This window comes from Helicoverpa zea, chromosome 21 (assembly GCF_022581195.2).
Source record: "Helicoverpa zea isolate HzStark_Cry1AcR chromosome 21, ilHelZeax1.1, whole genome shotgun sequence".
In the NCBI taxonomy this organism is placed as follows: domain Eukaryota; kingdom Metazoa; phylum Arthropoda; class Insecta; order Lepidoptera; family Noctuidae; genus Helicoverpa; species Helicoverpa zea.
Window position 1 is genome coordinate 6,880,112 of NC_061472.1, and position 72,089 is coordinate 6,952,200.

The 72,089-nt window shown below is 35.9% G+C and overlaps 1 protein-coding gene across 1 annotated transcript; it reads right to left on the reverse strand.

Annotated features, from left to right (window-relative positions):
- Positions 1–23,716: 23,716 nt before the first annotated feature.
- LOC124640805 (dopamine receptor 2-like) lies at positions 23,717–58,421 on the reverse strand. The gene is made up of 3 exons (XM_047178737.1): positions 57,184–58,421; positions 24,138–24,222; positions 23,717–23,991 (listed from the first exon to the last, which is right to left on the reverse strand). The coding sequence occupies exons 1-3, from the start codon at positions 58,419–58,421 to the stop codon at positions 23,902–23,904; spliced, it is 1,413 nt and encodes a 470-aa protein (XP_047034693.1). The 3' UTR covers positions 23,717–23,901.
- Between the last annotated feature and the right edge of the window lie 13,668 nt (positions 58,422–72,089).

The window sequence follows — 72,089 nt, forward strand, 5'->3', positions numbered from 1 at the left end:
TAACTCTAGATTAATAAGTTTGATTAGGCTGGTTATGTTGGTCAGACACGCTGTATAGTTAACGGGTTGGGAATTAACTGATCATGTTACCAAATACGAGTGCTTTGAACATTAATTAGCTCTTGAAGGTTCAAAACACCTTTAAGTTCGACTCATCTTACGGCCTTGATTTGATTACTAGACATAGAATTTTGACATTATAGTCCCATAAAAGCAACGTCAAATTGTTATCCTATTCCCAGTAAGCAAAAAAACAGATAGACAGAACTGTTGTCAAAGGTTTATCTCTTATCTAAGTTGCTGCCATTCTTAATCACTACATAGTATGAAATAAAGTCGCTTTTTCCGTCCCTATGTCCCGTTGTCCCTTTGTACGCTTAAATCTTCAAAATCAATTTTCATGCGGTTTTTAGGGTTACGTACCTCGAAAGGAAAAAACGGAACCCATATAGGATCACTTTGTTGTCCGTCTGTCTGTCTGTCTGTCTGTCTGTCTGTCAAGACCCTTTATCTTAAGAACGCGTGAACGTATCAAGCTGAAATTCACATGAAATACTCGGGTCTATTGTCCCTTTAAGCTGTGAAAATATCAAACTTCTAAGCCAAGCCAATCAAAAGATACAACCGATTACGTCGATATTTTCAACAAATTTTCGACACTCGCAAAGGAATCAAAACCTACAGGGTACTTCCCGTAAACTCAGAATCTTGAAATTTGGCATGAAGCATTGTCATATAATGCAAATATAGGAAAAATTGCGAAAATCACATTTTTTTTGTTATATAATATAATAAAAATATTTTAATAAAATGAAACTTACTACCTTATTTCTCACGAACGAATAAAGGTACCAAATTGAAATTTATACCAAATACCTAGGTCTATTGTCCCTTTAAGCAATGAAAAACGCAAAATTCTAAGTTAACGCGATCAAAAGATACAGCAGTTTTACCGACACCTTAGACGAATTTCCGTCACACGCTAGGGAATCAAAACCTACAAGGTACTTCCCGTGAACTCAGAATCTTGAAATTCGGCACGAAGCAACGTTATATAGTACAGATAAAGGAAAAATTACGAAAATGATAAATTTGAAGTTACAAAAAATATTAAAATAATATTATTTTTGCTTACATGACATAAAATATTTTTTTAATAATTATAAACTTACTACTTACCCTTTTTCACATGAACGCGTAGAGATATTAAAGTTTTGATAAAAAGTGAAATTCATATCAAACACTTCTTAAATATAATGGCCTCTAAACTGCGAAAAATTTTAAATCATTCAAAGGTCATTGGGCACCTTAGTATGGAAACCATACCCACGGCGGATACGAACGAAATATAGCACAGTATAATGATAAAGGCTCTGATTTACTATGGCATTAGTCGCATCAATGTGAACCATGGGAATCTAGAGAAAATCAGGTGTAAACATCAAATATTTTCCTCATTTCAATGGGGAATTTAAACGACCACGTTTGACGGATTTGAGAAATCATTTCTTTGTAGTGAAAGAGTATACTCTTGACGACCTCGATGGCGCAATGGTCATCATGCCGGACCGCCGAACCTGAGGTCCCGGGTTCGATTCCCGGTTCGGTCAACATTTGTGTGATGAGCATGCTTGTTGGCCGTGGTCTGGGTGTTATGATATGTATTTATAAATATGTATATATGTAGCTATATGTAGTTTATTAGTTGTGTTAGCACCCATAACACAAGTTAATTAATAACTTACCGTGGGGCTAACCGACCGTGTGTGAAAAAGGTGTCCCGATATTATTATTATTATTTTGTATGTCTCTACCAGACCTCGGGACTATAGAGTCCCAGATTTTTGGGAGGCGAACGTGGGGCCGAAGCCAACACGCTGAAGCCCTTTTGAGACAACTTTAATGAAATGGCGACACAAAACCGACGATTATCCGCGTATACACTATAGAAATGTACCCAGGGACAATCCCCGGTTCTGTGCTAAACTATTGCTAACTATGGAGGAAAACTACTTGGGCTATTGCGATGGGATGTTAGTGGACTAGGAATGGGAAGACTATGGGAACTATGGCACCTGCCGATAACAATGTTTGCACACGTAAAAATGGCAGGTGGAGACTCGCCAACGCACTTACTGGGCCCCCGGGAATCAGTATTATTATTATTTATACTCGCCGTTTATTTCCATTGTCATCAGGTCAGGATCTGATGATGGAAATCCTGAGAAATCGAGGGCAACTATCAGAAATTGTAGGCATGCATAGGATTTAACTTGATTCTCAGATGTATGTCTGGTGATACTATCAAACAGTGAAGGTTTAGAGCTTATCTGATGATGGAGACGTGAGAAAGTCGAGAGAACTCCTTAACGGTATGTTTTTAGTTACGTCGTGTTTATATTATTCGTATTGACGAGAACTTTTCACAAAAGTTAAAAATAAAAACTTTTTACAAAAAAAAAAACAACTTCTAAAAACAACAAGAAAACTGTTTATATGCATCGGTCTAGATCTCGGTGGTTAAATAAATATAGATGCATCCTCTAGACACCGACTTCTAGACCGATGCACCCAACATCTTTTTAATTTCTTTCTTGCTTTTGTTTTCTTGTTGCTTTTTTATATGTTTGAAGTTGGATTTGTTTGTAAAATGCTACAAAATAAAGCCGACTTTATAAAACGAAGAAAGGGACAGAATACTTTTGTCAAGGCTCTAGAAACGTAAAGCCAGCAGCCCCGAATCCTACTCTCTAGAGGTCGTTGTTACAATTCGACAGCTACAAGTCGCCAGGCAGTTTCGAAAAAAACCTGAAACTGGGGTTCGTTAGGTGATTAATCCCTCAAAAATAAAAGATCCCATTCCTGAATGGCTGCTTTAACCCAAGTTAGTAGTGAATTCTCGTCACCTAAAATAAAATAAGCTCCAACACAAGGTTACGTTATAAATTATAAAGGAGTTCCCATAACTATATCTGATCTTTGCTATCGATCCCACAATGGCAGTCAAACCTATCTATGTGGAAAGTCTTCGTCAATACGAATAAAATAAACCCAAACACGTGGTAGTTGCAACATACCGTTCAGGAGTTCCCTCGACTCTCTGTAGTCTCAATAATCAAATCAGCTCCAAACCTTCACTGTTTACCAGTACCCTCAAAAATACACTCACATGTCTGGTTATGACTCGATGCGTGCCTACAATATTCAAGAGTTGCCCTCGATTTCTCAGGGTTTCCAGATCCTCATCAGATCCTGGTCAACCGAATTGGCATCTTCCTTCTTTATGAAAATTCTTTAACAATAAAAACTAGCATTGCAACCTGTACAATCCTCTGAAACTGCTCGTCTATTATATTTTTCAAACGATCCTGGACATTCGTCTCCATGGAATTTTAATAAAACATTATATTCAAAGAAACGTCATACCATTCTCCACGATTTAAAACTATTTTTAACTTTGATTCATGTCCGCCACTTTTTACAAAGCGGGTCAGATATGCCCAATGACCTTTAAGACATAATTAGTTATTTTCAATCAAATTTCTGAATGATGACTATAAAATGTTGTATATAAATAACTTTAATAAAATAACTTTTACAAGGTACTGGCCTACTATTTTAGTTATATTATAAAATAAAAAATATTAACTATTTTGACTCTCACGAAATTACCATAACTAAGATTGTTCTAAACTTAACGGTTGGCGCGAAACTCACTTTTTATCTATACAGGATTTGTACGGAACCCTCGCTGCGCGAGTCCGACTCGCACTTGGCCGGTTTTATTTTTTAAATAGATAGAGAGATTAAAGAGGAAGGTTTCTATGTATAATACATAACACATATTAAATAGTGGGGAAATACTGTTATCCCGTGCGAAGCCGGAGCGGGTCGCTAGTTAATATCATAAATGCGAAAGTGACTGTCTCATTGTCCGTCGCGATTGCACACAAAACTACCTAACCAATTTAAATTATATGATGATGATGATGTCCTCCTAGCCGATTATCGGCTACGGCGGCTGTTCTCATGTAAGGAGATTAGCCAACTGCGCAGGACATATTATAGTGCACAAGCATTTGCGCAGACACAGGTGCACTCCCTATTCCTTCACTCTCATAGCCCGATGGGACGGCAATCCGACACGACCGGAAAGAGATCAGGCGCAGGACCGACATTTACGTGCTCTCCGATGCACGGGTGATTCAATCACCAACTTCCAGGCTTCGGGCTGCTTTGTGAAAGTCTTCTAAAACCCACAAAGCGATTTCGGCCCGACTCGGGAATCGAACCCGAGACCTCGTGCTCAGCAGCCACACTTGCGACAACTAGACCAACGAGGCATTATAAATTATATAATGAACTTACGAGTAGGTATATCGCATATTGTATGTAATCTGTGCATCTTTAAAACGACTTATCTATACGCCTTAACATATTGACTCTCAACAAATTAACCAGAATAGTTAACAATCAAAGTTTCGTATTGATTGTCTAGTTAATCACTACGTACTGGCAAAGTTTGTTTCGTTTTGAAAGACAATCACAACTGTCGTCTAACTTTCTGACTTTTCATTACTGAGAGTTCAACAGATTTGTGAATTAAAAAGATTGTCTTAGTCTACAAATGATACGTATTTACGTAGTTTCTTTGCACATACATATGGTCACTACAATAGATATGTACATACCAATATTTGAATTAACATCTTAAATGCAACAACGGGCATACACAATATTAATAAATACATAAGTGTAAATAAAAATATTTATTAAGTCATTTTTGAACTTACAAGTTCTGCGGGTTGTTCGAAAGAGATACCGCGGCCCTGGTACATAAACGGCCTATGACGGAACACGACGGTTTTTAGTCAGTAAGAGTCTGACACTCCCTCACTGCTGCTAACCCACAGCGGGAGGGGTCATTTGATGATTTTTGACGTCGGAAAAAAAATAATAAAAAAAAAAACTTACAAGTTCATTTTCAGGTCATGTAAATATGTGTATTACCTTTAATTTAAATATCATTTGTTAACGTTTTCAGATAAATGTCCATTTTATATGTTTGAACTATTTTATCAGTTGGAATAAAGCAGATTAATTCTTTAAAAAACCTAAAATATGCAACACACACATTACTAATTTGAACATGTCCCTATCAATATTTTTCCTGCATCTTTGCTTAACACACATTAATTCTTATAAAACCACGTCTCGGTGAGCACGTTCTGTGAGAAAGGGATTCCATGTCCGATCCATTGATGGTTACTTCCAACCCTCGATGGTATCCCTAGGGCCATTTTCATTACTACTGGCTCCCTGATGCACCTTACATTATCCTTTATACTTCTCTTTAACTGTCTCTGGGAACAATCCTTACTTAGGTAATGTTATCAATTGGAAAATGTCTGTCTGTTGCATTTTCAAAACTTTTTAACCGATTTAAATTAAGTTTGGTATCATATATAGGAGACGATATAATATATAGGATTATTTTTTATCCAGGCGCTGGAAGGAGATACCTCATGACTAAGGATTGTGGTCATCGCTGGATGGTCCGTATTTTGCACGAATTATGTTTCACCACCAGTTTCTGTCCATAGCTTGTTTTACAGTAGTGTAGAACTTGGTAAGCGGGGAACAGCGAGTTTTAAATAACACAACTTCTCCTGAAAACATATTGGACACAAAGCTCCAACTTATATTGTTATTCAAACACAATAAACAGTAAAGTGACACAAGACAAGATTTTATTAGTTTCCCCTACAATGTATTCCCGGCGTAAGTCTTATAAGATTCCCGCTAGATTTTCAACTATACCCGCTTGTAAGTACAGTTCGTATCCAGGCTTAGACTAGATTTATGCACTGAGAGCAAACAGACCTACGTGCCTACACTTGAAGTTGCCACGCAAATGGGAGTGCCTGTCGTCGGCAGCGCTCATCCTATAACTAAACACCACGCTATATTATACGTTATGTCGACGGGATGAGGACTATAATTGCTTGGGCTTAAAGCGATGGTAACGGCAAACTTGAATATCCATGTGTACTCGTCTTGAGATAGTTTTATGTAAAACAAATGACTAATGACATTTATATATTTTTCATTCAAGAAAATATTTCAATAGGCCTGTATAATACAATACATTAAGCTGAATGAATTCCTTTTGAGAATTCTAAATTATTTTCGTAGTTCATGCGTAGGCGTTCTTATACATATAAACGTAATGAAAAGTCGGCATGACGAAATCTTTGGTACACGAAATGCTTCCAAGAAACTGTTTATTCAAGCAAAGTGTTTGCTCCAATAATAAGTAATTCCTTCGAATCATTCAACCTCATTTAAGAAATACATTGGAAGCTCGAATCGAGCTCAAATAATTGGCAAAGAATTGCAACGATTATAGGTTTAACGTTTCGGCTTTTGGAAGTATTTGTAGCTTTAAAATCTAGAGCCGCCAGCCCCGAGGAACTTTAAATGGAAAGAAACTTAAATCAGTTGTCGGAAGAAATACGAGGCAGCTCAGATTTTGTGTTGCTTTGTTTCAAATTGTTGTGAGACATTGCTATTACGCTCTGAACTAATTATACTTATTTTAACTTTCCTTATTTTTTAATTAAAATGATTAAAAAGTAATATTAAAAAGATACAAGAGTATAGTTCTGTAGGTATGTTAACCCTTAAAATTGGATTCGCCACTTTTTTGTATTCCACGATAAAGTAACATTAAAAAGAAAATACTACGGATCGAATGTTTGGCATCTTAATACGTACGCCATTTTTTTATTTTGCGCAATCTTTTATTGCGAAATCAAGATCGCTATCAAAATTGACTAAATTAATATGTTTATCATCGTTTTTTTCGACAGTCACAAACAAAATGTTTGTGTAGGTAATCATTTTTCCACTTTCCTTCGATAAAAGGCGGCGTTGTTTTGCAAAACTTTTTCTTTGGAGTGCTTTATTTTGTTTAGCTCCTTTTTATAGCCGAGTGGCCGAAGTGACTTCGTTCAACTTCGACTCGAAGTCCCAGTTAACCGGTGTCTTGGCGCTTTAATGACTTTCAGCCACTAATTTAATTTAAATTTTCTTGATTACTTTCTCGTCTTTGTTAATACGACGGAGTTTTTCTTCGTATAATCCGATTTACGTTAATTTTTGGTGTTATGTTTGGGTCGTGTTGTTAATTTCGCGCTTGCATTCAGACAGGTGTTAATGCTTATGCATATTAAGAGGAGAGAATTTATTAATAAAGATTTTCTTTGGGTTTGTGATTTGGTTTAGGTATGTTTGGATGATATAAGCCATCTTATGAGACGTGCTTGTTTAGTTATATTTTGATGTGTTGCACTTATTAATTTTATCGCTACAGTTTGCTACACTTTTTAAAGGAATAAAGCAAACGCACATTTAAAACATACACAGACTTTAGAATATCATATATATTTTTGATTGATTATAAAAATAGTATAACAAATGAACGACCATAGACCAAAAGAGGTAATAACACACAGCAGAAAAAAAAATGTCGAGTCGTGCGTGCACAGTACACAGAACGGACGAAAAGGATTACATTGTCCACAAAAGGAGGTTTTTATGAATATCCATTTTCAGGATAAAGGGCTCCTGAACCAATAGAGCGAGAAGATAAGACTACGGTTTTGTAATAAAACTTTAGATTTCTTTGATGAAAAACTTCTTTATGGCCACTCAGAATTATTGTAATTCGGAGAGCGTGGCTTATCTATTGATATTTATGATTTTTGAGGGCTTTTGGCGAGAATGAGGGCTTTAAACGAATTTGTGAAGATATTTAAGGTTCATTGTTAATGATTTTAAAACTTAACTAATATTTAAAAAGTGTAGGTAGGTAATGTTAGAGTAGGATATGAACTTATAATTTCTTTAAAATGTTTTTAAGTACCTAATAGAAATCTTGAAGAACAGCGGTTTTAATTTTAAAAAGTTCCCCTAAATTGCAGTTTTGAAACTTCGTCTCAAATGCATTCAGACTAGCAAAGTTTCAATGACACCATTTGGCTCATATTGCGGTTGCCATTCTACTTACTTTCAATAAAGATAAGATATCTAATTTATGTAATTACCTACAATTTTCTCAGAACAGTAATTTTATTATAGAATTTTCCTGAAGGCATGTTTTAACTCAAGCTTCTGCCGGTGGTTTCACTCACGTTCAGTGTGAACTACTTCGATAATAAGCTGGATAATACGCTTGTAAAGCTAAATACATAGATAAATGGATTTGTTCAAAACGGTACCTTATATCTGAGATTACTTCAAGAAAATACACAAACTTCAGCTTTATAATATTACCGACTATAGACTATATTATGTTTGTCATTGTTGAGCTTTAATGCATTGCCTGAACCGATTGAAATTAAATTAAATACTGGAAGGAACCTAAAAGAAGACAATAGATTTTTTAAAATATATTATACTAGTTCGAAGAAACACAACTAATCGTAAAGAAAACAGTTATCGTAAAATGTTTTAAAGATAAACATTATATATTTTTTCTGTTAGTTTGTAAGCCTTCTTTAAAATGTAATAAATAAATAAGATAAACCGTTAATTAATTATAATATGCTTTTTGCTTAGAATAAAGTTTGCTCAACAAAATAAATAAAATAAATTAAAGAAGGTGGAAAAGTGTTCAAGCATTGTGACATAGTTTTCTTTTGAAGTTATTTTTGTAAATTAGTAATGCACCTGTCACTTTACTGTATAAATTAGTGTTTAATTGGCAAGTGATAAGGTTGACAGTTTTATTTGCATAATTTTTTAATGCGATACTACAATTTTAGTTGAATTATAAATAACGATATATTTTTTGCTGACTTCAGTAAAGGAGGGTGTCAGTTTGACCCGTATGTATGTGTACATATATTTGTGTGCGATTATTTAAAGTTTCGCTGAACCGTCTGATTTCAGTGTAGTATTTGTACGACTTAGTAGAATTTTTAGGTACCTATAATAATAAAGTCGGTTCATCACATCACAATCATTTGTTTTTGTAATAATTTGTTCGTAAAAACTTTTTCACTCATACATATAAAAAGTTTGCAGAACAGAACAACTTAAAGTCAATTAAAACAGGCCAGCGAGCCTAAGTTCATGTGAAAAAGTACTAGGAACAAAGATACGCGCTATTCACTCTAGTGGGTTTAGAAGCACTCAAGGCAATTTGTGGTGCCCATTAAAATGCTCTGCAGTGTACCCCGTAACGCGCATTTTGTTCGTGTATGGATTATCTATGGTAACATTGTTGGCTGCCATTATTAAAAGGTGCACGTATAAAAATAAATTCGTGCGATATAAAACTTTAATAAAAGTACATGGAACAATTTGTTACAATTCGACACTCCATGTACTTTCCATGTGTTTTTGGGATCTCTTTAATTTATTGTTAGTTGAACATTCATTGAACATCTTCGGCAGCCATCACAGGTAGTCAGAAGCCAGTAAGTCAAACAACCACTTTTACCTATGGATATTGGGTTGTCCGGGTTTCTTGTAAAACTTGGTACTCAGCTACATCCAGTTAGACTGGAAGCCGACCCCACCCAATAGTCGGGAAAAGGCTCGGAAGATGATGACGTTTAACTTTCATCCTGATGGATTTTTTTTTGGTAAAAACCAATTTACATGTGTGATATAAAAGTTTGATAAAATTACGTTTGGACAGTCAAATTGTAAAACTGGCCACACTTTTTGGAATACGCTTATTAATCGTTAATATTTCATTCGTGTTTATAAAACATCACATGTAAATTCTAAAATCAAATAAAGAACACACTGCATTCTACCGTGACGATTTGAACTATTCGTCGCACGATTTAATTCAATATACATTTGGCTGTTTACATTCTGTGCCATTTTATTCCATTTTCAAATATTGTTTGTGCCTGCCGGGAATATTGGAATACGCAAATGTTTTCAACACATATTTTATCTGTGGGCAAAAAGCTAAAACGCTTTATGAATAACATTATTTTTTGTCCATTGTTTCGTGAAGGCAGTTATTTTCGGAAAATATCGATAAGACTATTGGGTGACTATTTTTATGACATACTACTACTACTTTGAAAACGAAGCTCAGCATAATATATATCAGACTTAGGAGAATTTCATCAGGTTACTAAATCAAATATGGTAAATTAATCAGGTTTTACTGAAGTCATTTTTTTTTGTAAAAACTTTTATAGTAGCTTGATTGACGATTAATAGTACAACCACTGAATCACCTTACACAAATAATCATGCATACAATACTTATAAATCCTATAAGTAGAGATTAACGCGAAGATTTATGCATTGCGCAGTCATTACGTAGGTACTTCATGAAACAAGTATCGAAACGGTAATGATGTTGCAGACGATCACTGCAGATACCATATGTAGCAACTACCGTATTACGGATATACGCGAACGCTCGTTCATTATGCTTCGCTCGTATCGTCATTATTATCGATATTACTTCGTAAACACGAAAATGCATCGATGGGTACAAGTATTTTTTTATTGATTTAAGTTTTTTTTATTCTCAGTTATTTATTCTACAACATATTTTCTACATTTTCAAATATTAAATAAGTAGAAAAAAAATGTTGACCACCGGTAGGGCCAGGGACCAAGGTAGGCTTTTTATCATTACAGATTTCTTTTTTCGTGGTGTGTTACGAATATACAAGACTGTTCATGAATTGACGCATCGATACTTCTCGTTACCTTCAAAAGCTAGTGAATAGTGACGATACGCTGTCTGATAAATTAGACAGTATGTGTGGTAGCCACAAACTGGGAATGTTCACAATATTCTCATGTCGGTATTTCGTAGTGATGAAAATGTGCAGCTCCGTTTGCAGTTTCATGGTAAATATCATTGTACAGGCTTTACGTTGGTGCAACTGGATTTTGGATTTTTGCAACTCCTCCTTCTCAAGGATTAAGATTAAACCTGTAATTAAATTGACAGAAGTGAAGTTGAAGCAACATGGCGCTACTTCCTAACGACTTGGTCTTGTAATCTGTACCTATATACATAACCAGCTTCTGCCAGCGACTTCGTCCGCGTTAGATTCGGACTTTGTGCAAAGAGAGGAAGAAATAATAAACACCAGTAATTATCTAAATCTATGCGTACGTACTACTACTTCACCTAAATAGAAATAAAATGTAAACTATTAATAATTTGTAATTTGAACGAATGTTTAAACCATATCAAAATAACGAATACTTACCTATTTTGTAAAATAACAACAAAAGAAAATTAAAAATAAATTATTTCAAGTCCTCAATAAAATTATTGTCGGTCAATAAGGTTGAATACTCCGAACGTCTATTCGCATCAATCGCATCAACAGCCAAATGTTGTATGAAGCTCGCGCAGCACCCGTTGCACAAAAATGATCCTTATAGCATGATTCAGTATTCACTCGCGATGGCTTATTACCGTATTTCATGTATAACTTTGGTGTTTTTTTACCAATTTATATAATTATTTCTTTATTGAATACGTAATAATGTTAACTTTATTTAGTTAGTGTGAGTCAGAGAATTATAAACGTAATAGTAGACAAATATAATCAGAAAGATCCGAACTGCTAAGCTATCGAGAGTTAAACGTGTTATTGTGAGCCAACCATAAAAGATAGACATATACTGTCATGGCATATTATTTACATAATTTTAAGAAGAACATTTCCGTCATACATGGTTTCTGTGTAGCTTTAACCATTAAGGCTGCACACGCGACGGAAGCATAAAAAATGGAGTAACTTCTCCCGTTTTCCCGACATTTACCTTCATTGCTCTGCTCCTATTGATCGTAGCGTGATGAAAAGTATTCTATAACCTGCCCAGGAGTATGAAGAATCATTGTACTAAGTTCATTGAAATCCGTCAAGTAGTTTTTGTTTCCATAACGAACACACAGACAGACAGAAAGACATAAAAATTTTACTGATTGCATTTTTGGCATCAGTATCGATCACTAATCACCCCCTAATAGTTATTTTGGAAATATATTCAATGTACAGAATTGACTTCTCTACAGATTTATTATAAGTATAGATTATAAAGAAAATACATTTTTTTTTGTTTGTTTGCTTTGTAACCTAAAGGCTCCAAAACAACTGGACCGATTCGAAAAAATATTTCACTGCTGAAAAGCTACCCTCTTCCCGAATACCAGGCGGGGAAAACTGCTAGTGTAAGATAAATTCAAGTCAACAGATGCAGTTGATTTCTAATGTTTATTTAAAGTAAACTTATCAGTAATATAAATGTATCTTCGTTTAAAAACTTCGCTAACTAAATACTAAACTATCACAGCAGAAGGTGGTTGAACTTCTGTTTTATAAGAATTTATTTATCCTTACAGCGTTTCTCTCGCGGGACTATGTAGCTGGGATACCGGTAAACTTTAGTTTTATGTTTCGGACATAAAGCCGCCAAAGTTTACTTTGATATTTTTTACCGTAGAACTAAGGTCTGAGTAAAACTTTATTGTGTATAAAAAGTTCGGTTATAACTTTGGTGAACTTTAAGCGTAGTCATCTGTAGAGGGAATGCATCGTCATTATTTTTCTTAGTTTATGAAACGCTCGGCAGTTGTTTTGTTTATATCCAAATATATTATACTGGCTTCTTCCAGCGGTTTTACCTGTTTCCTGAAATTACTGCTTTTCGAATGAGGGTAAAAAGTATACCAAATACATGATTATGATGTCTAAGCTATAGGTATGTATAACTGCCAAAACCCGTTCAGTAGTGATCGCGTGAAAGCGTAACAAACATACTTACCTGCATATATCCATATAGCACTCTTACACTGTCGCGTTTATACATATAGTAGGCTGTTTCTGACATCGTTAAAACATTTTCCAATTATTAAACCGCGCTTTTCAGACTGAATAATTGCAGAATACCTATATAAAAAGCGATAAATCATACAATCATCCAATTAAATTGTTGGATTTCATGCAACAAATTCATACTCCGTTATTGCATACGCAACTTATTCAAATGATACTCATTTGCTTTTCATTCGCTTTATATTGTTTTTCCAATAGCAGCTCTGTGCTAGCTTGTCGCGGATACTTGACACGGGATACGAATTGAGTATTGTTGTTAATCTAATTTGTTTTTCATTGGCTTTCATCCCTATTCATCTGTAGAATTTTATGAAGCTAAAGAATGTGCGACCTTTAAAGGTTTTTATTTTGTTTGATGGAATCTCGTTTATGTCCAGGCCTAACATGACCATCTATAACTTCAAAATAAGACCTGTTACTTCATACCTTTGTTAACAAATCAAAGCTATGTGATGTGATGATTTCGATTGTTTACCTGTAGAAGTAGGACGTAGAATATAATATTAAAATAAGATATGTATTTTTTCGATATAAATTCAATATTTCAGAAATCTTTCTTCTCATTATTATTTTAAATAAAATGTTCATTAATGTTGTTTTGTTTTGCCTGTTTTCGTAATAACTTTTTTTCTTACTTGGAGTAAATATAATTTTGTGACTTTTCTTATCCTGTTCGCTGTAAATCCGGGTAGTACTTTTATACAGTAATATGCAGTTCCGCCTGCAATCATGGTGTTGTATCAGATTGGCTCACACCAATACCATTTCAACAGGTATTATTGTTTTATCTATGATGCTGAATCAGGCAGTTTCCATTCAATTGGAGTTTAAGTATTATAGGTGAAATTGAATGTAGATACGTAATCTATATTGGAGTTTTATAAGGCTGAAGGGTTTGTTGGTTTGGCAGCCGTAATCTCAAAAACTGTTGGCCAGATTTGCGAAAATGTTGCAGTGCTAGACAGGCCGTTTCCTGCGCTATAGGCTTTCTGTCCAAAGGCACAAGTAGAAACTAGTAAAAGTTATATTAACAATTGTTGGTAATATCTTATTTTTTTAATCATAGGTTTGTTTGATTTTATCGAACCTACGTCTAAATCTTCATTAAATATGAATTTGCTTTCGAAATCAACGTTAAGGAGCATGAATATTTCATTCGAATTAAAGCTTGGAGGATGCACAAAGTAAATGGCAGAACGATGTCAGTCTAGATTTTCTCATTTATACCTATTTGATTTATTATTCGAAACAAAAGATTGTAAGATGAATAAACGCGTTTTAATGCTTCAATGTCAACATCTTAGTTCGTATGTTTTTTACTGTAGTGAACAAAAAATACTAACAATAATGTGAAACCGATGGGCAGAGAAAAATGGAATGCTATGGGGGAGGCCTTTGCCCAGCAGTGGGACAGCATAGGCTAATAAAAAAAAAATGTGAAACCATAGCTGTTATTTTTAGATGTCTTAAAAAAAATATTATGCTTTTCTTTAATGAGTGTTCAAAAAAGAAGTTAACAACATAGGCAGGGAAGATTTTGTTAGTCGGTTGCAGGAAACTCAGCTCAGATGAAAGGCTTATCGTCAAGGAAAGAAGCAGGTGCTGTTCATCAAAAACCGGCTTCGCATTGTTAAGGCCGAATACACAAGGATCATTACCACGTGTAAGGAGATCAACCATAACCAAGGTCATTCACAAACAAATTTTACACTTGTCAAACACAAACGAGGTTCGATGACTCCAAAATCAAAGTAAACCTTCGATATCAACAAGATATTATTATCTCTGTAAAACCGTTTGATCCCAAATTCTAAGCCGTCCTAAATAAAGTGTAGCAAATAAACCTTGTTAATGTTATTCTTCTTAGTTTATCTTGGGCCGTCGGTGTAAAATGGCCCGTTTGTGTACTTTGGCCTGTTTTGTTTGAGTTCCAGATATACGAGACTATAGCAGATGGGACCTTTGAAGATTATGTTTTGGGTATTTTACGCACTCTTATTTGTAGATTTTACGTGTTCGCGTGTACTACGTTTGTGTCGAGTTATGAATGTTTACTAAAATTATAAAGATAGAGAGAACCCCCGGTAGTCTAGATCGATTTGAAAAATTCTTTCAGTATTAGATACTTAGCCTATTGATCGAGGATGGCTTTTTATTTGAAAGGTAAATTCGCTAGGTACGCTAATAAGCTGATATAAGAAGTGTGGTTGAAATTCAGATTACTTACCACAATTTTTGTGACCTGCAGAGTGTGAAAGGATAAGTTTATCTAGCTAACAGATGAATGACACTGTAAATGAATGTCTGCAAGTTAACGTCAATCACCTGCGCATAGCTAAAGCACTTCTTATGTTTTCTTAACCACTTCGAGACAAAAATACGAGTAAAATACAAAAAAAGTTGAACAAACTTGTGAATTATTCGTCGAGACAGTCCGACCCTGCAGGCTTTATAATAATACATTATTAAGCGTCCCAAAAAGCTCTTTGTGTTCGCAATAATGACATCGAATTTATTAAAAAGTTTATGCTAAAGAAATTTCGTGTTTAAATTCAATAATACTCGAGAAAAGTACTGAGACAAGTTTCGTATGATTCTATTGTTGACATAACAATGTTTTTTCAGCCCTGTGGACATGATTTCACATTGTAATAGGTACTCATTTTTGTCTTGTTAAAAGTTTTTTTTTTGTATTTATTTTTGCGTGTAAGCCTTTTTGTAGCAGCCTCCTTTTACGACTTATAGTCATGCGGTTGGGCGATATAAAATGTAACAAATTACTGTGCTGCGGAAACTGTTTTATTTACCTACTGTAACACTTGTTTGGATACTTACGAACTCGCCTCCTATTGGTCAGAGAGATGTTAAAACAACTTACCTGTATTCTGTATTAAAAACTCGTGGTTGTATTAAATAAACAGGATTTGCCTAAGAAGAAATGAAACAACGTAATAGAAAAAATACTTTATATAAATTTATACGACAACCCATTTTAAATTAGTTTTACACATACATATAATTTATTCACAGTATTGAAATATAATTTATAATAATCTAACTGTAGCGAGAAGTATACATCTATACATATAATAAATCTGTAGAAAAGTAATTTTTGTACATTGAAGAAATTGACAAAAAAAATAGCCAGCATGTTAAAGGATAACTAACAGAACCCATTTCCATCATTTTTGTCATTTTTGTCTGTTTGTCTGTTTGTCTGTTTGTCTGTTTGTCTGTTTATCTGTTTGTTTGTTCGGGATTCACGTAAAATCTACGAATTCAATGCAGACAATGCTTATATACAAAAATTCTACGTAACTTGGGGTATTACTTAGTTTTTGTTTCATCGAAATCGATTGACTCTATCAAAAGATATGATTAATTTTGTGAATTCAAGATGTAAAATATTACGACACGCAATCTGTTTGTCAAAACTGTACATTTGAATGTTGTACTTATATTAGTTGATCGGCCTATTATTAACCTTTACACAGAAAATCACACCTTCATAAGTAACTTCGGAAGAAAAAAAAATATGAAAATTTTGTTTAGCCAAGGTTAAAGTAGCTCCATCTGTGGTAATCTGTGTTAAATAAAATACATCAAATTTGTCAAAGGAGCGAGGTGGTAAATGACAATAAATTACCATACATTCTTTATAGAGGATTATTATTTCAACAGATGGAGTTGTGTATTTTCCGTAATTCACCATATTTTAACACGTAGTGTAATTTTTCGATAGACATTTCAATAGTGTTTGTCAGTTTGCCGTGCCACATCAAAATAAAATTATAATTATTACCTTGATGAAAAGAAAATTAATAGTTCTCAGCCAAATTTAAAACGGTGCCATCTAAATTATTTTTTTAACATTATGTCAAAAATGATGACTTTAGTGGAACAATTAATTATCATTTAAAGTTACAGATGGAGTTCATATCAGGATTTTTTCATAAACATAGTTTAGCTTATCTTCCACTAATGTGAAAACAAATTACTTTGAGTGAGTAGTATTAAGTAGACCTTAATTATTTTTTCTGATGCAAAATATGTAAACTTAATCCTAGAAGAAAGGAGGATCTGCGTGAGCGTGTGCTAAGCGTGAGGTAGGTAGGTAATGTAGGATTCCGTAGCTTTAAGAACAAGCCCAGATACAAAGTGCAGATAAGAAATGGGAGCTTTCTCGATTTAATACCATACACACGTAAAATGCTTTATGCGTCTGAAAACGCACAAATTGCGCGTCGCATACCAGAGACATGCTTACTTTCAACTTCTGATCGCAAATACACTGGTCACGATTACGAACAGTCTCAGTAAGACCCGAGCCAAGTCTAAAAAAACACCTTTCAATCACAAAGACAGAATTGTTTTCTGTTACAAATCCTATCCACCTGTATCCTATCCTAATCCAGCATGCATTGCAGGTGTGCATTGCACAAAAACCAATGGTATCCTATTCGAGAAGTCAAAAGAGTCGACCTGCCAACGTCAGCTTCTGCGCTAAGTAAGTGTTCTTATTAGTACCATCAGAATTACATTCATCGTTGAATCAGGTGAATAAATTTTCAGAAACCACAATAACAGTAGGAGCCAAAGCATATGATCGCTTCATAGAGCTCTGATTGGCCCCAGGTGACCAAGTCAGGTCTGATTTGTTCGTTCATCAGATCTTTGAAAGTGTTTCGGTGGATACTTACTGTCGTCCTGTGTGACACAAAATATGGTATATAAACGTCCTCCGCAAGAGCGAAATTTTCCCGGTGTGCGGTAGTGACGCACAGTATACAACACTTCTGTTTCTTTTGATTTGCTGGCTCCACCAAGAAATGACAAATTGCGAGCGTACATTTTGAAAATCTTGGCAAAACTGCAGGTTTCCAGTACGAACACATGAAGTGGACTCTCACAGATACGTACATTTTGCCTATTCGTGAACTAATGCAAACATTTCGGTGGAGTCCCGGCTTAGGCCACCACATTAGGCGTGCGCGATCCTCGGGCGTGTGAGTAGCGCGGGCGCCGCGCGTGCGTCGCGAGCGCGTTGCGTGAGCGTCGCGTTTTGCTGCCCTGCGGCATTTGCAGCGCGCTCGCGTCGCGCACGCGCTGCTCTCCTTGACGTTTAACTGCTAAGGCGTTTAGCGGGCGGCGGGGATAGCGGGCGAAGGGGTAAGAAGTAAGAACGCAACGCAAGAAGTAAGAACGCAACTCGAGCGCCGCGTGCTCGCCGCGAGCGCGTCGCTTGCATTCTTCACACATGCCGCAGGGCATCAAAACGCGACGTTTACGCAGCACGCTCGCGACGCCCGCGCTACTCACACGCCCGAGGATCGCGCACGCCTAATGTGGGGTCAGCCTTACCATAGTGAGTAAGTGCACAGAAAATCCCCGTCATACAAGTGTTTCTCCCCAGTAGTGAAACTATCCTACCCTATGCGCCTGCTGATGATGATGACTCATTTTATCATCCATCCAGCTATTCCCCAACTATGTTGGTGTTGCCTTCCAGTCACCGAATCTGTTTGAGTACCAATATTTTGCTTGGAGCGACTACCTATCTACCTATCTTCAATCCAGTCTCACTACACAAGACGATATCCATGGTGAAACTGACAGACTTTCTGGCTTCTGATTAGTCGCAGCAGCTGCAGAAAATGTACAAATGACAGCTTTGTCAGACTCAAAGCATATAGACATAGATTATAACTGTTTCCTGTGAAAATTACTTACGCACCATACGTAATAATTTTCCAAATTGGCTGACTAGATCCAGAGATATTCACAACGTCACAAACTTTACTTCTTTTGTTTAGATAAATGGTCACATCCACAACACAACCTTGATCAATGAATCTATGCGACTGCTAAGTGCTAATCCTAATTATACTGTCACGTGAAAGAATGCACCTACGGGATAAGTAGTATTTTGACTATTCTATATTGCCTACGCAGACGAAGTTGCGGGCAACAGCTAGTTTATATTAAGTGTTTGTTAAAACGTTTATCTGAGATATATACAGAGTTATGTACTACGGCGTACATGTAAGACAGGCACACTGGTATGACAAATAAGGGTAGAAACAATTGAGACTAGTAAGGCCTTGTGGGCAAGTCGCTATCCGAAATAAATATATTATGGCCCAGAACACTGACAACATAAACGACGGTTTTCTCAAAATATCTGTGTACTAGGAATTTTTACATTTAATTTTCAAACTTCTTTTAAGAAAACTGTAGTAGTATTGTCAGTGAAATTGAGCCTAAGCGGATCCCACACTATCATCGCTGCGCTAGTTAAAAGTGCATTTTACAAATGCAAAACTCTCATGATACGTGGCAGTGTGTCTTCCGCCTTGAGCTGGTAGCACACCAAACGCTGTAAGCTACAAATAACGATGCGATATTGGTTTTCAATAAAATTTAAAATAAGAATATTTATGTAAAATAAGACTTTTGAGGGTTTTGGACGCTTGTTGCACATAAAGACGAGTTTCTACTGGGTAACAATTCACGTGCAACATGTTGCACAATATGTGGCGGAAGCTTAGCGCGGAACTTTTGTTACTAGCGATGTCACGTTTAGTGTTGTCGTATATGTTGAGCGTAAATGTTGCCTAGTGGAAACGTACCTTAACCCCTTGTATGTCGCTAATTATAAAAAATTCAAGATCCATTGTGAATCGCCTATAGGTATCTGCAATTCGTACAACGGCTTAACTGAGGAAAGGCGGTAACCACGTGAGCAGTGGTAATCTGAACCTGCCGGGGCTGCGGGATCGTTCGCGCGAGTTACCGGGGCCCTGGTCCATAAAAGGCCTGCGACGGAACACGAAGGTTTTTAATCAGTAAGAGTCTGAAACTACCTCACCGGGAGGGGTCATTTGATGATTATTGACGTCGCGTCCTTGAAAAAAGTGGTAATCTGAAAAGTGTGTTGATATTCATTTGTTTTTGTCCGCATCTGCGTTTGGTGTCCTAAGAGCTTAAAAACATTACCTCTATGAGAATTTCTAATTGATCATATCTTTCCATTGATACATTTATAATTGAATTTTGATTTTTATACACTTTCTTCCTAGTTAAAATTTTTACTTTAGTAAGGTTCAATACTTTTGAAGGTAATTTAATTATAAAATCTAACAGTTTTCATAAAAACATTGAGTTTTAATTCTCTTTCAATACTTTTAGGATTATTTATATTTTTTCTAACTTTATTGAACCAACGATATAGGTATTCATACGATATAGGTATACGTATCGATACAGTTTTATGTTTATTTTTGTAAAATATAGACATTTCATATTGACCTAAACTAAAATACATTTCGTATTTGGATATGAGCTTTTGTCTTGTCTTTATATAAAAAATATTAAACGTAAAGACTCAATAATAACATGACTATAAACTGTTTTAATTATTTAAAAAATGGGAATGAAATGACCCTTTTGGTATGTGAATAAACTTACTAATGACTTAAAAATAGTTTCGCATGTAAAGCTTTGTACAGAAACTTGCATACTGTAGTTAAAGAAATAAATAAGTAAGTATTTAATATTCTCACGGGAGCGATCATATCAGTCTTAAAGCTCACCTTTTATCAAAAGAATACTTATAAGCGTATTTTCTGACAACTTATCAATATTAAATATAACTATATAAAAAAACAATAATAAATAAATAAAGAACTGATAAAAAATGTAATAATGACTAGTGTTAGGGGAGATCACGCATTTTATGCTGAAGTGAAAACCTCCTGTAGTTTTTTACCTCCATGAAGGTATAACATCAATCTCACACAAGCGGATTTTCCGCTCGATGTGTTCACGCGCGACATAAAATTGTCGCACGGAGCCCAGCAGGGCCAAAGCCCGAGGGAGCTGCGGGATTGTTCGAAAGAGATACCGGAGCCCTGGTACATAAAAGACCTACGAAGGAACACGATGGATTTTTAGTCAGTAAAAGTCTGACACTCCCTCACCGCTGCTAACCCACAGCGGGATCATTTGATGATTTTTGCCATCAAAGGGTTTTACATGTCTTCATTTGAACCAGTAGCTAGTTGTCAATTGCTTGCTTACTACCCGTACGAAAACCCGCTAGTGTGAAAGATTTGTAACAAAGACTAAAAACAACTGACGACATACAACGCTAAAGTAATCACAGAAAATTCATAATTATAAGTAGGTAGGTAATAGGTGAACATATAATGGAAGGAATATTTAGACCACTATTAAGTATAGACTCTAAGCATTATTTACAATAATAAATATCCATTAAATTAACGTTTTTAATATTAAAAGGAATGTTGAACAAAAACGCTCGTTTTGAAATTGGAAGAACTCTAAGCAGCCATATTTCAAATTAAGAAAACTTTTTCGAAGTAATAAAAATAATTGAAAACTGAGCGCAGCTGTTTTTATTTGCTTTTGCTATAATTCAAAATTATTATTTTCGAATTATACATATTTAACGTTAAATAATTATCGATTTGTATTTCAGCAATTTTGCTAAATAAGCTTAATATATGGCACGTCGGCGCACAGGTGGCGTTCTACGCATTGGATGGGCTCGTCGAAGGAGGTGTGCTCTATAGTCCTCATGCGGTAAATAAGCTTAATATTACCGCGATAATAGTGATTGTTGAAATTGATATTACTCGGAATAATTAAATGCATATTGTTTCAACATAAAAGTGGTTCGCTAGGTCCATTTCAATTTGGAATATTTACTCTAACCATGAAATAAAAAATAATTACATTAATAAATTAAACAAATTATTATTTGGATTAAATTATCAATATTCAATAATATTATTAAGTTTCCATTTAAACACAATATTCAGATTGTTGTGTGTTAGAGTTCTTTTTATTATCTAATTCATTTTATTCGGTGGAGATGGTAACAACTATTCTCTAAATAGGACATAATAAGCCACCAGGTTTGTTAAAATCAAGGAATTCTAAAGTCAATTAAATTTTCCTTCAATTCCAATTATTAACGTAAAGAAAGTCATAAGTATATGGGCAAAATCTAAAATTGCCATCCCTAGCATTCTTTAATTCAACATAGAACATATTAGGTATTGCTATCAATATTGGAATGTTTTAATGAATATTTTTCTCAATATTTACAAATGTAATGAAGCGCAAACATTCCCGTCTAGAATTACATGGAACTAAGTACATAAGCATTACATGGGGTGATAATATTACATAGTTTATATACATTGTTTATTAATATATACAGCTAATCAGTAAATCACAGCTCCTGATTGAAATTTTTCCCGTGGAAAGTCATGACTAGAATTAATTGACTGTTATTTGAGATTGCCTTGAATACGGTGGAACTTAACTGTCTAAAATAAAAGCCTTTTTTTCGGTTTGAGTAATTACTCTTCTATTGCATCATATTTCGAAACTAAATACCTAAGTGAAACAAAATTAAAGCATTTAAGTAATTGTTATTGAATATTCGAGTTAAAGCATACTTTGTTACATAGCACATAAAGTAAAGAATTTCATCGAAAACCAAAGCTTTAGCGGTCGTCGTTCAGCGCACCGCAACACAGAAACGCAGCACAGATTTTCAACAGATGCCAAAATCGATATAGAATGCAAATCTGGCAATCGAGGCAATCTCCAACAACCAGCCACCTGACACATAACAATCTACACTTATTTACACCACTAACCTAACTAGTTTGAGATCACGTCGGCTTTGGTTTGGTAGGTCACTTTCTTTTTGCTAACGTTACGTTTGATCGAGGGGTTCCTACTGTCGCTGTCGAGGCTCACTTCACTGACGGATTCGGAGTCGTGGCAGTATGGCACGTCGGCGCACAGGTGGCGTTCTACGCATTGGATGGGCTCGTCGAAGGAGGTGTGCTCTATAGTCCTCATGCGGTAAGGGTCCGGGCACGGCTGCCGGTCGCCGCTGCGTCGGGAGCGCGACGCGCGGCGATCCCTGCATCAGGAGCAGCGAGCCCGCGGCGCGCGGAACGTCCCCGCGCGCGCCTGATGTCACAACCGACACATCTCGTGCTGCGACACCGACGAGTACATCATCGTCGACACCGGGTACTGCAATATACATCCCCGTTATTCCCCGGTTGACTGCTAAATTGATAGTAATCAACTGTTTGCAACCATTAAAGACGAATTTTACAACTTCAGAGTTTTTATTGGAGTCGTTTCAAGCGGAAGGAGTATTTGTTCTGAATCATGCAATTGACAACAGGTAAGAAATTGAATTTACGTTAAGGCATGATGAGTATTGGAAAGACATCTCAAAAACATTCAACACGAGGTTTTTAATTTAGATAGTAAATACAAAATAGTGTCACCAGGTTATGAACTCAATTGAACTTTAGGCCACAAAGATAGCGTGTATGTATTGGCGTGACGGAATGAAAGATGTGATTTATTACATAAAACATCATAATAATTGACTTTGAATAATTAATACGCCATGTTATGGTATCCATTGAATCCCAGTCATGCAAACCAGTGATTATGCGAAAGAAAAACACAAATTAAAATTACGTAATTATGTTAAGGAACCATGCAGAAACAAGCGTCGCCGCTGAACTATAAAATGGTAGAGGAATGAGAAGCGTTGAAGAATAGTCAGAGAGTCGGGTTATTATGTTATCTCAGTTAACAATGACACGAGTGCAGACAAATTCTTGTAAGAGCGTGGACAGTAACAAGGGCGAGGGCACACGAGGGCACACAAGGGCACACCGAGACAGAGTGCAGCGTGTGAGCGATAACAAGACAGTCTGCACGTACCTCTATCGCCTACGAGCGGACCGAGTGAACCATGTCAACATACGTCTACTTAATATCTGTCGAGATTACGCTCCTTCGCACGGCTCTGAATAGCTCCTAATTCGCATAAAGTATTCTAGAAACTTTTGGAAGATACGAATTGAATTTTTTCATCAAGGCACTTGGAAATATGGAGGAGAATCGAAGCGATGTATAGAATGGAGCTGATTCGCTATATGTATGTCTGTTCGCAGGAGTTTTGTCTGAGCTGTTGTATGCCCATCAGTTCGCTCGATGAGTAATAACGTCGAGTCGTGCGCAACTGAAATTAAAAGAACAAATTCATAACGATCTAAGAAAAAGCTTTTTAATTTGCAACCCAATTTTAAATTCCTTTTATTTAAGGCCTTTTTTTCTAAAGAAAAACTTAGTTTCTATTAAGTTTTGTGAGTAAAGTCGCATGCTTACTTGGGACTGCTTGAACCGTAGTTGCGGCTGGTATTTTCGACGCAACTTTCTGGGGCAGCACACGCACAGAATTCTAAGAAAAGCCCTGAAACAAAAGTAGAAATGTTTTAAAGATAAGTCGCTTAGTTCCAAAGTCACACTTGTAATGTATACGGATACTTGTACAAGGCCTACTGACAAAATCTTTGTGGCCTTACTACAAAAACTTAAACATCTGTTTTACACTTGTCTATAAAAATTTTGGCTGCAAAATGAACCATATGTCAACGTCATAATCTGTCATTTTTTTAGACAAGTCTTAAACTGACGTTTACAAGTTTTTGTGGTAAGACGGTTGCCATCTTACCACAAAAACTGTAAACGTCAGTTTAAGACTTGTCTAAAAAAATGACAGATTATGACGTTGACATATGGTTCATTTTGCAGCCAAAATTTTATTAGACAAGTGTAAAACAGGGTTTAAAGTTTTTGTAGTAAGGCCCATAATGTTTATCTTTTCTGATATAATATCTTTTTTTCTTACTAAGTTATTCAGTACATACATATGTCGTTTAACTCAAAACCAAGTGAAACTGATTTTTTTCTTCTTATTCTTTACTTCTTATACTTTCCCAGTATTAATTTTAGACCTTAACCGATATTATATTCAATCGAATTAGTAACACTTTTCCTGATATTTAGATATTGCAGAAAAATATATTTTTCTAATTTAAATTAATATGTTTTATCTTTGATCAGGAATCAACGGTAAAGTGCCTGAATGGTATAAAAATAGATCATTCTGATTTGTTTACATAAATCGTTCTCGTGAGTACAATGCTGCTTTGATAACATCTCCTCAACTGAATTTCAATTTAAGACAATTGAATGAACAAATGAATGACGCTATTGTTGTTTTGTTAATTGAAATTGAGTCAAAAATAAGTTTAGAGTGAGATCTAAGAATAATAATTTTAAGCACCATTGTATGAGTGGAGTTGACTTCTGACTGATTTATTTCCAAAAATGGTACTTATTGAGATAAAAATAAGATGTTATATGGTATAAACTAACAGAACTATGGCACTAACAAAGTAATTGTATTGTAAGTATGTAACTAAGTTATAAATAATGTAATTTTTTTCAAATAATACTGGCCCACTATACTATGTAGATTTCCAGAAAAAGCAAAATTGCATTAAATAAATTAACCAGTCCATTTTTTAGTCCACCCGATTGAATATGATTTATCTGGTCTCCAAATTTGACCTTTCCCATTGTTGAAGCAATATTTCATCTTAGAGGGCGAATAAAAAGTATCTTTGGACCTTGCCTGAAACTGTTCGAAGAAGTCCAATAAAAACAAGTTCTTCGAGAAATGGAACGAGGGTAGAAACAGTTCATTAACATTGTAATTTGGTGTCCTACCCTGATAGGCTGGGGATACGATCAGCGCAAGGAAAGATTTGAAATTATCGAGGTGAAGGCGAAAATTCTCCCGTTTCGTACGGGGAAGTTACCTTCGAATTTTGTCTCGTGGGTGATCTTAATATAATAAAGTTATACATAGTAGGAATTGTTGGCTTATTCATGATGATTTTCATGTAATGTACAAATGTTTCAGTGTGAAGTTACCCTGGTATTATAGTCTTTTCGCAGCCATTCTTAGCGTTGGCTCTTAAATGATGTAGTGACAGAGACTACAAGCAAACAGTTTATTTAACTTTGATTTAACTTATGAATAACTGAAACCTTCAATGAGAAAACACACATTCAGGTGTAAACTTAAATAATAAAGCATTTGTATACATTGACACTGATTCGTAATACGTGTAGGTATAGCTGGCAAAAACAAGAATCCTCGCAAGAAATAAAAGAATATTTTGTGACCTAGACCGATAGCCAACGATAGTCACCAATACAAATAACATTAGAACATTTCAGACCTTGAGGATATCTTTTCGGAAATCTTACCAAGTTTATAATTTTCTTTCTTGTTTTTATTTTAATTTGAATTCTTTCACTCGTGTTTTGTTTTGAACCAACTAACAAATCCCCTAAACGATGAATATTTCACAGAAACTCTCAGAAAGTGGAGCAACCTCAAAATACTTCTATTTAATAAACTAGTCCTGCCAGTGTGGAACGAAAGTGCACTATTCCATTGTGTTCATATTTGGAAGTAGTAGCAATATCCTACAGTACAATATTATAGAATGGGTCTTATCTGTTAAATGGCAGCTTTCGGGCAAAAGATATGATAAAGTATGATTGTTATATCCAGGCTGATAATCTTCCGAATTTATAGAAGAGTTCATTTAGGAAGATTTTCAACTTGATTTCTGACCTTCTGCCAGGCTATAGGTATTTAATTTTTAAATCTGTGAGACAAAGCCTACAAGACCTAATGTTTAGTAGTTTTAGTAGTTTTATGTTTAGTAGTTAGTTTAAAAGTTATTATGAAAGTTCTGAGAAGCAGATATCACAATAAAAACATTATCATTTAATCTCCTCATTGAACAAACTAATTTACTTAATCAATTTAATTAACACCCAACAAAGCTAATTTGGCGACGGTTATCTTCGGATTCCATGTAACACTGTCATTGTACCGTGAGAGGAACGTCACATATTGAGTTTACATCCACCATGTTGTGGGTTCAGCCTCGTGAACAACACGGAACACAGCTGCTCTTTAATCAAGCCTGTTCTAATGTCACCACACACACAAACAAACATAATACCTATGTAACTAACTATGTTTGTAAGAAAATCTTGGAATCTTAATTAGACCCACTTCCAGTCTTCGATTAGGATGAAATCGTGTGCATTTCATCTTTGACTTCTGATGACAACTCACATCAAAATATGACTAACTAAGAAAATTACAAATCCAATATGGTGGCCTCCCCAGGATGGCGGACTGGCTGTTTTTATTTCATATAGACCTAATACAAGTGCTCAAGAAACCTCAATAGCTAGGTGCACGGTTCCAAAGAGTGTGAAAAGCCGGCCAAGACACTTTGCAAAAAAGAGTGGGATTACAATATTTTATAGGTCATACGAAAATAGTAGCCTTCTTTACGAACGAATTTTAGAAAAATATTAAAAGCAAAAATAATATTTTCGGAAAATGTAATGCATTTTCCTTCATGAAGCATTAGTGCGCATTATGTTTTTTATTTATTTTTCGTTTTGAATAGTGAAATCAGAGTAGTTTTTAGTTTGTTGTGTAGATGGATGAATGCAGGGCTTGCATACAGCAGGACGCGAGGGGATGTAGTGAATGAAATATTAAAATAGTGAATAGAAAGGACCCCCTCCTTTCTACACCACTAATTAACTATTTTAATTGAGGGAACTTTCCCTTAATTAAAATAGAGAAGAGAGCAGAGAAGTTGTCTTATTTTGTCAGTTCTGCGTTTCCCTTCCTCCGAGACAAGCGATAATCTTCATGGCAGAGAATTACGTCGAGTAATTTCTTTGGTGATTACGTATGTTGGTTGTGATATCAAAGTCTGGGAGAAACATATGTAGTTCAGGCATCACTTGTAATAACTTCGTGCTTCACATAATTCCATAGCTTGTTTGTCTTGAGATAACGTCTAACACTCAGAAGTCCAAATAATCAAAAAGGAACAGTATTACTTCATAAAAGTAGGCAGGACTTCAGAAGGTGTATGGTTTTAATAGGCCAGTGTATATTACGTTATTATTTACGTACTAGCGCGGCCCATACTCTAATTTAAGGTTACAAAGGGAAGCCTCGCAAACAAGTAATGAAATTTCAATTGTGGAGGTTTTCCCTCTTTGCTGGGAACGCTGTAATATTAAAGGCTTTTATTTTAGAAGCTCTCGCACTTATTATAACTCATATAATATTTCGTTTATGAAGACAACTGTGCAAACGATGTTAAGTTGAAAGATTTGTTATCCTCTATGATATAACCCTCAGAATTCAAACATTTATTTTTCCATCCTCTTAGAAAAAGTGAAGTTTTTAACGTGACTTTTTAAATTCTGGATTTAAAAAAAATGGATGCTTTCAACTTTGCATTCAATTAGGTTGCAAAACAAAAACAATACCTAATTATGCAATACGACTTCTGCGCTTGGAAATTAAACTCAACTGAAATGAAAATTATCAAAAGGAAAACAACGTAATCCTCTTAATGAAAATACTCCATTAAATGACCATTGTAGCTGTACCTACTCCATTTCAAAAGGGAAAATGGACAAATAACATAGAAAAGTACGAAATAAGCCTGAGTATGAAATTCTAAAATTTCTTTCGCAGGCCTACAAAGGATTTTCAGTGAAAAATGCCGGCAATGCAGCGTGGTATGAGAGAATATACTGCTGGTTTTATTTCTACTTATTTTAACTTAATTCTTTGAAATACTTTGGCGTACTTGTTGAATTTGTAGAAAAGGAAAACAAACAGCAAGAATTTGTGTTTAAAAAAAATCATGAGATGTTAGTCGAAGCTAATTTAAAACGTGTGGTTAAATATATTACTGCTCACACTAGTGAACAGTAATATATTTAACAGTATATTGTTATATACTATGTACACACTTAGGCTAAGCTTGTTGGTTTATTTAGGTGCAGAAGACAATTTTATTTGCAGTAATTAAAATAATATAGCATTGTATCGAAAATTACCTTTGCTGCACTTTGTGCATACCAAGTGCTATAAAAATGGCGACTTAAAAAGTAATAACGAACTATAAAAATTACTTTTTAATTCAATAACAGTCACTGGAAATTACCAATGTAATAGAAATCGAAGAAATGTAAAAACATTTTTCTTTTAAATAGAGGTGTGCCTTACTCAGAAAATATCTGCGAATAAGTAACTGTGCTAATCCTACCGTTTCAATGGTTCTCACCTGCGCTCTATTAGACTATTAAATCTTGAACATTAAACTCTTTATTGCTGCTACGTTGGACACTCCACGAGTTCAAAATACTTGAATATTTTTTAACCAAGTATTAAAGACACGTATACTTTGATGTGCCAAAAATTAGTTATTGTTGTCGAAAGATGTTTATTTTAAATCAATTGTATATTTTGCGCATTTCTTCAAAAAATATTATGTATGTCAAACGCCACTCTAACCTAAAATATGAATAGTTATAAAAACTTTTTAGAAGAGAGCGCTCGGGAATTTTTCAATTTAAGTTTTGTTCGAAAAAATGTAATGGAAGCGTCTGTGGGATCCAATAGACAATACGAACATTTTGAAAATGGAACAGACTCGCCATTTAAGTTCTGTTCTTTTTTTTTTATTTGTAAAGGCTAGCATTGGTTTCATTAATTCGGCGTTGAACCAGCTTGTGAGAAGTAATTGTTATTTTTAGTTTGAAAAGGCAGTGTGTTCAAACTTTAACCATTAATGAACTTTTTACAAACAAAAAATAAAACCGACTTCAATTATAGGGACAACTGAAACCGCCTCCTAAGTCTGACGAATACTATGCTGAAAACCGCATCAAAATCGATTCAGTCAAATGTGAGATAATCACGCACAAACATACATATATACGGTTAAAAATTAAGTAAAGATTAGTCAAGCAATTCTCAGTTTTATTACAAAACTTCTCATGTTAGTGGTAATTTACATCATATTAAGCGCGACTCAAGTTTAGCAAACAAAAGGAATTTTTCATCCAACCGCAACATGGTTTTAACACGGAGGAAATTGCGAAACAGTCTGAGGGAAAAAGAACAAATATAACGCTTTTGATCGCTAATTTATCGGCTACAGGTGGAATAATAGCATTATTACCAGTCTATGGGAAAAATACTGGATAGAAATTGATGCATAACGCCTTTTTTAATGTGGATAAACCACGGGGAAATATGGTCGGACTCATTTTTAAAATGAGAAATAGTGTGTTAGTTTTAATAAATGTACTTTTATAGGATGTAACAGGTTACCTATTGATACTTTTTGTACACAAAATGACACATTTTGAATATTGTTGTTTTGTGACATACATTTTGTTTTGGATTTTAAAGTATAATCTATAAAAAGGTATTATTAACGCAGTTATAATATAGCTTTATTAGCTGAATTTTTTGTTTGATTGTTTGAACGCGCTAATCCCGGTTATTATAGGATCGATTTCAATTATTATTTCAGTGTTAGATAGTCTATTTATCGATGAGGTTATTTTTATCCGGACGCGCGAAATAGGTGCTATTCGATATGGGTAAAGCAGTTGGCGGAATTAAGTTCTCTTATAGGCCCAGATTTAGCTCAAATATTTCTTAAACTTGTTAATTGGGTGTAATTATTCTCTAACAAAATAAATGAGGGGTTATGTCGTAAAACAATTTCAGGTAAACTAACATCTATCAAGCTTAAAAGTAATGTTATTCATGTAAAAACGGAACGGTATTGCGAAACAGGCGTTAAAGCGCGAATGTTTGGTATAAAATTAAAATATTTTCACACCGCTGAACCACGGATAGGTATTAATTATATTATTTATTCGCACAATTTGTTAACCACAACGAATTGCTTGGTTATTATTTTTTACCCGCAATTTGGTTATAGAACCGCATTTTAGCATAAATACATGAAATTAATAACAAGCTTCAATATGCGTGGATTACCATAGACTTCTTTGTTAACTTCTTAATCCATCATCACTGTCAAAATCTCAATTAAGTTTTTTTTAATGAATATCTGTGGTTGCCAGTGCATGCAAGGAATCAATTTGTTAGACCATTAATTAAAAAGCTTCGCTGATTAAAACGAGCACGAATGGCTGCCACCGCGGTACAAAATAAATGGTGAATTTGGTTCGTATTTGATTTTTACATTTTTGCAAGATCTCGCCATTTGATGTTCACCTGTCTAAAAGCTTTTAACTCGCTTTTGTAAACACGTTGATTGTCTATTATTGGATTTTTGCAAACTGTTGGCATTTGTATGTTCTAAATATAGAAATTGCATTTGTTGAGCAATAGAGTGAAAAAGTGTTGTTTACTGTAAAAGTTAAAAACTTTCTAGTATGACTTGGAAATCATAGAGTACAATTACAATATTCCCAGAAGCAGTTCAATTTTATTTAAACTAACTCAAAATACTTTTCATATGACCCAACAAGTCAGAAATGGTAGAATAAATAAAACAAAGTGATCTTTTAAGGGTTCCGTTTTTTCCTTTCGAGGTACGGAACCCCAAAAGGGGAAATGCCCCATATAATTTGTCTCATGCGTTCCATTGTTAAAATTTTAAACCTGAAAATATACGGGCAGGAAAACATTTGAACATTTTTCAGTTAAAGGGGTAAAATAAAATGTGATTTATGATTACTTTGTCACGTTTCAAAAGGTTCAACCTTTTGACGCATTCCGTTATGCCGCGTATTTCCATGGTATGCCCGCTCTTATGTTTAACAAGTAGGTATTTAAAGTATACCTATGTATTTTATGCATTTAATTCATCAATTAAGCAAATGACGAAAACACATAATAGAACGAAAATTGTGTGTCCCGTTAAAATTGATACTGTTACTGTTACAGCCTTTTTTATCGTCTCAGTGTTGGGAACATGCCTCCTCTCACACGGAGAAGGATTGAGCATTAATCACCACGCTTGCTCAATGCGGGTTGGTGATATCAGACTTAATAGTCCAGGTTTCCTCAAAATGTTTCCTTTTTATCAGTCATTGGTATCCAAGATATACTTAGAAAGTACATACAAACTTAGAAAAGTTGCATTGGTACTTGCCTGAACTGGAATCGAACCTACACCCTCATACTCGAGAGGTTGGTTCTTTACCCACTAGGCCACCACGACTTTGAAATTGATAGGCCAGTTAAAAAAAAAGTATTGTAACTATAGGAATTTTGCCTAATAATTAAGCTCGGTCAAAAGATCCCTATACACATGCAATACTTAAAGCACTTTCAGACCAGCGTAATTTACGCACGCATCCGCTCAGTTTAGCATGTACACACACATTACATACACTTTACCTACAGAGCGAATAATCTACTTACTACTTTGAAACCGCTCCAAGTAAGTGACTTTAACCAGTGTCTTAGTATTCCGATATTCTTTATTTGCCTGTCAAATAAATTCTTTTACTCTGTACACTTGCGAGCAAATAAAACAAAGAATACTACTAGTTTATGTAAGCTTGCGTGGCTGTGTAGTGTGTACTTCAAATGCCGTATTTGTGTCAATTAAATATTTCATGCTTTGCAAAGTCGGGGCGCATAATACTTACACGTCTCGTACGAATTTATGCATCGTTTTGTTGTTTGCATTTTGTGATTTATTGCAATAAGCTAAAACTGTATTATTTATTGTAACTTTTAAAGTTATTATAATTTGTTTTTAATCATTGTTTACTGCTACAATATTGGTCACAGCAAGGCCGAGGTCTTTGTCCGACAAAGGTACAAGAGTTTCACTATTTGAGATCTTTCGCTCAACTTACTGTACCTAATAGTAATAAAGTGTAACAAATGAGTGTAATGTACGCATTACTGTATATGATACATGATTTACTCATTATAATATGTGCACTGCAATACTGCCATTTACGTCACGAGCATGTGACGAGCTATTGAACACTTAATGACTATTATTATTATATCTGTGAACAGACACTTGCTTCACATAAACGGTGGTATCATCCACTTTTAAATATCAATGCAGAAGCTATAAATATACTTCAGGCAATTAGTTTTCTTCACAAAGATGGTAAAACAAACGACTCTCTACGTTCATTTGTTTTTGGTTCCGTTCTTAATAAATTAGCATTGTTTTTGCTACTCTAGGTTGCAAAATCCTCCCCTCTTTGCCAGAATAACTTCCACTATTATTAACATGAAAATAGTGCAACGTAGAACTAATGAGTATAAAGTGGCTTAACATTGGCAGTTCGCATTTCCATTCATTATGAAACGACCATGTTCATAAGCATTAATTAGGGTAATTAGCTTCCGTTTCTTCCACTGTTAGTCACAGAACATAAAAACATGTTAAGAATAAAAAAATGTGTTAAGTACAGCTAGAATTAAATGCTTAACACATTTCTGTGGATTTTATTTTGTTGTTAAAATGTAAGAGGGAAATTTTTTTTATTTGTTTGTACCCGAAAGGCGTCCGAAACTACAGCTATTGATTTGAAAAATTCGCTGTTGGAAAGCCAGACTCTCAACAAGTAACCTAGGCTATATTTTGTCCCAGAACGGGCAGTAGCTCCCACGGTACTCGGGTGAAACCGTGTCAAAACGGCTAGTATAAAACAAGTAGTTCAAATTTTGTGTTTAAAAAGTAATTTCCTTTGAAAGTTGTGTAAGTTTGTAAGGCAATTGCGTGTGCAGTGTCGGTCTGCAAGGATTATGGAGGGATAAGCTTCGCCGTCGTGTGTACGTGTTTCGTAGAAGTTTGTAAGCTCGGTAATAGTTTTATCAATGGCTCAGTTCAAATGATGATATATTGGGTTAGTTATACAAAAGTCTAGGGATATATTTAGCTTACGTTTCTAATAACTTTGTTATGTATGTTGCGTATGCGTATGCGTATGTTTGTATGAAGACAGTAGAATTGTGTGTCTGCGGTTCTGATATACAGAGGGTTAGTAGTAAACTTACCTAATTTTAACACGTTGAAATGATTGTTTAAATAATGCAGACTGAACAAAAAATAGTATTAAGGGGCTCTGATTTTGAGTCTTAGTCGTATATAGGGATGTCCCTCGAAGAATACACCTATTTTTAAATGATTTAAAATATTTTTTGGACCCGAATAAATTTCCCAACATTTAAATGTTTAAAAAATTGGTAAATGGATCCGTCCGCTCCTTTTGCATTTGATCCATATAACAAGCGTCTGAAAAAACAAATTCATTTTCTATAAGGCATCACAAATAAATATAGCAAAATAAAAATAGCTCCTTATGAAATCTGATAATAACATAAATAAGTTGTACTCGTTACTATATTTTCCCAAAATGTAGTAAGTATTAACGTGTCTCACAATTCGTGTATTGAAATAGAGCGACCACAAAACTTGTGCGTTCTGAGCTCACAGCCTCAAAGTTTACCGTTATCTACTCGGAGTTTGTACCAAAACATCGTGTAAATACTGCTACACAAATATATTATTGTGTTTGCGTGAGTGTGGGAAAAACATGTTTTGGGTAATATATTTTGTTGGTACAATGTTAAACTGTTCTTAGTAGCTGTCCAGTAGTACTGAATACCTTTCATGTATGTATATTATCTAACTTATGGCCATCCAACGAGGTAATGCTGCCAGCCTCTTGGGTACGCTCCCAGTTGACAGCGATGGGGATGAAGTTTTAGATATACTTAATGTTTTTTTTTTTAATTTTATTGTTTTACTAGGTAATATAGTTTGTTTTTTTTTGTGTTATAATGTAAATACTTATGTCGATTGAACCAAAATTAACTGAAACATATTGGTAACAAGTTTTCCTATAGATACCTTATCATCAAACGAGCCTTCAAAGTATTACTAAACTTCCACTCGCGTACCTCGGAAACTAATCCGCGTACCCGAATAAAAATCAGTCTATAGCCTTTTTCTACGAATGGGTTACGAAACATTGTTTTTTTTTTTCAAATAGATCTTTTAGCTTCTGACACAAATGCGTTCAAGCAAACAAACAACCAGTATTACAATATTGTTAGTAAAGATTTTTTTTTCAGGCTTTGAGTAGTGTAATTAAGAACGTCCTCTTCAATCCCTTTGGGTACGGAAGCTTTACCCAATGGCCATGGATAGGAAGTTTTACGATTCTATGGATTAGCCCTTAAGGATGGATAAACTGATACGCCTACTACTTTCAAGTAAATTGGAGATCATGTCAAATGAAAGTAGGATGGAGATTAAAGGTCACTGACCTTAGGGGACTCGGGAATTTCAGATAAAATCTCTTTTTAACTAGTGCGATGTGTGTTAGTGAGATATCAAGTTTAGTAAGCGGTTTCATCCGTGTGCAGAGGGGACAACATCGTACCGGGATAAAAAGTAGCATGTTGACCTCTTCAATAAATAAACTATACAGGAATGAATTTTATCCAGTGCGCAAACTTTGTCCACTTATAGTTAAATAAGTTTTATAGATACGTATATTTTTATTTTGTCGTGTTTTAGTACAAAAAAGAAAAGTTATTGATATCGAAAGGTGTTTATTTTGTAATCGATAGTACGGTCACAGTCGTCATAGTAGGCACGACGGCAACGCGAAACCGGTTCACTGACGCGAGCGCTGCTCCAAGCGCGTAAGAATAGTTGGTATCCATATTTTGCTGATTTTAGGGCGGACAAAAGAATGAAAAACAATTTTTTACTGATGACGCAGATATGTTCTGTTAATGATTTTGGACCACCAGTTTTTTTTGCGCACTGCTTAAAATTCATTCCTGTATAACAGTGAAACTATTTTTTCTAATAGGACCATAGAATTTACACGAGATTAACGAGTAAACGAATAAACAAACATCTATCTGACAGAAACGATTCGGAAGTTGGAATTTATAAAGGTTTATAAGTGGGAATTTAAAAATTCATAATGTTAATCTTCTTTTACAGAAATCGGAGAAAAGTTCGTTAAATAAAATAAATAAATAATTGTCCCGTTAACTTGTATTTTCTAAGACAACATTACAACTTTCTCCCATCACAATCTTGAAGTCACAAAACTTGCAAACACAACTTTAATTCACACAGTAAAACAACCGCGCAACTTTAATGACAATGGGTTAATGTAGTAATGTTGGCAGCACTGAACAAACTTGTCAGTTCCGCCAACACTCCGAGACCGACCGGAACCGGGGCTCGTCGCTACACAAATGTGAGGTACGTATGTTACAGGAAGCTGAGTAAACGTTTCATTAAAGTTACTGTTGCAATAAGGTCTGTTTATATAAATTATTTGAATTGAGAAGATATTTTGTTATTGAAATGCAGGTGATGAGTTATGTAGTCTTTTGTTTCTTATTATTGTGTAAGTTTCATTATTTCATTTCCTATAATTAACAAGTTAGTCGAATAACCTGTCTTCATGATATGAAGACCCAATACAAGATCTTAAATCATAATCATGCTCTTATGCCAATTTTATTTTCATTGAGGTCGACGCAGCATGTCTTTGTCTTTCGACATCATCTCACAAGTGACATTCTTTCCAGCGATAGTGTCTTTCATACAATTCATTCATCGTATTTTTGGACTCAACATGAATCACAATTCATCCTCTTTTTCTTTATCCACCTTCACGAGAAAGAAGATCTCCCCAACTGACTCAAATCCTTAAAACCCGACACACACCTACAACAGCGATTACCTACTTTCCTCAACAGCCTAGACTTTCCGGCTTTCAGTAACACAATAGTTGTAACAATAGGCTCGCTATAAACGAGATAGCAATTGCAAGCATTCATTATAAACTGGTTGAAACAATGGCGTGCACTCGGGATGTTGGTGTTTAAATAGGCGCAACAAAGACTGCTTGTAAGTCGAGGAGGTTATAGTTATGAGAGCTGCGGGATTGTTCGAAAGTGTTACCGCGGCTCTGGTACATAAAAGACTTAAGAAGGTACATAGTTGGTTTTAGTTAGGAAGAGCCTGACTCCCTCACACCGCACCTACAGCAGGTGGCGTCATTTGATGCTTTACCAGCAAAAAGAAGCCATTATGTCTACATTAGACATGAAGCGCATATGTTGCAGCGAGCCTTGATAGATAGCAAGCTACTGATCGTGGTCAGTGACTGATGGGCTTAGAAGCCACTATCAGTCTTCAGAGCTCGAAGCCTGAATTTTTCCCAGTTGCGCCTACAGTAAGCGAATCAGTTTAGCTCTCCATGTTTGTGAAAAAAGAAAACTGAACCAATCTTCAATATGAAGGTTCAATAATCCTTTGTAGGCCAACATTTTACTCCGAAAGTTGCAAGCCAATATTGGGTTAGGAGTTTAAGGCGGTTTTTTCCAAACAAAGCCTCTTTTTACGGCAGAAAAACCAGATTAGTGCTAAACATACTCTGAAACGTTCAATAAAAATGTAAGCATTTTGAATACGTGCGGGCTGCGACAATAGTTTCACACACATTTTTTTTTCACCATTTGAATGTATGTGTATGTGTGTGTAAACAAAAGAATGTCACATATCGTCGGAATAATGTGGGCGCCATCATTTCACCAGTAACATACACAATTCATACTTGTCTGCGCCCAAATTAGACCATGCCTTAGGAATATAAATTTTGTAACGTTTTCACCACTTTTATATCAAAAGAAAGGTATAAATAGCCATATTTTGAGCGGAGAACAATTACGTTATTATGTAACGTGTAATTATTTAAATAGGCTTGGATTAAATATGTATGTACTCGAATAGGCGCGATAGTGACATTCTTTTTGTTATTAATAGAGATGGAAGTTTATTTTTAGTTTCAGGTTATATTTCTACCTATAATATCTACCATGTATATTTTGGCATTCAGAACAATTGCTTCAACATTTTGTAAAGGCCCCAGTACACGTTGGCCCAAGTGCGGCCAATACACGCCATCACCAATGTGTACACGGGGTATTGGTGCAGGTTGGCGGACATTTGTCAAGGTTGGCGCGCATTCGGCGAGTTGTCGGTTTTTTGGGCACACATCAAAGGAATCTTGGCCCAGCTTGGCGTGTGGTGTTTACACATTCGGCCAATGTTTAGTTCTTCACCGACCGCTGAGGATAGTACACTTTTGTGTTGCGTGTAAAAATAAACATAGTAGTAAATATAGTAGTGTAGTATAATATAAATATATATAGTAGTGTAGTATAGTATAAATATATATAGTAGTGTACAAATAAATAGCCGCGGCCTTAATTACTCCATCGCAAGTGGTTTGCCAGGCAGCAATGAGCCATGCGCCAATGTGTAAACATCATTTGATCGTGGCCTACATTTGTGCATTGCAACGCTTGGCCCAACACAGGCCAATGTGTACTGGGGGCTTAAAAACTAGGTACCACTAAAACCTCCTCTAATTCATTTAACTAAACTTAACCACAGCGATTTACGTGCCATTGTTAACTATAAAACTAACCATACAAACATCACACAAGATTTGATTTATTAACACTATAAGGCGCACTAAAAAAACATGGGTATATTGGCAGTAGTATGCGTACAAAACTGTGCAATTTGTGGTATTGTCAGTCAAAAAGCCGTCGTTTGGCCTCCCTCCTCCATTTCGAGGGTACAAGGAGGCCGTAACACTTTTTATTCCTTAGATTACGATGCCAGTAAAATATAAAGTGATTCCGCTTTCTCTGAACATGATAACAGTGCTGTTAACATTGTTATGATATTATTTCAAAGTATTAACTATTATTTCAAAGGTTTTGCAACCAGATTAAAGAGATTCTTTAGGACGTTGTAGAAGCACGTTTACGCTTATGCTCTCAACAAATTGTGGAGTATTTAACACGTTTATTATGTTAATTTAGTTGCTTGTAACTTCATTTATTTTATCTTGTTCTTCTTGTATGAATATTTTAGTGTTATATTTTCGCTGTAGTGGGTATTAATTATACAGCTCAACTGATTTATAGCCTGAGGTAAGTCTAAAGCTGGGGTGTTTACTCTGCAAACAAATTCTAAATTTAGGATACATTAGTGGTAAAGTTTGATCAAATATTTTAGTCCTGATTTAAATATATTGATTTATTTATGAATAACTTTAGAGTACAAACACTTTAGTAAACGCTACTAAAATAAACAATCGATATAAGTATTTTTTTGGAAAATAGAGGCTGATTTCAGTTGAACTAAACGTTTTTAGTCTTCTCGATAAAAATAATTCTAGATCAATGAAAAAACTTCTAGATTTAATATTATTTATATGCTTTAATATAAATCTTACTCTGTAAATAAAACCACAAAAATATCTACGTATATTTATAGGTAACCGACATTTAAACCAGACACCTTTATTAAAGCTAGCTTCCATTTTCCATTTTCTGTGGCTTGAAAGCGTCAAAGCCGTCGTCTCCGTCCATAGACAATAGTGGTAGTGTACTCGAGAATTTGTGGCCAACACTTGACGAACAAAAGACAACTTAGCTGTCTGTTCGTCCAACATACTGAACTGAAAACTTGCTGTCATCTAACTAAACTAATTTTGTTTAGTGCTGCGAGAATATTTAATACTTATTTAATACTAGCTTCCGCCAGCGGCTTCGCCCGCGTGGTGTGTTGATAATAAGTAGCCTATGTATTAATCCAGGGTATCACCTATCTACATACCGAATTTCGATCAAATCGATCCAGCCGTTTTTGCGTGATTGAATAACAAACATAAATCCATACATTCTCACAAACTTTCACATTTATAAGTAGGATAAGTAGGATATAAGTAGGATGCAAAAGTAATTATTTTGATTCAGCCGTGAAGTATGTACCTACCTACCTAAATATTTAATCGTGGTTTTGTAACATTAGAGGTCAAATACTGAAATAACAGTACATTTTAAGGACCTGTCAAACGTCATTCTATTTCTTACTACACACTTATCTATGTAAAATTTGCGTAAGAAATACTTATAAATAGAACTTAAGTTAAGTAAGGTTTCGGTATTTCAAGACTTGTTATCTATTCTTTAATGTTATATGTTATTTTTTTCAAAAGATATGACAAATTGAAGCACAACTAACAATAATTGGCATAGATCACTTCTTCTGAAAACAGTGCTGTTAAAAAGTGGATGAAAAACATCTGTGAGTAGACGTTCCAGGAAATATAGAGGTACCATGCCTATACGATATCGGCTTTTCAGAAAGCTAGCTAAGCTGCGATACCCTTTGTCATTTTTTGATCTCTAAGATTCGTTACCGAACTAGACTGCGATAGGACTCGGTTTAAGCTTACTTGAAACTCAAAAATGTTTGGTTATTTGGAGATGTTACCTAGCTACAGTAGTTACATATAACATGTATTCAAGAAATATGGGTTCAATATCGAATGTCAATCAATAAAACATGAAGGATATTTATTGTTTTTCTGGTAATATAGACCAAACGTATCAAATAATGTTAGACATTTTTATTATATTCAAATGAATATTTGTAGACACGTGTATTGTGTACGATATATTATTATTATTCTTTGTGAGTTATCAAATTAATAAATGATTTTTTGGATGCATCATAAAGTAATGCTACGTTTGGAGAGATCGGTCTGACTGAGTCTCATTGGATGAGTGACTATCTCGTCTTGAGTTGTGAGTTCCTCTGTTCTTCGGAAGGCACGTAAAATTGGTGATCCCGGTTGACATTTAACTTGTTTTGACAGTCGTTACTGGAAGCTAGAAAGTCTGACAACCAGTGTTGTCAAGGTTTGAAGAATTGCCCAGATAATTGAGAAACTAATAATGACAAAGGAACTTACTCACGTCACTTATAAAACGTGATAAAGTGGTAATTTAAAACAAAATCTTACATTATATTACTTTAGAAGGAAGAAGAAGCCATCTAGCCGTAATCAATGCGGAACTGCGTTGACTGGTCCGAACATGCTGCTGCGCCCTGCAATACCTACGACGCAGCTGTACGTGTCGCGCCTTCATCACTCCACGAAGGTCGAGGAGATCGTGGAGTATATACGAGTCAAGACGAACTGGACCTTAAGAGTCGAGAGGTTGGAGCCGAGACACAACACAAATTTCAAATTGTTGTGGTACGTGTGCCAACTCAGCATCTCGACATGTTCCAAGAAGCGTTTTGGCCGAAAGGTGTCGTATTCCGGCGATTCCGCGGGAGGCTACGCGACACCACGCAGTGCAACACGACACCGCCCATTCGTGTTAGCAAATAGATTGTTTTGACGATTAATTTTTATTTTTGTATGTATTAGTTTATAATTATTTTAATGTTAATTGTTATTTGTGTATTGTATTTTCTATGGGCCCTAGTTGCCTGAATTAAATAAATAAATAAATAAAAATAAATTAATTAAGTGCTCTTTAGCTTAACCGTAATCTCTGCAAAGGTTCTCTACTATTTATGAGTAATGTGTGGGCTAGGTGAATGTGTTACTGAGTGAAATTTTCATTACATCTTGTTACTTTCATATCCGCGCAGTGTCCGTTGTGTTTTAGATGAAAGGGTTAGGTGGTTACTTTATAAATAGGAATTTTTAATAGCTGTGGAAATGAGGAAGATTGATGTTACACTACAAGGTATGGTTAGTTTTTAGTATGAATTATTTTTTTCCGAGTTTGTTAAAAAGGCGTATTTTTAGGTTCAAGTGCTAAATGCGGTTAAATTATATGTTAACCATCTGTACCGCTTTAATCATATCGGACGGATATATAAAAAGTAAAATATAGACATACTAGCTTCTGCCAGCGACTTCGTCCGCGTTAGAGTCGGACTTTGTGCAAAGAGAGGAAGAAATAATAAACACCAGCCCCTCCAATTATCTAAATCTATGCGTACTTACTGCTACTTTAAGCACAGATTATATAATAGTTACTACGTAACAGATAAATCACTCCATACAAAAAAGTCCATACCTACTGTTATAAGCACCTACAAGTTCCCCAACTACCTACAAATTCCTAGCTGCGTTATAAAATGAACCTTAAAAGCTCGAGCGCTTGATTGTTATTCCAATGCGATAGCGCACAGTTCAGTGACCGCAACCGTGCCGTGGCCGTGCTTAGGGTTGCTTCTAAGGGTGCGTCCACATCTGGCGAATGCGCCGCGAATGCGCAGCACGCGAGCCGATCGCGAGCTGTCCGCGAGCTGCGCGCGTGCATTTTTGTTCGTGCGCCGCTTCTGCGCCGCACGCGCGCAGCTCGCGCGCGACCTAAGCGCCGCACGCGAGCGGCGCGCAGGCGGCGCGCGACGTCTGCCATCTTCGATAGTACTGAGCCAATATACGGAACTGTAAGGGCGAGAATTGATTGCGCGCAGATCGCGCGCCGCTCGCGCGCTCTATACGAGCCTTGCGTGAGTTGCGCTAAAGAGGCGCACCGAACTATTGCAGTGACTGCACGCGCGCAGCGCGCGGACAGCTCGCGATCGGCTCGCGTGCTGCGCATTCGCGGCGCATTCGCCAGATGTGGACGCACCCTTACAATTTATTAATATTTAAGTAGGAAAACAAAGTTACGCTTATTTTAAGATAGCGTTTTTTAAAACTGAGTTTTTAAATAAAAAGTAATATCAAGAATATTTTTCTTTAGTTAACTATTGTATTGCCTACTAAAATGGAGTATGGGTACTTACATATTACTAAATATTACCTAATACGAGGTAAGTACTTAAGTAAAGCTTTCGTCAAAATCAAAGGCGGTTTCCAACTATTTTTCGAGCACAAGTGCCATACCCCATATGGTACAACTCCGTCGAGTGTTGATACATACCTAAAATTGGTTTCTGCGTAGCGACACGCGTAATGTTCCGAGTCGTCATTAAGTTGGACCAGAACTACATATACCTACTTACACTCGAGATGTGTTTTGAGCTACAAAACTCACAATACAGTTCATATAACTAAGTAGGTATCTAAAGTAAAATAAGCACCTAATGATCTCTGTTGTTAAAATCATAAAGTAAATAAGTATTAATTTATTAAAAAAAAATAGAATTACTAGATAAGTACATACATATAAAATGTTTCTAAATCTTACAATAGTCGCATATAAACCAACACAACTCAAAATAATCCATCAGTTTGTGAGGTAGCTTAAAAAACCTAATAAAAACCAACAGCATAACATGCCACGAAATAAAAATAATAATATTGGAGCGCGCGCGGCGCGTGTGACTGTTGAAAGCCCTGAGCCGCGTGGGGCTACCGGTAACCCAGCGAGCGGTAGGCATTTATCGCGCGCAAGTACGTTGAGTGACAGAGGCCTGCTTTAAGTAATAAAATGTAAACTATCAATAATTTGTAATTTGAACGAATATTTAAACACAAAAATAACTAATAGGTACCAACCTATTTTATAAAATAACAACAAAAGAAAGTTAAAAATAAATTATTTAAAACCTAAAAGTCGCGCAATAAGGTTGAACGCTCTGAACGTCTATTCGCATCAATCGCACCAACAGCCAAATATTGTATGAAGCTCGCGCAGCCACCGCGCCGCGAGTCGCGTCGAGCGCGGCGACCGTTGCACAAAAATGATCCTTATAGCGTACGTGATTCAGTATTCGCGCGCGGTGGCTTATTACCGTTTTTCATGTATAACTTTGGTGTTTCTTTACCGATTTAAATCATTCTTTTTTTAATTAATAGATAATACTGTTAACTATGTTTAATTAGTGTGAGTGAGAGTGTTATAAACGAAATAGTAGACAAATATAATCAGAAAGCTTTGAACTGCTAAGCTACCGAGAGTTTTACGTGTTATTGTGAGTGAACCATAAAAGATAGACATATGCTGCCATGGAATATTTTTTACATAATTTTATGAAGAATATTTCCGTCGTACATGGTTTCTGTGTAGCTGTAACCATTAAGGCTGCACACGCGACGGAAGCTTAAAAAATGGAGTAACTTCTCCCGTTTTCCCAACATTTACCTTCACTGCTCTGCTCCTATTGATCGTAGCGTGATGGAAAGTATCCTATAACCTGCCCAGGAGTATGAAGAATATTTGTGCTAAGTTTCATTAAAATCCGTCCAGTAGTTTTTGTTTCCATAACGAACATACAGACAGACAGACAGACAGACAGACAGACAGACAGACAGACAGACAAAAATTTTACTGATTGCATTTTTGGCATCAGTATCGATCACTAATCACCCTCTAATAGTTATTTTGGAAATATATTCAATGTACAGAATTGACCTCTCTACAGATTTATTATAAGTATAGATAGATAACGACGACATATATGTAGATAAAAGATAGACTGCATAACCTTAATTTACAAAAAATAATATACCTGCTTGGCGAATTTTCCTTCTTAGTTTTAATATAATGTTTCGCAGGTATTTGTTGCCGGTTCTTGTAACTGCTTAAATACGTAAAACATCACTAAAACGTTCTTCTATATACCAGGCAACACACTACACAGATTAAAAAGGAACACTCTAAAGTGACAATAGCATTCTTTTGTTTTCCTAATGGCATGCAAACCTGCGATTGCGTGATGCGTAGGTACGCCCCATACTTACAATAATATATAGGCCATGACAGAGGACCGCAAGTCATAATTTATGTAGTTCGACCATGCATCTTGTCCATTAATTGCAGGAAATGTTTAACCTTTTATATTTCAATTCTAACCAGAATTTTTGAAAAAACCGTCTCTAAGGATGGTGATAATACCTTTTTAAACTATTTTTAAAAACATGGAGTTTCTTGCCCGTTTTTGTCTAAAGGAAGCTTTAAATAATAGGCAACTAGCATCTTTGTTTAAATTTTTGATGTTCATAAGTGCAATTCATTCACTCCATTTAGCCAGACCGATCAAATTACTATCACAAATTATTTTCTTCTTCGAAACTTTTTAAAGGTCACTTTATACATTTAGTTATGCGATAACAAATATACCTAACAAAAATACTGTGAGTCTCTTCACCATCCAATTTATCATTAGAATTTATCGCACTGCATAAAAATAAATTAAAAATGCTGAAAACAAGAATCTCCACCAACAAAAGGCTCAAGAGACAAAGCGTCACGTGCAGAAATACTTACATAAGCGCTTACTTCTGTTACATTAAGCTTACCCGTACACTGGCGACTAAACAGTCGGCCTACAGTCGGACGACAGCTGTTGCCAATGGTTGAAAATATTTTTTTTTAAAAGGAAATCGTATAAATCCAATCAAAGGTTTTAGTCTGTCTGACACCGGTCAAATACCTGGTCGTTGTTATATGCTTATTAATATTTATCTTCATACTGATTTATGAGCCCAAACAAACTGGGCAGCGCTACATAAAGCGCTTAAGAAGGAGAATGATGGGTTTTAGTCATTTAAGAGTCTGACACTCCCTCACGCTGACAGCCCACAGCGGGAGGGGTCATTTGGTGATAGGTTTATAAAAAAGCCCAAACAAACTGTCGGCCGACTAAAAGTTTGTAGTGGGTGGGTCTTATGCATCTTTTTGCACAAGTGCCTCGGCTAAGGACAGAGCCGTCCTATCTGAAGGACAGCGGGAATAAGGTCAGTTTATTCGACCTCTGCGCCCTCTAACCCCACATTTTGCATTATGAAACTCGTTCGTTGTAATCGAGTTTTCTTTATCCTCTATTATTTTTGATTAAACTGACGATTTATCATAACTTCTATTAAATATATTTGTGGCTGTTGTCAAGAACAAAATTGTTCCGTAATAAATGGTCAACCTTTGACTGTTATCATTAATAATAAATTGACGACAAACAAATCCTTAGAGGATTCCATCTTCAATGAAACACGACAAAAACATTTATATAAAAGCCGTTTATCGATAACAGAACTTTATTAAATAATAATTTATTATCAAAAAATTCTGAGAAGTGAAGGATTAAAGGTAATAATTTATTGGGTTTTGTATAATTTTTAATTTCCTAGCGGCTATCTTGTTCAGGATGATTTTCCGTTCGACTTAGCTGAGTAATTGCCATCCGTCGTTTTTGTAGACGGTACATTAAACTAATGTGACGGATACAGTTGTCCTTTAGATAGTACTTAATTTAGGAAATGAGGATTCCGAATTACTTGCCTTTGTTTTCTATTTATTTTAACAGTGTCTTCTGTGTTGTATGAAAGATCAGATGTTTGATAAATATATGTAGCTGACCTTATAATATGAGTGTTAGTTAAGCGTTATTGTTAATAATAGAATTTCTTCTCTTTGTAAATGATCAACATTTAGGTGGCAGGTAATTAGTACTACAGTGGTATTATTTATTTCCTGTTAAACAGAGCTTTCTACTATATCTATGATTATATTATACAGTACTTAGTACCAATCTAGGCTCTTCTAAAAGAAATACAAAACTGCAAAACCAACATAGCCTCAAAGATTTCATGTCTAATTGACGTTAAATATCTGGAACTTTGAACAGTAACAGCTTAACTTAATAAGAGTGAAAACTGAGTGTTGTGAAAGGCTTTATAGCGGCAAAATGTAACGCAATTTCTGAAGGAATAATCATATAATATCTATTAGTACTCAGTCACAGTTAAAGCTGTGCGTTGCGAAATATCGCAAACAATTTTATGAACCTTGCTTGTGTGTGACAGCATAGCGATTCCATAACAATACAAAATGCACTAGCAAATGTAGCACCCTTATTTATTATATTTAATAGTTTATGTACACATATACACACACAGAATACAGACAAGACGAAAAATAGAACACATAGTGCATAGGCACAGCTTTAGATAGAATAAGAAGAGATACAGATGGAGTGTGTAAAAAAGAAAAGAAGCTTTATGTCTAGAACGCCATTTTTTTCTGAAAATGATAATTAAAAGCTCGGTAATCCGAATTGTCAATCTCTATCAAGCTATTTCGATATTAACCTTCAATGATTTTGATTAACGCGATCATTTATAGTTCCGCATCGCTCAGCACACTCGTGTCACTGCAGCCGTACTGTCATATGATATGATTTCAATACAGTTTCACTTGAGATAATATTCCAAACTGATGCAATTTATAAGCGAAAAGCGATCACCAGACCGTGAATGTATTGTCCGAGTCTGGCTGATAATTGAGTGCATCGAGCCTCTGATTCCATCGCCAATATGTTGATGAATTTAATTTAAATATGGACTTTTGTGACATATTGTAATCTTATTCTCCATTAAAATGATTATAATAGCTATCTACCTATATTTATTTCTTCTGCTACTTTCCATATTATGTATAAATTTAAAACATTTGGATAGTCATTATCATTTAAAAATTGTGCAATGTTAATGTAATTTCTTGTATTTTTTTTTTTAATTTTACTCTTCAATGTTTTTGTTCAACTCCAATTATTTATAGTTTTTCATCGCTCAGCACACTTGAGATAATATTCAGAACTGATGCAATTTATAAGCGAAAAGCCATCACCGGACCGTGAATGTATTGTCCGAGTCTGGCTGATAATTGAGTGCATCGAGTCTCCGATTCCATCGCCAATATGTTGATGAATTCAATATGTGGACTTTTGTGAGAATATTCCAGATGGCTTCGTTTTGTACTGTTATCTTATTGTCTTGTACTGGCAATACTTGTAATAGCTACTATTATATTGTGTGATTTGTGTGAATTTAGAGAGCCCGACACACAATGCTGTGTAGTAGGTTTTGTCATTTGTAAATCAACAAAAAAAAAAAAAAAACATCGGTAGATAATTTAAACATTGTGACAATTATTTATTTGTCTTAGAATACATTAATGCTGTTTTGTAATAGATCTTGTTGTTTATTAAATATTTTTTAAGTCAAATAATGAAAGCTCTTCTTAAAAAAATATGTTATTCCTAATGACAGAAAGTTGTAAGAAACGGAAGAAATCTGGTCCCAAATATATTAAAAAGGCATTTATTGACAACACCACTTAACATGGAACATACAAACAGCAAATAATTAACATAAACATATCAATTTTCATCTTTTGTTTGTGAGACATGTAATAAAAAAATATATCAACAACCTGTCAGTTCACAAAACACAAAATATTTCTTACAAAAGGCAATCATCCCCTATGAAGCTACTAACAACTAAATCTGGCCATTCACGCCAAAAACAGATCGATACAGGGATTAGCCGAGTTCACCGCGGCTTATGCACTGCGATACTGATTTGCATCACAAATGTGTCAGTGTGTGGGTGTAGAACTGCGGCCGTGTGTGTGTTTGTGTGTTTGATAGACGTGCGCTTTCATTTGTTTTAAGCAATGTTGCTGATGGTTTGATCATGAAGTGGTTAAAACCTCGTCATTTTGCTAGCGTAATGTATAACAGACTTAAGCGTCGGGTGTATCGCGGATTGTTGGATGGGCTCATTGAAGGATTAGCTGTTTAGCTTGGCTGAGTGACAGCTATACTTTTTCAGAAAGTTCCAGATTATTTATACTGCAATCACATAAAGAAAATAGGATCCTATATTTTATCAGACTAAATGTTTTTGTCTATCCTTTAAAAAAGTGTCTTGAAGACCTCTTGAAATAGACACTAGACGGGTAGAGATTTCTGTCATATATTAAAAAAGTGGGTATTTGTCAAAAACTAATTCTGCTAATAGAACCTGCCATAAACAATCACGTAAGGCAAGATTTACTATATCGGCTAAACGAAAAAACCATTCAACTAAACACCGTCTGTCGGTGTGCCAAAGTTAGAAAAAAAAACTAAGAAAAACCCAAGAAGAAATCCTCATCTGAGGGTTATACAGGATTCACTACACAATCAAAAAAGTAATTTTAATATTACACCCACTTCTCAACTTCATATCAATTCAATTAATATTACGTAAGTTCTGTAGAGGAAAACAAGAATCTTATGTCAAGTAAAATGATACATAGAACGTGGATGCGACTATTTATAATTAACTAATACTCAGAAACAAGAATTTTCCAGGAAAAAACAAAGCTTACGTATTATATAAACATTAGGTGTATTCAGTAAGAAATTCAGTAATAAACGTGCCATCTTCAAAGCACGTAAGTACCTTAGATCATAAAAGTAAATCTTTGCTACAAGACCAAGTCGAGGAAAACTCAAACTTAGCCCCTACTTTAGCCTTTAAGCACACTAAGTACAAGCGATTACTTATTTTACTTAAATAGTTCTTTGAGAAGCGAACCGGTCTTGTTCGGAAGGCGTTTACAACTTTAAGTGGATTATAGAAGCGTTGAAAACGTCGGCCTCAACATTTTGATTAATAGAATTTTCCTGCTAAATTAATCAAGAAAACAATGTCGCCTTCGCCGCTTTCATTATTACGAGTTTGCGATGCGATATTGAAATTTGATGATAACGAGTTCTATTTAATTTTAAACTATGTTATATGAAAGGGCTTATGACTAATTAAAAACCGCGCGGGGTATCATGACTTGTCAAAGCAGAGCAGTATTAATTCCGTAGCAAAAAGATACATGATTTATACATTGGTTCCTATGTTTTCTATTGTTTTGTGTTTGTATGTATTTTTTACTGTACTTAATTTACGTACTTTACTGCGTTTGAGCAAATGATTGTGCACTATAATATGCGCCGCGCAGCTGGCTGATCTCCTTATACGAGAACAGCCGCCGCGCCGTGGCCGGCAATCGGCTAGGAGGACTTCATCATCACATACCTACATACATTAAGATTAATATTGCCATGCTTTATCAGTATTTCTTAAGCTTCTATTATACTACAAAATGACAACCCTGAACCGTAGATATTATCATTAATCTATCAGCAACGTCTGTGACGGGTGACGTGAAATCTGGCAAATTAATAAACCTTCACAAATGTAATGTGGCAGCAATAAGTCTGGGGTTTACGATCCCCCACAAATGCTGTTGCCGAGTTAAGTTTAAATTAATTTGGATGAACGACATGAACGTACTCGTGGAACTAGGCGGATCTCATACTGTTGTGTATCACGCTACTGTAAGGGGACATTTTTGAACGATGCGTTGCTAGTAAATATATTTTTGTATAGATATGCATAGATAGTAAAGAAGAAGAAGAGCAGCTTGGTAGCCTTACGAAAAGCGATTTTCGTATTACCTATGAAAATTTGTCATATTAGAAGTAAAAATCTTTTTAAAAGAAAGGTCTTTTGAGAAGGAGTATGTACGCTCTTTACTTGAAATGTCACACACAGATAGCGAGGCTCGCAAGATTTGCCTAACTGTGGACAGAGCAATGGCACATTGTGCTACGGTTGTTCATATTTTTGCAAGATGTAGTAAAAGTAGGTTATACGCTTCATAGGCAGAAAACACGAGAATTCAGTTTTAAATTGTTATACAGAAGAATTTACTTCACTCTCTTTTTCAAAAATATAGCAGCCTTTCTCACAATAATTTAGAGTATTTTATTTTCCAATACACTTGTAAGTAACTGTCAACTTTCTTTAGAATTTTCTTCAATATTTCTGGATTCCCGTATAGGTGAAAGTTCACTCATCATGACTATTGACTGCGTCTTCTATTGTTTTTGCAACGTACAAATGATTTTTTTTATTGAATTTGAAAAATATTCACACAGATAACATAACCGCTACATAGGTACAAGCCAAAACATAACACATACCTACCTAATATTGATGAACATTCAAAATGATGGATCGCCGACGTTTATAACAAAAAATGTTATTTTGTTCAATGTTCCATGAGTTTGGCTATAACTCATGGGGCCCATATGCCTGTGGCTTGCTGAAGGTCTCACGGGTCGATAGATTTGCGAGGGAAAACTGGACTTGCCATGGTCTCTCCATGGATGGGAGACCGATTTTTGATTATCATCCCATTAAGACTAGATTGGCCTAGTAGTAGTAGTATGAGGCAGCATGAGGGAGTATCAGACTTTTACTGACTAAAACCTACCAATTTCCTTTTTAAGCCCTTTTTATATCAGGGCCGCGTTAACTCTTTCAAACAACCCCGCAGCCTTAGAACATATAGGTACCTGACATAAAAAATATCTCCTGGTTAGCAAGTTTAAGATTGACTATTACACTACGACCAATTTTCTGCCCGGAGACTCTAAATTCACGTAATTCTGTTATTATAATCTCCAAAACAAGTTAACACAAAAATAGAGCTGTGACTTCTGACTTTATGAAACAAATATTGGCTATCTGCCAGATATTACGGACGGAGTACCAACATAAAATACTAGGAGCGGTCACTGAGTGACCAATAAAAATTCTGGACGCAAATCTCCGAAGTGTCTTCGAGAAAATGCTAATACAAATGTAAATGGTATTGTCCTTGCGATCTCCTAAAGGAAATGGGGCCGTGTAATCAGCTGATTGTGATTGGACGAAACTTGTCTCAGCATTTATTTAATTTATTTAAATACAAAGCGCAAACTTAATTAAAGAAATATTACTGAGGGAGGAAGCGTAAAGTTTGACTTTTACTTCATTTGATGTCGATGAGTTTGTTAAGAGGTGTATTTAAATAAAATTAATAAGGATCTGGAGTATTTATCTTGCACAGGTAGAGCGAAAATTAAGCGAAGTAGGTAATATAAAAAACATATAAGAAAATTGAGGAATGTAAAAAAATGGACTTTGCACATTCGACAGTGACTGCTGTAGGTAGTACAAATATGTTAAAAGCTACGTCTAAACAACATAGAACTAATAAATCAACAAAATTCTTAGCGTCACCTAATTACAGTATTATAAAATAGGTTAATTATATACGAAGCTTAAATATATCCGAATTAAGCCGTGAGCAGCGCACGCAACGCCACCTCTCGCGATAACGGCCGTGTCAACAATGTCACACCTTACTGAGGGTAGTTTGAATATAGCGGGTATAGAAATTCCATTATTATATTAACGTTCACGTTTTAGGATAAACTAGCTAAGCTTATTTGGCTCATACGGAGTACATGAAGGCGATTATGTGAGTCGTAGAAATTAGCTGTCATGTAATTTTTTCCTCTTGCTTTTTAAAGTGAAAGCAGCAACAAAGTAAAAAGTATTTATTACCTATTGCAGACTTTTACATATCTGGCTTTACCGTCGTGAGTTTTTTTAACTCACGACGGTTTACGTCCTGGTGATAATCATCTGTTGCCAATTACACAAATTAATCCGCAAATTAGGACCTCTTAAAAGTTAAACTGATTACAAAGTTTGACAATATTTTGTCAATCCAAATAACAAGACATCAAAGCTAACATTCGATACATAAAGTTTTTAATTTAGGAAGCATTGAAACAAATTGCAAATAAGTCTTCGTAAAATGTTCGGTGTAACGTAAACAATTGTCGGTACAGTTTTTCATTTGAGTGACATTAATTTAGCCAATATAAAAGCGAGAGGTTTTATGGCATTATAAAAGAGTTTTTTTTCACTTTATCATCTTTCGGTGAATAACCTCTAAATGAGACGTTTTCGAGGAAATAAAACGGTGTTAAAAATTAATTCTGATACTTAGACAGAAGTAATTCTGATAATGTGCATCAGTTACTTTGTTTTTTTACCTTGTTCATCTATATTCACTAGTTTATTTATAGTATGCATTTTATAGTACTTTAGTAGCATAGGTTCAGTATCTTCTGTTTAACCCTTTCCAAAACTATATTGGGGTCGGCTTCTAGTTCTAACGGAATGCAGCTGAATACCATATTTTACACCGTGCCACTGCCTATCTGACCTCTTCGGTACTCTCAACCACAACAACCAGGTAACAACCTGGTTGTCAGAGTTCTGACTTCTGCCAAAGAAGTTCAAATGACAGCCGAGATTTCACGTGTTATGATAGTGCATCCATGGACCAACTACGCCAAACATTGCTTAACCATACGATGGATCGACCCGTGCTGCTGTAACTTAGCCACAAACTCCTCAGCAGCAGTATAGAAAAATATGGTACCTATATATAGAGCAGTATAGTTTCTTAAAGAAGCATTTCGGCTTTTGCTGTCATAAACGAAACTACGTTCGTGAATTATTGAGTCACGGTTGGCATACTACGGAGGGACCGCGTGTAACCGCCGGAACTATTTCTTGAAAAATTGGCTATATTTTAGACAGGGATATTAAAAACTTTGGTCGCTTTATCTTCTTGCTAGAAATAGATTCGAATTTAAAAACGTTTCATGTACCTCTATCTTAAGTATTCGTATATTTTAACGCTTTATAACTTGTCTGTTGAATGCACAGCTATACATTTTAATAATTTTACATTCGTTCACTGTAAGACATCTCTTAAAGTTAACTATATTAATGACTTTAAGTTCTTTTCATTGTTAACCTTACATAATTTTTATGTGTTTCGATATTTGGATGTTTGTTCCTTAATCGTACATAGACGGTAATCCATCTTAAAACTTAGCATATTTCCGATAAAAGTTCGGGAAGTAGTTCTCTCAGGACGCGGGTAAATTCCCAGGTGGAAGCTAGCTAAAACATTTAATTGAATATGAAATAAGTAATACTAAACAGAATAATACAATAATCAAAATACATAAATTAGCTTTGTACAACACATAATATTTTTGTATGCTCGGATTTAGCATGTTATAAATTGTCAGCTAGAAACTTTTATTATGATTAAATATTTTAATATTTGAAACAAAATAAACTATTATGTCAGACTGTTTTATAGCTGGTTTTTATTAAAATATGTATCCTTTATGATACGTATTTTGGCATTATTTTCCGAATAGCTAGCAAAAGTTGTATTATGCACCACAACATGGATTAAAGTTAATGATTTGTTCACATTCTAAAATCGTAAAAATGTATTAATAAGTTATGTTTGTTATAATTTTTATTACTGTAATAATTTGTGATGGTTAATAAAACTGTATTACCTCATAAGTTGAACTAAGATTCGGTCGAGTTTGTGTTTTAAAAAAAATTAGGTACGACTATATAATTCAAATCAAATCAAAAATCAAATCAAAACGTTTATTCGCGTTCGTGACGCACACACAAAAACGAATACATACAAAAGCTCACAAAAATAAAACAAAACAGGAATGAAAACGAAAAAAAAAAAGAGAATGGGAAAAGGAAAATATGCGTCACGATCACGCGAAATGGCCCTCGCTCAGCATATGCAGCGACCCTATGCGAGACAGAGTTGCGGCGCTGGTTTTCAGCGATGGCCAACACTAACATGTGACGTCAATCGGTGTGTAACCTTAACTAAGTATATACATACTAAGTGTAATTATTTCTTTATCTGCATAAGTGCAGCTTTAGTTATAGAAAAGGGCCTTCATTTCCTATTAGCCTGGGTTATAGGACCCTAAAATTTTCAACACAACAAAAACTTTTTGAATTCCTCTGAAAGGGGTTCCACGAAATTCAACAGAAGCTTTTAACTGAACTTTGTAAATCCGAGCTAGGGGTGGAAACGGGTTGCAATAATCGACTATATAATAATAACTGTAACATCGTGAAATACGAGTATTACCAAGGAATTGGCTAGTGTTGTGCTATGTTCATCGACTATTTGATATCGGTTTGTGGAAACGGCTTTAAGCGTTTGTGCTAGCTTTTCTATCGTATGTGGTAAACGCTGGAGAAAATATGTATGGACTTGACAGTTATTTTATTGTATGAGTATGAATATGGACTCAAGGTAAAGGGATTGTTTGTAGGTCTAAAATGACTGAACCGTTTTGATAAATTCTAGCACTGTTGAAAAAGCTACGCTATAGGCGCTTATATATACGCTTTTATGCGGTTACGGCAAGAGGTTCCTCATGGATGCGGGTGAAACCGCGCGAAAACATCTAGTAAGTACTTTATAGTTACCTAATCCATTGTCTTTGGGATTAGTGAAATCGATACTTTTAAGCTAACATTAGCAATACGTGCAATCGAAGGATCTTTCTTCCCATCAAATGAGTTCGAAAATGAAAGTGTTCTATTTGAATAACTCACAATCTCATCTTTATTACACACACCTTAAGGTCGAATTTCGCTTACCACACACATTTTCATATAAGACGTTTCTCTGTAAACGATATGTTATGGGATCGAGTGCGTTTTCCTACTGGCTGCCAGTGACTGGCTGTATTAAGTAGGTCAGTGGTACACTGTCAACCTGCTAATGGGTTCATTTCTCGTCTAATCAGTAACCATAATATATTCCTCGTGGGTCGCTTTTACCTATGATTTGTTTGTGTGGTTATGGGAAGTGAAAATTATTTATGATTAAGTGAAAAGCATTGTACGATTCAGTTGACTGGTTAACCCGATAAAATTATCAGATGACTAAAAGTTTTTAGCCTATCTCGGTCTTAGAGTTCTCTGTTTTTAATAGTTTTTCTGTAAAAAGGTAAAATTGAAATTGCAGACTCATCATTTCACAAGCAATAATACTGATCATTATCGGCCTTTTTCTGCCGCTACAAGGCACAGGCGTTTTCTTATACAGAGAAAGAACGAGCGTTAATCACCACGCTCAAGGTGGGTTGGCAAGTCTAGATATCCTTAAAATATTTTACTTACGGCCAGTTTTTTCATCAAAAGTTAAAGTTAAAGTAATGTCCAAAGTTAAAGTAACGGTCAAATTCGTTTTTTCAAGGCTAAAGTGACAGCAAAATTCATAGAAAAATTGAATTTAACCGTTACTTTAACTTTAGTCATTACTTTGACTTTTACTTTGGCTTTAACTTTTGATGAAGAAACTGGCTGTTACTTGTATGTTCTTAGTGAATATGAGTAACTCAGAAAACAATACTATCTACCCAGAACTGCAATAACCTACTACTAAAATCTACCAATAGCTCCCAGAACCCACATTATCACGCTAACCAAACGCTGGGGTGAAAGCAATTCATTTTGCTTACACCAATCAGCGTGCGACACAAAGTCGTCACTGTAAATGATTTAATGGTGGCTCATCTATGGCGTAATCGCACCTTATGATATATCGCACCATTGTTATTCCGCACACGTATTTCTACTGAATCTACCGTTATTGACATCCTGCTTTATGATCTTAGCTGGTATTTTCACGTAAGAAGAATTTTGAAGCTGTAAGAGTTATCGCAAGTATCAAGAGAAAAATACGTGTATTCTATTGGAATTCATAAATAGTGCATTTGTTAGTACTTATATGGATAAATTACATAACAAAATCGTGATGTTCAAAAAACGCCAAATTAAGAAAAGCACTGAGACATGTGAAAAGAATAGTATTCATTACCGTATTTTGGTTCGGACCATATAAGACCAGACCATAGTCTTAATGCGATATCAACTTAATAACTACGCTACCTTCTATCTTGCACAATTGCACTTAAACAGATTACCTATTGACAGGATTATATAGGATTAACGAGCATTTTTATAGGACTTCTAACAATAACACTATAAACAATTTGTTTGAAGATTAATCCTCCCTGAGATTAATCTATCTTGATTGCGAACAGCAAAAACAAAAAAGAAAAGCTAATAAAGCAGAAATATTTTCCATTCTCGAACACCATGTTTCACAACTTTGATATAGCCTCTAGAAAAGCCTTAATGAAGCGAACGAGGCTTCCAGTAACTACACCTTTGGGTTCTGTGTACATTTAACAACCTTTGTCGAACAAAATGTTGCCACAGCTTCAATTAAACCGGTCAAGTGCGAGTTGAATTTTGAACTTGCATTTTGAACTCCTGTTCTTTGTTTAAAATTTAGAAAGACCTTTTCGGTCCATTTTGGGTTAAACAATGAAACGTGATCGTTGTATAATACGCTTGATTTTCGTTTCTGTGAAGGAGTTCCATTTATTATTGGTCCTTGCTTGGACGGACAGTATTATAGTTAAGCAATATTGATTGAACTCTTGTCTATAAGGTTATATATCATAGTCTGTATGGATTAGCTTGTGATGTAGGTACGGCTACTGTTACTTTGGTCAGAGAATATGCGCTTTAATATTGAAAAGGTTTGGTAATACTGGTAGTACTTTTTTTCTTTTTAAACCCTCTTTTTATCGTGGCCTTTAATTTATTAATCTGTTTTCTTTTAAAAACTGTTGGGACCGAAAACAAAATCAAACAACGTAAAAAGTTTCTTTAAAAATGTAAAAGTATCCGTCACTTGAAAGTGGCTATAAAACTAAGTGGTCTATCAAAACTTGAGACATGAAACGCGAGGACAACGTAAACGAATGTTTTAATTTATTTTAGCACTATGAAAATACAACATAAACCGAACCGAGTGGAATCATTTTAAGTTTCAATTTATCAAATAATTACGTCAAACTATTATTAACCACGATTTAAACGTGACAGCTGAATGGCATTATTTGCAGTCTAATTAGATTATGAGCTAGTAACAAATGATACCGGCTCAATTATAACTGTAATTTGTATAATCTGATACGTCCCTATGTTATTAGTATTATTTTATGTAATAAAAAGTTTTATATATACGCACCTTCTAAAGTCTCTACTCCAACACGCGTAGATGACAGGGTTCATGGAAGAGTTGACCCATCCGAGCCACGTGACCACCACGTTGACGATCTCCTCGTGCGCGATACACGCCGAGCAGATACCCGACAGCAGGTTCACCACGAAGAACGGCAACCAACACACTATGAACACACCCATCACTATACCTAACGTCTTCGCCGCCTTCTTCTCTTTGGCGAACTTCGCCAACTTACGAGACAGCGAAAAGTTTTTCGGCAAATGCTTGCCGTGCGTCACGTTGGTCAGACGTGTCGACGATCGCGACAGACCGTTGTTCTGCAGCGCCGTCAGCGGCTCCTGGTCCGCCTCCTCCGGCGTGCACGCACCGTGACACGCGTCACTACGCTGCCGCACTGTCCCACCCCTATGTATCCGCAACGTCAACTCTAACTCACCACTAGGTCTCATCACTTGCTTAGTGCCGATTTTAAGTGATCGCGTCTGAATAGTCGCTGCACGATATATACGATAATAAGTGAACACCATCACAAACAGAGGCAAATAAAATGATATTGTCGATGAAAATATTATGTACTCTAAGTTTTCCGTGAACGGACACTTGTAATCTGGCACTTCTTCAACACGCACGGCGCGCCACCAGGCGATCGCGGGGAAAGATATCGCGCCCGAACACACCCACACAGCCGCGATTAGAAAAGCGGCCTTCCGGCCACTCATACGCATCGGATATGTAATTGGGTCCGTAATGGCCCAGTACCGGTCTAACGAGATCACGCACAGATTCAATATGGAGGCCGTACTGAACAACACGTCTAGAGACCGCCACACATCGCACCAGTCCACTCCGAAGAACCACGTGTGTTCTAACACTTCATACAGCGCGGAGAAAGGCATCACCACGAGACCGACCAGGCAGTCGGCGACCGCGAGTGACGTCACGAAGTAGTTGGTAGACGTGTGCAGGTAGCGCTCACGGACCACGGCGAGGATTACCAACATGTTGCCGAACACGGTGGTTAAAGAGAACAGTAGAAGAAAGGAGACGAGGAGTGCTCTGTCCTGGAGCAGTTTGATGTAGTCGTTCCAGGGCTCCTCGGGGTCGGATACGTTGTAGACGGAGGCGTTGTCGAAGGAGGCGTTGAAGTCGAGCGGGCGGGCCGCGTCCAGTGCGTACTCCCCGCGGTACAGGGCGTCCAGTTGGCCTCTTGCCACTAGTACATCCGGGTCCGTCGCGTTCATATTTTTCCGATAGTCAGTTGCTCACTAGCGCCATGGTGAGTGTTTATGCTTCCCTTGTTTCGCCCGCAGCCATTTCGAGATTACGTTCTTGGCAGGCATTGTATTCCAGTATTCCGATTTCTGGCACATGTTTTGTTGGCATATTTTTGTAGCCCGCAGATATGCTTAGCCACGTTCTGAAACAACAACAAAAACGAAATTAGTGCACGTCTAAACGAAGCTTGCAAAAACTCGAGATTAAAAAACTAAAATGAGATTGTGCTGCGTCAAACATTACAAGTGAAAATGAAATTGGCAATGGTTAACTTTGATATTATCGCTTAAAAGTTTTGTGAACTTTTATGATATCAGAAGTTGGTTGTGTACAAGTGTGTCATTGGCAGGGGTTGTTCGTGAGTTGTATGGCGTCATCATCGACAGGTGGCCTTGCGGGACATAAATAGCGCTCAGAGCAACCGGCGAGATCAAACGAATTGTGTGCCGTGGGCCGTGAGAGGTCCGTCCACATGAGGGCGCCTGAACCTCTCCCCCCGCGCCCCGCGCTCTTCGCCGCGCCCCTCCCGAACTTTACGTTCACTCGTAGCCCGAGCCACGCCACGTGTAATGTATGTAAATAAACAGGTGGGCTTTAGTTACGCAATTAAGACATGAGAACACTTTTAGAACCTGAGACCGGGTCGATCGGCTTACTTCTTTTGAGGTACCCGAACATAAATAAACTTGATACACCATGTATGGTTCTCGCCGTAAGTGTTTTGCTATTTGGTAGAGGTAAGTTGACTCACTGTAGACTGTTATTTGTAGTTTTTTTATATGCGATAATTAACTACAAAACTAGTTAGTAGTTGAATCTAAATTCAGTCATTATTTTATTTGTTCATGAAGTTCGTATTGCTTGTATGTACCATTTCTTTCTCTATTTTATAACTATAAGGACACGCAACATTCGGTGCTACGCGAATACTACGCCGTAGCGGATTACTACGAGCACTTTACTACGGCGTAGCATCAACCGCTACCGTGTAGTATATTTACAAAAAAAGTTGAGTTTATAAAATGAAATCGTTTTATATGAAAAATATACACTGTTATATTCTAGAAACGAGTAGGCCTATCAATAATAAACTTTGTGTATCCAACAATATATGGTGACCTTACGTGCGGAAATCCTGCTTGGATGGCTGGCCAACTATTGACTGGTTGGTAAATGGCCGCTACTTCTCCTCAGATTAGTTTCAAGCGACACGTGGATAGTTATAGCGAAGTAATTGCTTTTGGAACTCTGAAGTTAAAGGAATGTTGTACTTAAAATGATATAGCAAGGAGTGTCAAGGTAATAATATTGTTTTGCCATGGGTATGGCAGAATACTATTACTAAGACTTCTCTGTTTGTCCGTCCATCTGTAACCAGGCTGTATCTCATGAACCATGATAGTCAGACGATTGAAATTTTCACAGATATGTGTTATATTTGCTGCTATAAATAACGATAAATACTGAAAACTTATTATAATAAGAATTGCATAAATATTTTAGGAGACTCCTATACAACTAGCGTGATATTTCGGGCGTATTTTAATTAAATGGTACGGAACCCTTCTTGCATGAGTCCGACTCACACTTAGTCGGTTTTTGTTTTACGTTATTTGCAGCATCTAAACTTGTAACTAATCCCATAAATATTTGCCTAACCAAAGACACACACTATGCAATTATTAGTTCAACACCAAATACACTCGATCAAATAATCTAAAGCCTAGACAATCGAATAGTTGACTCGTATGTAATCGATACAGCATTCGTGTCGGACTTGGTAATCATACTTAGTAATCGACACTGCTAATGACTTCGTAATCCGATTGTCAAATGCAGCTGGTGAGCCTGACCTAGCTTAATACTAAAGGTGCGTCTACACGGTGCATATAACTCGCGCATGTTGAGGCACAATATGCGCACATGCATTTTAAAAACGTGCGGATCAAGAGACTCGCGCATGCACCAAAGTCGAAATTTCGTACGTAGATTCTTTACATAAAAATACTAGATAGGTGTATCAGGTTTCGCATAAACAAAAAATAACGTTGTATACTTCCTAAGTATATTATATTGGACTGTGTTTCTAATGGCACGTTAAACTGTAGGTCCCGGCTGTCAGTGAACATCTTTGGCAATCGTTACGGGTAAGTCTGACAACCAGTCTTTCTAAGGGGAACTGGGTTGCTCGGGTAACTGGGTTGAAGATTTCAGATAGGGCAGTCGTTCCTTGTCAAACTAACTGGTAGTCAGCTGCATCCGGTTAGACTGGAAGCCAACCCCAACATAGTTGGGAAAAGGCTTGGAAGATGATGTACTCTGTTGCGTGCGGCCGTCACTTGTGCATGTTAACTTGCTCCAGCTACATGCACCGTATAGACGCACCCTAACTATCTATGACTAGGTCAGGTTCAAGCTGACCTTTCAGACTAACTAGATGTGATGATGATTGGTCTTGTTGGTTACAGCTCGGTCTGGGAGAGGACGGAATTTAATTGGATTATTGTATGGCGGTTTGTAATTTACGCTGGCTTAAGACTAGCTTCCGTCCTCGGTTTGCGCAGCTGGATAAATGCTAGCTATTAATGGGCTATGCAACACTGAAATGACTGTTCCTTAAATTGGTGCGTTCAACTAAATAAACGAATTCCTAAGCCTTAGTTAGAACGTAGCAGTGGGTACAAATCCGATAAAAATTCACAGTGTGTTTTTTCAGATGTTGAATGATGTCGTAATCATAATGAGGTATTTGATAATAACTTGATTGAAACTTAATGTATTTTAAACCTAATTCCTACTATATTTATAGACTCGTATCACATTTACAAGATTAATCTCCAAATCCAACTTACAAAATTACTAGACCCTAAAAGTACAGTTACAAAATAAACGTCCCATCTGTCGCTTCAAATAAAGACTTACTACACCTAAATACACGAACACAAAACGCCAGAAACGTGAACATCAAAATTCACTTTGACCAAGGACTAAGGATCTGAGCGTCTGGACCATTAATTCCCGAACACTGTGTCATGCAGCCGACTTTAGCCGATATTAGCCGAGTGCGGCCGACGTCGCCCGACATTAGCCGAATGCGCCCGAGTGGGGTCCGATTAGAGCCGACACGCGAACTCGCTATCAATCACGGAATACACTACGCCTTGGTTTATTCGTTTCTTATTTTGTTCTTTGAAGTTAATGCGTTTTGAGAATTCGTGTTAGAAGCGTTTTATCAAATAGTTTTTCTGTTAGTCCCAGTTTTTTTTTTGCTTTGTTCTGAGGTGGGAATATTGTTATGGGTATTATTTTTTGTTTTAGGTATCCACTTTCAGCTTTAAGACTGCTAAGGTAAATATTTTTTTCTTTACTAGAAAACATCTAATCTTTATGAAACAAACATAGTTGAAATTGTAACATAACTGTCAAGTACTTTCTCCGACGCCATTTTTAATCAAACATAAACCAAGTTAAAGCATTCCAAATTCAAAGCAACATTAACACTGAGATATAACAACCTCACACACGCGATAAAATATACCGATCCTTTCAAAGCTCTAAAGACCTTTTTAATCCCAGTCACAAGACAGTAAAACCTCTGTACGTGAGACTCCACAATGGAGTAAGGAAAGATGAGCGGAGATACCATAATGCAGGTAGGTCAAGCGCCTTCTTCTAGGTCACATTCTTATGGTGGACATGACCAAAACGAGTGAATTAACGAGGCGTTTGGTTTCATTGAGATATATTTCAACGATTTCTTATGTTGCAAAAAATTTTTGGGTCTAAAGAACGAGTATAAGGGTGAAAACAGTAACATGCCACGTCCCCCGCTCACCCGCATTTTGGCGCGCTACTTTCTTAGGCGATTTTACTAACATAGATTTGTATATACTAACAATTTTGTATAATATAATATAAAGGTATATGTATGTTAGTCTTTAAGTTATATATCTATGGGCCAATGTAGCCTAAATATAAAGGTAAGTATTTTAAGGATTTGATTTTCCGTTATAACACCTCCGCTATTCATTTTACTATCCATGTTCTCCACCGGGTTTCCTTAGTTTCCGTGGTACCGTCACAATGATTAATAGTCTTGCGTCTAGTGAAAGACAATGCTCGGTACCGATATGGAAGCTTCGAACGTCCTAATTTAAAAGTGGAGTATCCGTGCCGGTAATTAATGTTGGCTTTCTGTTCAATTTATAGTTGTAAAGCTATGGTCAAAATTGGAGCGTGTTTGACGACTGTCTAGAATAGACAATGGAACTAGGTGACTGAAGTTATTGTACGAGGAAATCTTTCGTAACTCCTATTCATTGTAACCTTTTAATCAATTATTTTCTTAATCAATATTTCATAATGTGCACATATTTCCACTTTTTTATAGACCTAAAACTAATCTTATACAGCTTACGCTAAAGAAGGGCTTACTTAGTTATTATCATAGTCAAAATTAACTTTTTCAAATAAGGCTAAGGCGAACGACCTCTATAGAATTCTGAATATAGTCTGTTTATTGTATGTATACTGCTAGTATCATAAATCACAAGCAATAGGCAGTATGTGGGTTAGTTTGTTTGTGACAGTTTTATGGTAAAAGAGCTTTACTAATGGATACTTTATATCCCGCACCCGGATAAAAAATGTTCTATGACACTTCCAAATAAAGTAGCTTTGTTGGTAAAATCAATTTGAATTAACAATTAACAAACTTTACCTCTTTAATATAATACTGTACACTAAAAGTGCTTCATTACAAATATATATTTTAATTGGTGTACATAATAAAGATCATAACTATCTATCTATACCCGCATTCATACTTAAAGCTAAAAAGTTAGGTTTACTCAATTTCTTAACAGCAACGAGTCTCGCGATGAATGCAAGTTAAAAACTCAAAAGTCGGGAAGTGAGTGCCATTCATCGCGTTCCGCTAACGTCAAGTAATTAGGTGCCTAGTTATCCGGAGAGCTGCTTGTAAGAGCTTTGCTCCCGTGCAATGAAGGCTAAACTGTCGGCCGATAGTTGGCCCATAGTTGGTCGACAGTTGATCTTGTAGGTTATCTTGAATCTTGTCAACATTTTTAATTATAGATACTAGCTGTTGCCCGCAACTTCGTCTGCGTGGGCAATATAGAATAGTCAAAATACTACTTATCCCGTAGGTGCATTCTTTCACGTGACAGTATAATTAGGATTAGCACTTAGCAGTCGCATAGATTCATTGATCAAGGTTGTGTTGTGGATGTGACCATTTATCTAAGCAAAAGAAGTAAAGTTTGTGACGTTGTGAATATCTCTGGATCTAGTCAGCCAATTTGGAAAATTATTACGTATGGTGCGTAAGTAATTTTCACAGGAAACAGTTATAATCTATGTCTATATGCTTTGATCTCAGTGGCGTGCACTTAGAGAGGCCTATGTCCAGCAGTGGACTGCGATAGGCTGATGATGATGATGATGACGATATGCTTTGAGTCTGACAAAGCTGTCATTTGTACATTTTCTGCAGCTGCTGCGACTAATCAGAAGCCAGAAAGTCTGTCAGTCTTACCATGGATATCGGCTTGTGTAGTTGACTGGATTGAAGATAGGTAGATAGGTAGTCGCTCCAAGCAAAATATTGGTACTCAAACAGTTTCGGTGACTGGAAGCCAACACCAACATAGTTGGGGAATAGCCGGATGGATGATAAAATGAGTCATCATCATCAGCAGGCGCATAGGGTAGGATAGTTTCACTACTGGGGAGAAACACTTGTATGACGGGGATTTTCTGTGCACTTACTCACTATGGTAAGGCTGACCCCACATTAGGCGTGCGCGATCCTCGGGCGTGTGAGTAGCGCGGGCGTCGCGAGCACGCTGCATGAACGTCGCGTTTTGCTGCCCTGCGGCATGTGTGAAGAGTGCAAGCGACGCGGCGCTCGAGTTGCGTTCTTACCCCTTCGCCTGCTATCCCCGCCACCCGCTAAACGCCTTAGCAGTTAAACGTCAAGGAGAGCGGCGCGTGCGCGCCGCGACCTCGCTGTAGGTAAATGCCGCAGGGCAGCAAAACGCGACGTTCATGCAGCGTGCTCGCGACGCCCGCGCTACTCACACGCCCGAGGATCGCGCACGCCTAATGTGGGGGAGGCCTAAGCCGGGACTCCACCGAAATGTTTGCATTAGTTCACGAATAGGCAAAATGTACGTATCTGTGAGAGTCCACTTCATGTGTTCGTACTTGAAACCTGCAGTTTTGCCAAGATTTTCAAAATGTACGCTCTCAATTTGTCATTTCTTGGTGGAGCCAGCAAATCAAAAGAAACAGAAGTGTTGTACTGGGTGTTATACTGGGCGTCACTACCGCACACCAGGAAAATTTCGCTCTTGCGTTTATATACCATATTTTGTGTCACACGTAAACAGGACGACAGTAAGTAAAAAAAGTCCACCGAAAAACTTTTAAAGATCTGATGAACGAACAAATCAGACCTGACTTGGTCAACTGGGGCCAATCAGAGCTCTATGAAGCGATCATATGCTTTGGCTCCTACTGTTATTGTGGTTTCTGAAAATTTATTCACCTCATTCAACGATGAATGTAATTCTGATGGTACTATTAAGAACACTTGCTTAGCGCAGAAGCTGACGTTGGCAGGTCGACTCTTTTGACTTCTCGAATAGGATACCATTGGTTTTTGTGCAATGCACACCTGCAATGCATGCTGGATTAGGATAGGATACAGGTGGATAGGATTTGCAACAGAAAACAATTCTGTCTTTGTGATTGAATGACATCAAACGTAGTTTTATATAAAAGGTGTTTTTTTAGACTTGGCTCGGGTCTTACTGAGACTGTTCGTAATCGTGACCGGACCAGTATTTGCGATCAGAAGTTGAAAGTAAGCATGTCTCTGGTATGCGACGCGCAATTTGTACGTTTTCAGACGCATAAAGCATTTTACGTGTGTATGGTATTAAATCGAGAAAGCTCCCATTTCTTATCTGCACTTTGTATCTGGGCTTGTTCTTAAAGCTACAGAATCCTACATTACCTACCTACCTCACGCTTAGCAGCACTTGCGAGAGACAGATCCTCCTTTCTTCTAGGATTAAGTTTACATACTTTGCATCAGAAAAAATAATGAAGGTCTACTTAATACTATTCACTCAAAGTAATTTGTTTTAAGGCCACCACATTAGTGGAAGAGAAGCTAAACTATGTTTATGAAAAAATCCTGATATAAACTCCATCTGTAACTTTAAATGATAATTAATTGTTATACTAAAGTCATCATTTTTGACATAATATTCAAAAAATAATTTAGATGGCACCGTTTTAAATTTGGCTGAGAGCTATTATTTTCCTTTCATCAAGGTAATAATTATAATTGGATTTTGATGTGGCACGGCAAACTGACAAACACTATTGAAATGTCTATCGAAAAATTACACTACGTGTTAAAATATCGTGAATTACGGAAAATACACAACTCCATCTGTTGAAATAATAATCCTCTATAAAGAATGTATGGTAATTTATTGTCATTTACCACCTCGCTCCTTTGACAAATTTTATGTATTTTATTTAACACAGATTACCACAGATGGAGCTACTTTAACCTTGGCTAAACACAATTTTCATTTTTTTTTTCTTCCGAAGTTACTTATGAAGGTGTGATTTTCTGTGTAAAGGTTAATAATAGGCCGATCAACTAATATAAGTACAACATTCAAATGTACAGTTTTGACAAACAGATTGCGTGTCGTAATATTTTACATCTTGAATTCACAAAATTAATCATATCTTTTGATAGAGTGAATCGATTTCGATGAAACAAAAACTAAGTAATACCCCAAGTTACGTAGAATTTTTGTATATAAGCATTGTCTGCATTGAATTCGTAGATTTTACGTGAATCCCGAACGAACAAACAGATAAACAGATAAACAGACAAACAGACAAACAGACAAACAGACAAACAGACAAAAATGACAAAAATGATGGAAATGGGTTCTGTTAGTTATCCTTTAACATGCTGGCTATTTTTTTTGCCAATTTCTTCAATGTACAAAAATTACTTTTCTACAGATTTATTATATGTATAGATTTAAGTTTTTAGTTGTATACATTAACTCTATTTTTCCTATCTTTAACTAAAAAAGAAAATGGTTCTATGTCGAGAACATATGTAATTGATCGTTATAATGTACAGACTACCAGTCATATTCATACTGATTTATGTGCCCGATTAAAGTGCAGATTAATTCGATATAAAATTTGCAAATTTTAATGGCCTTACTACAAAAACTTTAACCCCTGTTTTACACTTGTCTAAAAAAATTTTGACTGCAAAATGAACCATATGTCAACGTCATAATTTGACATTTTTTTAGACAAGTCTTAAACTGACGTTAAAAAGTTTTTGTGGTAAGACGGTATATGTTTACACCCTTTTTAATTCTATAAAGTATGTCTTCAATATTTACAGAATAGGCTGAAAGTTATATCTTCCGCTTAAAGAGATAAATACTAGAGTAAGTATGATGTCTGAGTTTTTAAAATTTTTGCTGTTTGTTTTTTCTACCATCAGTTTCTATGTCATGCATGTTTATTAGTAAAACAGCACCCTGTTTGTCCCGTATACCATCATTGGGTCTTGTTTAGTGCTAATTCGTGTGCTCTTCACTCGATCTTGAGTGCTCTCCGACCGAGAGGCAACCAATTATTGAGAGGACGGGTCACGCATACCAGTAGATTGAACTGGAAAATAAATCTTTGTTTATTCATGGTAATGAGTCATTTGTAATTTAGTTGAAAATGATTTATAAAAGTCGCATCTTAAGGAAATTTTTCCCCGCATCCCTTAAACTATCTTCACACTAAATTTAATCTCAATCGGTTCAGGCATTTTGGCTTAGCTACAAGGGTTACAAACGAACAAACTCACTTACGCATTTTATGAATAAAAGGAAATAGGAAAAAATCATAAGTTTAAGTTGCGGCCATTAATCTACCTGCCGATGACAGACATGATAATAATTTACCAACCTGACGGTATTATTTAACTTGATTTAAGATAAGACTTAAAGAAATTATGACGACGAGATATGCAAGAAAGACTTGATCAAATGTCCGTAGATTATCAAATAATCTAAGTGGGCTGGAAATCAGCACATTTTGAACGTCAAATATATGTAAAGACTGCCCAAAACATCCATCTTCCACCACTTTTCTTGTGTTCTTTAGATGTTATTTAGATCAGAAAGTTTTTTTTAAAATCACCTTAGTTTCAGACATCACCTATACGTAACCGAAATTCACCCAAAAAAGGTTCCCTTGACCGAAAAATTCAAAAGCTTACCAAAGTCAACAAACAATAATAATAAAACGAACAACAACATAAAGGCAAGCATTTACTTTATTAAATCGCAATAATAGCCAGTGGAAAGTTGTTTGTCGAGAATAATAGTTACAATTTCTTTTCCCTTCAAGGGACTCGGAGCGTTCTCATTTAGTTTGTGACAGTAACAAATATGTCAATTTTGGCGAGGGGACGCTATGATTTATATAGAAACCCGTAGAACAGCGACTATAGTTCGGCCATTCAGAGAATGCGTTCCTGACACGTCGCGATTGAACTGACGACGTAACTACATTCATTGATTATTGATATAATAATGTTGTTTTAATGCTCCTCAATTGTTAAAACGGTAAACAACCAGCAAAAATATTTTTATCGTAACTGCAACGCCATTGCAAAGTTACGTCGTCAGTTCAATCGCGACGTGTCAGGAACGCATTCTCTGAATGGCCGAACTATAACAAGGCAACTACATCAAATGCTGTCATTCCACTTAAAACGAGAACGTTGTTTTTCATGGTGTTTCGAGGAAAAGTTACTATTAAGTACTCCTTAGAATGTCTTCCCATTAGCAGATTTTTGTCACGCGTAGCAAAACCGTACGCAAGACACATCCCAAGCGGAAAAACGCACGATTTGAAGCGGCAAGTTTTGCAACAGTAGTTATCAATTATTTACCGCCGGTTGTACACGCGCGACACCAGAAACACCCAGCGTAAAATCCGCCAGTATGAAAACGCTGTTGTAAGTATAACACGTTTGTTATTCGGAGTTGTTAAAAGTATTCGAAACTCGTTTCAAGATTGTTAAAACAATGAATTTAAATGAGCCTTATTAATTAAAAAATAAATAAGGGACTAAGCTGGTATTAATATTAGGTTTATTTCTTAATTAAAAATAATTCGAAACTTCGGCTTTCTGTTTAGTTTATGTATTAATGAAAGCATTCCATTCTAATTAAGCATTATTTTTTATAATAAATGCATTTTTTTTTAGTTTTTAACCTATCAACCATACTACCACGGACAAGTGCTTGTAACTCACAATCATAAAACTACTTAACAAAAACTTATGCAACCCCACTAAACAATTCGAATTAGTTAAAAACAAACATTTTACAAACTTCAGCACTCACGCTACATAAATTAAAGTTTTTAGCGAAACTTTTAACACTGAAATGCGCTCAGGCTCACAAAAGGTATTTATATGTCACACCGCATAGAACTTGCGTCGAATATTATGATTAATGACCGCTACCCCGTTACCCCTTTTCGCGTTACCCCGTTGCCAATTTACCCCACCTGTTCTGGGTAACCTATTTCTCAGTCTCCCCCTGTCTAATTAGGGTGAACTAATCATTTGCTTTGAATACCGTTTTTTCTTGTGAAAGGGAGGAACCGGATTTCGGGGTAGTGATTGAGGAAGGTTCATTAGGAAGGTTTGAGGTATTAATGTACTGTTGAATGTAGGTGATTTTGTGAGAATTTGAATTTAGAAATTTTTGTGTATTTCGTGTATTGTGTGCCACATACTATCTATACAATATAATGATGAGTTTTTTTTGTACCCTGCCCTAAAGGTTCCAAACTATTTCACTGATTTGAAGAATTCTTTCACAGTTGGCAAGGCTACACTCTTCCCGAGTAACATATGCTTTATTTTATAGCACGCTAGTATCACTATAAAGGAAACAAAGGCATACTATAGGAAGAAAAGAAAGAAATGGTTTATTCACTATCACTCCTGTAAACAAACACGGATTAAAGTTACACCAAGCACAAGGAAACGAATAACCATACATTTTCATTGGCTTAAACTTAGATTAACTTTACTCCGTGTTCAAAGATAAGTATAAGGATAAAATAACTGTAAACCGTTGGTAAACTTTTGATGAACAAACTAGGTCATTTAAAATATTAAAATGAAAATTCAATCTATATGCGTTATATCTTTCAATATCAAAATAGTTTCTCCTTATTAAACCTCCTTGTTCATCAAACCTATACCTATAAACCTGAAGATTCGGTACATAATCTCGTATGCTTCAACAAGATGAGAAGTTTCATCTAAACTTGCTTCACATGAGAGATTGTTCGAACATATTCGCTAGCGTTAACCTAGTACAGGGAATGAGATTGCACCAATCCAACTTGCATGGGAGTATGACAACATGATTATGACGTATTAAAATAAAGCTTAGTAATTAAAATAAAAATAATTGCTTCTTATTTTGATACAAGCGAAGGGTTTGTTTGTCATTTTGTTGGTGGAACGCTCTAATTTCAAAAACTACAGCACTTTTTCTAAAAACATTGTTAGATAGCCCATTTATGGAGGGAGGCTGCATACAAGCTACTTTTTATTCGGATTTTGCGAAGAAGTTTCAACGGGCATCGGAACTGCTGCTGGAGGCCAGAGTGATATAAATAAAAGAAACGATGGATAGATTATACGGAGATGATTTGCCTGGAAATAATGTTGGGGACTTGTGAGATGACGTCGGACAGATAAGTATGGAAAATCGCCTTTTCCCACGATGAGCTATAGTAGTAAGTATGGAACATTTTACATGATACGCTAAAGAAAATGGCGTCCAGATAAAATACGTCCAACTCAACCAGGTAGGTACTGTTCCCCATATATTTTCGTGCATTGCGTGCATAATGACCTGGGCTCATAAAGCAATAAATGACGAAGTTAGCTACATACCTATAAAGAACCTACAGTTTCATCATGTATCTGCCGCAAAGGTTACCAAATCGATTTCATTTGGCATTTCGACCAGAGAAACCGCCGATACAGTTCATTTCTGGGAATTACATCACCGCAGATTATATTTAGACAAGGTTCTATTTCAGTTCATTCATGTATTTGAGTGGTCCTATAATTTATGTTTGTGATGTTAAATTACTACTTACTATTACTACTCAAAGGTAGCGATCTGACGAAAATGACTGAATTGATGAAATTAATATTATTGATTTGATTTGATGAAAAGTCATCATATATTATGTTGTGCTCAAATCCGACATATTTTGCTCAAATCCTGGAGAAAGACTATTATCAACTCCACATTTCAGAACAAGTGCCACTTTCACATACTTATTTTTTGAAATGTCTTAAGAAATAATAAAATGGGAATCATTGATAATACTTAACAATGGACTGTCATTAAAAAATACTCCTAATATTAGCCATAAAATACCCCAACTCCTAGCATACAAACAACACGTAAGTATAATTTTGCAATAAAATAGGTTTTATTCACAATACATTGACCGAAGTGCGTAATAAATACAGTAGCTCTCTCTCATAATGGCATCGTAATAGACCGGCCTGTGTTATTAGAAGAACGTTAGTTTCGCAGATAATAACACGACATTAGTTCGATCTATTGTCACCATTATTTTATGACTAGCTGATTTCTCGCGGTTGCACCCGCGTCCCGTGGGAACTACTACCCTTATTGGGATAAAATATGTGCATAGGCTACTTGGGAAGAGAGCAGATTTCCAAAAAATATTTGTTTAATCGGTTCAAGAGTTTCGGAGCATTTAGGGTACAAACAAAGAAAAAGATGATTTCTTTTTATGATATTAGTAGCAGTAGATGTAGCCAGTAGAGCGAATGTTAATTGTATTCAGAATCTAAGAATAGATGAGGCTCTTAAATTGTGAAAAGTAACCTTGTCTGTCGCGCTTTCACGCCAAAACTAATGATTCGATTTAAATGAAATATGGTACACAGATAGTCAGTAGATATTTTAATTAGGTTAGGCTCAAGTTCACCGACAGCAAAAACGTCCATTTATCTTAAAACAACTTCGAAAATTGAACGTAAAAATTCATAGTTGTCTGTTGTGTAAGAAAACTGACGTACATAGGTATAAGTTGTCGGTGAACTTGAGCCCAAATTAGACTCAACGCAACTGGCATTAGAAATTGCGATCTCACAAAATCACGTATCCTATCAGTAATATGGAAGGTAAAGCATACAATATATTGCCAAGTGTACGTTTCTTGACTCCCAATTAACAGCGCGTCTCATGATTCCAACTAATTTTGAACGAATTTGCATACTGCAATTAGCCAAAATTCAAATATATAGTGAGGTAGGATCGTTACATGCATGGTAAGGAGTCTCCTGAGGCAAATTTGTTACATTTAAAAGTCCAACTATGATAACTTTCTTCGCAAAGTAATCAATGACAAGAAAAAAAATACTGAACTGATTTAAATGATTGGTAAGCAAATTGAAAGTACATAGACTACTTTTTACCCAT

What these genes read in the sequence shown, in the direction of transcription:
- LOC124640805 (XM_047178737.1), bottom strand. Translation starts at nt 58,421, where the DNA reads ATGAACGCGACGGACCCGGATGTACTAGTGGCAAGAGGCCAACTGGAC. An exon ending in TGGAGTAGAGACTTTAGAAG is followed by an intron (nt 24,223 to 57,183) that starts GTGCGTATATAT and finishes CTTTTGTTTCAG; the next exon opens with GGCTTTTCTTAGAATTCTGT. An exon ending in TACGGTTCAAGCAGTCCCAA is followed by an intron (nt 23,992 to 24,137) that starts GTAAGCATGCGA and finishes TTTTAATTTCAG; the next exon opens with TTGCGCACGACTCGACGTTA.